This window comes from Pseudonaja textilis, chromosome 2, assembly GCF_049901715.1.
Source record: "Pseudonaja textilis isolate UNSWEBS1 chromosome 2, rPseTex1.2, whole genome shotgun sequence".
Taxonomy (NCBI): Eukaryota; Metazoa; Chordata; class Lepidosauria; order Squamata; family Elapidae; genus Pseudonaja; species Pseudonaja textilis.
Window position 1 is genome coordinate 128,575,122 of NC_141991.1, and position 71,402 is coordinate 128,646,523.

Below are 71,402 nucleotides of genomic sequence, written 5' to 3' on the forward strand. Positions count from 1 at the left end.
TGCTTTTCATTTACATTTTTTCCCCAGCCCTCAGCCCCCCACTCCCCAAAAGTGGAAATGTCACAACCCAAAGTTTGAGAACTCTTGATTGAAGCTATTAAAAATTATATCAGTATTTTTAAAATACGTGCTGGCGTTTTAAGTGACAGAAAATGGCGGATGCTTTGCTCTTTTCTTTTTCCACATCAGCGGCTTTTAGATGCCCAGTTTCATAGGATGATTTTTTTTACAAAACATTGTGTCAGAGACAGCTGGACATAGAGGGTTTACTTTTTGTAGTTGGGTGGTCCAGAGAATCCTCAGAGGGATGTAATGAACACCCAAGCAGAATTTTGTAGAACTGACTATTCTTTGTCCTACTCTTATTGTCATCTCTGGTCTGCTGGTTCCTTCTTGTATCCATGTCTTCTTTACTAATTTGCTTTTTCTCCCCTCATTTTATCTATCAATTGTATTTACAATAACCATAAATGAAGGTTTATTGATTATGTAATGTAACATTACACAGTAAAGCTGCTTTGAACTGACAGGTACTTTTTACAATCTTTTAGCTTCTCTGGTCTTTGTCCAAAACTGTTTGAACCCTATGACAATTCTGTGAATTGTAAGAATTCTGTTGTCCTGTGCTAGTTCTAATGATGGCTGGAAAGGACAGCACTATTACTCCTATTTTCACCATTGCAAAGAAATGTAATCAAAGGGCATTCATGACAGAGCAGTGGTGAATGGGAATGTTTTCTGAAGAAATATTTACTTATTTAAAATAGTGTCAGCAAACTTGGGGAAGGGCGATTGCAAGGTTTCCAAAACCAAACAACAGCTGTAAAACTCATGAAATGCTGGCTGTTGAGGGAATAAATAATTGGAGGTGGAATGGATTAGACAAGCTTGATTTCTGTACTACAATCTTTTATTCAGAATATTTTATTATAGGTCTCTTGAGCCAGTCACACTCTCATGTTCCTCACAGGGGCGTTGTTGTAAGGAAAATAGGAGGAACAGGGATTATTTATTTGCATCTTGCCTTTACTATTTTTATAAATAACTCACAGTAGTGAATATATCCAATACTCGTTCCTCCTCCTGTTTTCCCCCTAACAACCACCCTGTGAGGAAGGTTGGGCTGAAATACAATGATTGGTCCAAAGTCACCCAGCTGGCTTTCATGGCTAAGACAAAACTTGAACTCATGGTCTCCTGACTTCTAGCCTGGCACCTAAGTCACTATATATATTATATATATAACTACTTATAAAATAATAAAGGCAGGATAAAAAAAATCTAGTAAATCTAGTGGCTGAAGAAATGGGAAATGAACACCTTTATAACAATGGGAATCCTGCACTGCCATTAAACACACTCACACGAGGGGAGAGAGCTGAAATACGCATTTAATTCACTTCAAGACAGGAATGCTGGAAGAAATGTCCATCTGGGTTCAGTTCCAAGTGGGAAGGAAGACACTGGAAACATGGAGACTGCTTGGAAGGATGGTTTTCATGGTGGACAGGACCACATGGTTTGAGGGCTTGGGCAAACTGGAGCACATGGGTGAGAGAGGTCAAGAGATTTATAACCTCTATTGGGCTTTGAACTTGCTTCCTGTTCCTGTGACAAGAAATGCATCCTGATTCCCATGGGGCCAGGCAGGGGTAAGTCTATAAGGCAGTGGCCCCCAACCTTTTTTGTGCCACGGCCTGGAGCGGCATCACAAAATGATCCGCGGCCCGGTACCGGCATCAGCACGCATGACAAGGCAAGGCGAGCCGAGCGACGGGCCAGCCAGCCGTCCCCCGCTTCTCCTCGCCACCTCCAACTCCTCCTTTGTACCTTTGTCAATGGGCTTCGCTTCGGGACGGCCGCTCGGCTCGCCTTGCCTTGGGTGCTGAAAGAATCCTCGCGCCTTAGTTTCGTTCGAAGCTGCACCCCTCCTCGATGAAACTAAGGCGCGAGGATTCCTTCAGGACCCGAACGCCGCTTTGCAACCGGAAAAGCTCACCCGGAAGCACTTTCTCGTCAAACAAGATGGCGGCGCCCAGCAAACTGGCGGCCCAGTAGGAAATGTTCCACGGACCGGTACTGGTCCGCGGCCCTGTGGTTGGGGACCCCTGCTATAGGGTGTCTTGAGTCCCAGGCTTGGTTGAATCTTGCTGGGTGATGTAATATCCCCAGGTGATTTTGCAATGCAGTGAGCCCTGCCATTAGATGGGTAGAGGGCTAATCCTATCATGTCCTGAGGGCCATGTCTTAATCCCAAGACCCTGGAGCTGAGGGAGGTGGGGAGGGAAAGGAGGGGGGCAGGTGCAGAGAGCTGCTTTGTCTTTAAAAACATGTTTCTCGTTTTCTCATCCAGGGAAATATAATATTCTGCCTTTCTGATATTTTTTCGAGTATTTCATTTTCATTCTTCTAGGAGAGGGGTGGGTGCTAACTTTCTACAGGAATTCCCCTCCAAACTCCAATGAAAACAGACTCCTATCCCAACACAGCCCGAGCATCAACCGCGCAGACTCAAACCGGGAAAGTCAAAAAACACACACCGCACACACGCTTGCAACCCCCCTCAGCCAATAGCCGTCCTGCACTTTATTTACATACTCCTTTCAAGGTCCCCGCCTCCATTGCTGACATCATTCCTGGGAAATCGAAAACGCCAAGCGGCCGAAATCGGCTCTTCTTCAGACAGCACCTCCTCCCTCCGCTACTAGACGAAAGCTCAGACTTCCGTCCAATCACGGAAAGGGTGGGCGGGGCTGCCTTCCGTCTCGCCTGCGCAGAAGGGACCAGGTTTTTCCTCCAAAGAGCTTGAACCTGCGCTGTTTACGTTGCTGTGCCATTCCCGGGAGGGAGAGCGGCGGCGGCTGCGGCGGCTTCTTTCGGCAGGTAGCGGCTTCGCTGCGGAGGGGAGGGGACGGCTGGGGAATCGTGCAGGGTTCCGAGATCTACGGCCACTCTGGAGTGTTTTAAACCCGGGCAGTGAAAGTGTAGGGAGGCGTGTCCGTTTGGAGGGAAGCAGCAAAGAATAAAGTCAGAAAAAAAAGAAGGGGTCGAAAATCCGGCTTGCAAAAAAACAACCCCAAGTTGGCACTTCCCTCGTGCACCTTCCGGGGGGGGGGAGCACAACAGTGTGGAAATGAATCTTAGCTACTAAGCCCTTTGCAACATTCTCCCGAAAAGCGGTAAATGGAGGGTATTCACTTGCCCTGTCTTTCCTTGCGAAGTTGTGGGGGGTGGCTGGCTTCTCCCTGAATTATCCCGTCGACCGCCCATCTACCCGGCTTCCTTATTTGATCGAGCGGATCGGTTCCACTTCGGCGTGGCTTTTGTTACTTTTTCCATTTCTTTCCCCACTTCCTGCGCCCACAGTCCCAGGACCCCTTGGAGGCTTCTGCTTTGGCTATTGGCAAGCGGGACACACAGTCAAGCAGAAATTTGGAGGGTGTGGGGGGAAAACCAGGGGTTGTGAAGAGGGTACCCCCTCCCCTCTCTCTTCTAGTTCGGTCAAAAGGGCTGGCCGAGATGTTGGAGAAGGTGATGGACAGCTGCTCTAACCATGGTTGGAGGATGCTGCATAGCGCCTCTGTGGATGTGGGAGGGGAGGGCATGACTATAAAACTTTGCTTGGAGGCCAAGGGCTGGCTGGTGGGAGTCAGACGAGAGTTTGGGTTGTGAAACTAACAAAAAAGATTAAGATTCGGTTGATGGATATTCCTGCTTGGGCATAGTAGGTTGTCAAAGAATGGTTTCAGCTAGCTACCAGTTGGGGGTGTGGCAAAATTAAGTTTCGTTTTCAAGAAGTTGGGCAGAGCCAGCAAGCTGCATCAGATTGTGGTGAGCCAATTAATCCAATCTTAAAGACTTTTTCCTGGCTTTTTGGATTTAATTTTTCAAAAAGAGAACACTGAGCTGCAATTCCATTCATCCCTTCTCCCATTCTCTGCTTGTTCTCTGTCAGACATCTACTGATTTAATCTTTGTGTGTGGTCTACCTTTGAGTCAGTTCTGGTTTCTTATTGATTAGTCTCACAGCCATATCAAAAGCAATAAAATAAAGGTAAAATCGGAAGTCTGTTTGCAAGATAAAATAGATAAAAGGAAATACAATAACAAAAGTACATATGTGCTAAATAAAAAAAAATGTTGAGATAAATGCATTGGTTAGGCACCCAAATCTCTTCAGTATAACAGATTCTTAGCTGACTTGTCTATACATTTAGCAGTTCTGCTAACGATGTTCACAATAGAGTCCAGGAGGAAAGAGGAAAATTGGTGATTCAGGTTGTTCAAATCAGACTCCTGACAACTTTCTGGGCTCCAGTCAGTTGTTCTTGGAAAGATTTAGGAAGCTGTCTGCAGTTGGCTTCTTCCTAGAAGTAAAAGAGAGGAACAGCCCAAGGACTCACCCATCTGATTTTGTGCCTAATGTGGGACTAGAACTCATGATCTCCTGGTTTCTAGCCTTACATTATACCACACAAGCTCTCCTCCTTTGTTCTGATTTATATCCCTCATTTGCTATAGAACATTAAGGTAACCCTACCTTCTTGTATGCCCCACAACAACAATTCTGTGTTGTGGTTCGCCGGCAACTGGTGCGGACGGCAAAGATATCCGACAATGAGGAAGAAAGGGAACCAGTCAGGGAGTCTGGCGAGGACTTGGACAAGGGTCCTGCATCTGATACAGGGATGGGACCAGGACCATCTGAGAGTGGGGTGCTGCCTTTAGAGCCTTTGGAGTCTGGCAGCAGTGAAGCAGAGGACCCCGGGGAGCCCATTCCCAGTGTGCATATGCGCAGGGCTACTAGAAGGAGAGAGCAGCTGAAGCAGCAGGGTCGACTCGGGAGTAAGGCTGGAAGGTGATTGCCCCTCCCATAAGGGATAAAAGCCCAGCCCTGGGTGATGTGCCCTTTGCAGGAAGCAAAGAAGTTCATTAGATTCTGATTCCTCATAAGCCCTGCAAACTCTGGTTTGTCTTTGCTGGAATTTCTGTCAGTTTATCTCCTAATTAAGTGGATTTCTGTTTCTTGGCAGCCTTTTACAATCCTGAAAGGCGTGCGCTTATCTCAGACAATTGTGTTTAATGAGTTTTGGCTGGGAATGCAAATAATTCCCAGCATCGCATTAAAAAAGGTTTGCTTTTACACACAGTGTGTTTCCTTAATTTGAATGAAGCCTGGGTCAGAACATTCTGTAAAGTTGGCTGGGTTGAGGGAGACTGACTGGACCAAATAACTCAGTGTGATAGAATGTGCACCTGCAGCAAGGGGGAGGAGGAGATTTTGCCAACTTGGAAGAAACGCAGATCAAGAGATGTACAATCTTGAATTGGATGAGGGAGAGGGGGGAAGAGCAAACAGAATTTTGGAGATATACAGGTAGTCCTTGACTTAAAACAGTTCATTTAATAACTGTTCAAAGTTACAATGGCACTGAAAAAAGTGACTTATGACCTTTTTTCACACTTACAACCATTGTAGCATCTGCATGATCATCATCTGATCAAAATTCAGATGCTTGGCAACTGTTTCATATGGTTGCAGTGTCCCAAGGCCACATGGTCACTTTTTGAGACCTTCTGACAAGCAAAGTCAATGGGCAAGCCAGATTCACTTAACAATCAGATTACTAACTTATACACTGAATCACTTAAGAACTGTAGCAAGGAAGGTTGTAAAATGGAACAAAATTTACTTTAACTGTCTCAGCAACATAAAGTTTGGGCTCAATTGTGGTCATAAGTTGAGGCCTACCTGGATTTCTTTTGAAATTTGGCCATTAGAAACTTGGGAAAGCCTATTGCATTCCAGAAGTAGTATTTTTAATTAGATTTTCTTTCTGTTTACTGTATTAAGAAGGAGTTTGCAGTTTCCAACAGCCCCTATGCAATATTTCTATAGAATGAGCCCCTTATGTAACCAAGGAAAAAGGGAATTCCTTTGTAAAAATCTAAATCCTGGGCAGTTCAACTGCCCAAGGATCTCTCCTGTATTTGTGCAAATGCTTCTCATTACTTTTTGGATTGAGCTGAGTTATGCTGTCAAGACTTCCTGGTTTCTAAAACTCTACAGATATTTTCCAGCTTTGTTTGTTTACAACATTTGACTGCTTCTGCCATTTTTTTCCCCTTTGTTTCACATCCCCTTTGCTTTCATTCAGCTATGAAACTCATATGGTAATTATTTTAGCCTTATGCTGACAAAATTTGGAAACAGAGCAAAACTCGTATTTTCTACATTCACAAGGCAGGCCTTCATTTGATTTGCATTGTTCTCTTTAATATTTTTTATTTGATTTTTTTTTTTTTGCTCTCTTTTGCTCTCTTATTCTCAACCACAGAGAAGCAACAAAGAACTTCTTGAAATCAAAAGGAAAAAGCTACTGATGTCAAGGGAATACTGTGGCTTAAATCATATGCCTTTTCATACTTAGGCATGCCTCTTAGCACGTATTTAAAAATGAGTACCATCTCCCTTGCAGAGGAATACCTTCCTTATGATCCTTGGGCAGGCTTCTGACTGGCCCCATTATATGGTAATTTGTTTAAATTCTGTGTACAAATTAGCTTTTATCAGTTAAGCAAGGAACTCCTTACTGAAACTTGGCAACTGATTACACGCATGCACACATGCATACACCCAAGCACACACAAACACACATGCACAACACTTTATAAATACCTGGTAAGAAATTCTTGTAGGAGAAATGCCTACTTCAATAAGGAACCAAAACTTACAGATGGAGCAAAGTAACTTATAGTGGCATGCACAACTAAGAGCCCTGAACAAGGTAATGGGTGGCACAGTGGTTAGAATGCAGTATTGCAGGCTAATTCTGCCATCTGCCAGCAATTCAGTTCTCACCAGCTCAAGGTTGACTCAGCTTTCCATCTTCTAAGGTCGATAAAATGAGGATGCAGATTATTGGGGGCAATATGCTGACTCTGTAAACCGCTTAGAGAGGGCTTTAAACAAAATGAAGTGGCATATAAGTCTATAGCGCATTCAGAAAGTATTTAGACTCCTTCACTTTTGTCAATTTGGTTATGTTGCAGCCTGATTCTACAGCTGTTGAAACTCATTTTCCCCCCCATCAATCTACATTTAGTACTCCATAATGAGGAAGTGAAAACAAGAATTTTAGAAATGTCTGTAAATTTATTAAATAGAAAAAAGCTGAAATATCACATTGGCATAAGTATTTCAGGCCGTTTATAACAAACATGTGAAATTTAGCTCTAGTGCCTCCCATTTCTCTTGATCATTGCTGACGTGTTTTTACACCTTGAATAGAGTTAGCCAGAGGTAAATTAAATTGATCGGGCGACCAGCTCTTGGAAAAGTCCTGGTTGCACCAAATGTCTTCCATTTGAGAATTATGGAGGCCACTGTGCTCTTAGGAACCTTCAGTGCAGCAGAGATTTTATTGCAGCCTTCCTCAGATCTGTGCCTTGCAATAATCCTGTCTCTGAGCTCTGCAGGAAGTTCCTTTGACCTCGTGGCTTTAGCTCTGCTACAGTATGCATTGCCAGCTGTGATGCCTTCTATAGAGAGGTGCGTGCCTTTCTAAAAAAAATTAGTTTTTACTTTATTGTCATTGCACCTCGTACAACGAAATTAAATACCATCTTCAGTGTACATTACAACTATGAAAATAAACACAAATACACATCCTTCACTTACTATACATTGAATTGAAAACCCCTGATATTGCATTAATATTGCATTATACAGTAGAATTCAATAGAGTTACTGCCCAGGGATAGAAGCTGTTTTTCAGCCTCTAAATCACATCCAATCAATTTAATTTACCACAGGTCAACTCCATTCAAGGTGTAGAAACAGGTCAGCAATGATCAAGAGAAATGGGAGGCACTAGAGCTAAATTTCACATGTTGTTATAAAGGGTCTGAATACTTACGCCAATGTGATATTTCAGGTTTTTTTTTCTTTTTAATAAATTTACAGACCTTTCTAAAATTCTGTATTCACTTTGTCATTATGGGGTACTGAGTGTAGAGTAATGAGGAAAAAATTGAATTTCAATAACTGTAGAATCAGGCTGCAGCATAACAAAATTGATGAAAGTGAAGGGCGCCTGAATACTTTCTGAATGCAATGTAAGTACTATTGCTATTGTCTATGGAGATTCTCAGCCATCCAGATCATGGTTGTCCAAAGATATTTTTTTTCAATAGGCAACTGGACTTTCTGTTTTTTCTTTGAAGACGTTTCACTTCTTATTCAAGAAGCTTCTTCAACTTCTTGGATGAGAAGCGAAACATCTTCAAAGAAAAACCAGAAAATCCAGTTGCCTCTTGAAAAGCACCTTTGGGACTTCTATTGCTATTCTATTCCTTCAGAAAGGTTACACAGGAATGAGAACGCGAATCAAATTCTATGACTTTACAGCTGGAATGTCACATCTGATAACACCACTGGACGACCTTGCTTTGTCTGCTTCAGCATCTCTACATTTTTCCTACTAATGGGACTCTAACCTACCCTAATTACAGAAATTACCTCACATTCCACAATGGCATTTACAGTATTTTACTGCCTCCCTTCACGTCAAAGGAAGGAAAATCCCTGGTCTCATTTCTGTTACTTTCTCCTTTTTTTGTCAGGGAGTTTTAATTTAGCAGCTCCTTTGTATTTCTTCATCTTTTTCATATGCCACATACAATCCATCATACATGAAAACCCCGTGCAAAAGACATTTTTTATTTTGTACTTGATGTAGACATTCTTTTGAAAGAGAACGTGTAATACAAAAAAATTACTTTTCTCAGTTGCTCAATGTTCTTACAATGTTCCTGATGTCTTTCCTTGCTTAGGTGTACGAGGTTCAGCAGCACATTCCAAGATGTCTCAATGGCAACGAATTCAAATGCTGGACAAGGTTCACATGGACCAGATAGATTTACTCTATTCAGAGGACACCTTACCCATGGAAGTGCGTCAGTATTTAGCCTACTGGATTGAGGAACAAAACTGGTAATGCTTATTTCTATCAGTCATTTCCATGAAAGTAATTCATCTTCGATCTGCTGGTTTTTATTATTTATTATTGTGTACATCTCTTTCTATGTGAATAGAGGTCTTTCTGACATACATCATGTGGTATCAGCTAACTCTGAAATGATAGACCCTAAATATAGCACAGGTAGTCGTTAATTTACAACAGTTCATTTACTGACTGTTCAAAGTTACAACAGCACTGAAAAACATTACTTATGACCATTTTTCATACAATCATTCCAGCATCTCCATAGTTATATAATCAAAATTCTGATCCTTGGCAAATGACTTGTATTTATGACGGTTGCAGTGTCCTGGGGTTATATGATCACCTTTTGTAACCTTCTGACAGACAAAGGAGTGGGGAAACCAGATTAATTTAACAACCGTACCTCTAACTTAAGAACTGCAATATTTCACTTTAACAACTATGGTAACAGAGATAGTAAAACGTGGCAAAATTCACTTAATAAATGTCTCCCGTAGCAACAGAAATTTTGAGTTCAATTGTGGTTGTAAGTCAAGAACTACATATACAAATGGATGGCTTTCTGAACCTTGTATTCTAAAGATTGTACACTTGAATAAAAGTGTGAAGTCTACTGATTGTTTTAACATTACTAAGTCTGTGCATTAATAGAACCGTAAAATAAGTATTTCCCTAGTTTAAACACAATGCACTACTCAAATGTAGTAACAACTACATATTTATTCAATCATCTCAAAGAATCACAATTTGAGAAGCCTATCCAAAAGTTCTGTCAGATAGATAGATCCTTAAAAATGAGGATTTAACTATAATATTTATTAATCTAAACACCTGGTAGGTTACAGTCTCTTCACCATTGTCAGAGAAAAAGCAAATACAAGTATTAAAAGATTATTATATTTCATTTAAGTACGCAGGTCTCTGGCGCTTTTCTTGCCTTAGCTATAAGTTTAGGAACTTCATTAAAATATTCCCAGATTATGGGTTTGACAACTCAAACCTTGTTCCTGGTAATTGTCTTGACTAGTTTCTACAGTTTTCATGGCAAGATTTCAGAAGTGGTTTCCCCTTGCCTCCTTCCTAGAGTTGAGAAAGAGGGATTGGCCTATGGTCACCAAGTTGGCTTTGCGATTAAGGCAAGACTAGATCTCATAATCTCTCAGTTTCTAGTTCAGTGCCTTAACCATTTTTGCCATTTTTTTTCCTCAGACCTTATATTACCTAAATTGTGACCCAAGAGGTATAAGACTTGGTTTGTTACGGTTCCATTTTCTGACTACCAACAATCTCCTCCCTTCCCTACCTCCAAAGCTGCATGAGATGCCTTTTTTGGCAATAACTTTCTCTTTATCTCAGCCAAGGCAGTCTGAGTCTTGCTTTGTATTCTCTCCATTATCTGCTTTTAGGAACCAAGCAATAGAACTGGGCCCCTCACAAGCCAACTGTCTTTTCTATACCATGTTGTCTTCACTGGATGATCAGATCGGACGCCTGGCGTTGGGCGAAGAGAACAATGCTAACATGTTACTCAAGCACAACTTGCGCCGTTCCAAACTGCATCTATGGGTATGCATAGAACATGTGTGTGTTCCTACACAGCGGGAAAGGGTCAGAATGAGATGGGAGCCTCCGTTCAAGATACCAAGACAGGAGGAAGAACTGAAGAGCTTGGCATTTTTTTAACCATCTATGCCAATGTTTCTTAACCATGGCCTCTTTAAGATGTGTGGACTTCAACTCCTAGAATTCTGCAGCCAATCATGCTGGCTGAGGAATTCTGGGAGCTGAAGTCCACACAACTTAAAGGGCCCAAGGTTGCAAAGCACTGGCCTATATAGTTTAGAACCTTATCCTTGCTGACCAAGAGAGACAAAATGTGTGCATTTATTGGGGAACTCTTAGTTGCTGTGTGGGCCTTTCCTGCACTCATATGATGGCCATGAGGAGAGCCGTGGTGGTGCAGTGGTTAGAATGCAGTACCGCAGGAAGTGAGTAAAATGAGGACCCAGATTGTTGGGGGCAACATGCTGACTCTGTAAACCGCTTAGAGAGGGCTGTAAAGCACTGTGAAGCGGTATATAAGTCTAAATGCTATTCTATCCTGGTGCGATTTCATACTGCCATTTGTCAGAAATGGTGTAGGGTCTCCCGCTTGGGTAGGAGGTTGGACTAGATGACCTACAAGGTCCCTTCCAACTCTGATTATCTGTAATCTGTAAACCTCAGGTAAGATAAAGAACCTAGTTAGTGACAGTGGAAACTGTCAAACAAGAAACCAAAGACTCTATTTTCACTAGAGCCACCCAGATGACATGCAAATGCTGAGTTCAAAAAGGTCTGGTGTTCTTGGCCGCAGATGATAATAAAAAGTTTTTATTTGGATATAGCCTCATACTTTTCTGTCCTGCTGTGTCCTGCCTTCCAGAACAAGTATCAAGAACATCCCCAGGAACTAGCCATTGCCATTGAGGCTCTATTGAGACAGGAGAAAGCAATACTGTCTGAAGCCTTTTCTGCCTCTCAGGTAAACAAAAAACCCCCATGCTTGGTCGTCTTCTCCTTGTGCATTCACAAAACACAGTCTCCTCCATCTAGCAATTTGATTTACCAAATGCCCATCTCCTAGCGAAGGAAAAGAAAATCCTCCCCCAATTTATTTATTTTATTTTATTTATTATATTTCTATGCTGCTCATTCTCCCCAACAAGGTTGACTCTTGATGACAAATTGTCAGAAGGTGACAATTTCCCCAAGAGTTCATTTTAAACCAACCCATAATTTCATTACAATATGAATTGGTTTGTTACATTTAGTCCTCAACTAACAACAGTTTATTTAGCGACTGTTCAAAGCTACCACGGCACTGAAAAACCATTTTTCATCGTTACGATCTTTGCAGCGTCCCCATGATCAAAATTCAAATGCTTGGCAAGTGGTTCATAGTTATGACCGTTGCTGTCTCCCAAGGTCACGGGATCCCCTTTCTGACAGGCAAAGTCAATGGGGAAGCCAGATTCACTTAACCAGATTACTAACTAATCCAGCTGCAGGGATTCAACTAACAACTGTGACCAGAAAGGGCAAAACTCACTGAACAAATGTCTCACTTAGCAACAGAAATCTTGGGCTCAATTGTGGTTGTAAGTGAAGATCTACCTGGACTAAATGCCCGTCCCATCCCATCAGGGAAAAAAAAACCCTCTCCCAATCTATTTATTTATTGATTAAATTTCTATGCCCCTCATCTCTCCTCCAAGATGATGCTTGATGACAAATTCTCACAAGGTGACAATTTCGCCAAGAGTTTGTTTTAAATCAGCAACCAACCCATAATTCCATGAATTATGAAGTATGAATTGGTTTATTACTGTGCTGAAGGCAGCTGTTGCTAAACTTGGAAACAGTTAAGCATCACCCCCCATGTGCGGCTTTATGCAAATTAAGGTATACATACGATGAATTCAATACAATTAGTTGATTAGTAGATATAGAGCCTCGGTGGCACAGTGGTTAAGAGTGCAGTACTGCAAGCTACTCCTACTGCAGTTTGGCAGATTGAATCCCACCAGGCTCAAGATTGATTCAGCCTTCCATCCTTCCGAGGTGGGTAAAATGAGGACCCAGATTGTTGGGGAAAATATGCTGACTCTGTAAACTGCTTAGAGAGGGCTGTAAAACACTGAAGTGGTATATAAGTCTATGTGCTAGTGCTGTTTACATCAGTGTATTTGACTGGGCATGTGTTCAGTGAGGGTGGAATGATGAGGTTATGAGACTTAGCATTACAAAGACAATAGCTTTTTGAATTAATCAAGGGCTATCTTCTTAATTTGCTGGGTGCTCTGTCTTCTAGTGTTTTAATCAATATTTATTATGGCCAGATGCTTCTGTGGTTGTGGAAAGAGTTTGTTTTTTCCTGGGAAGGTGAACTTAGGATAGGAGTAATTTGCAAACTCTAATGCTGTATTTTCTATTCCACCAGCATCACACTTCCAGCCAGTATTGGGATCTTACTTTAGTCACTACCGGTTTGGTGGGTGATCGCGCATGTGCACACCCCCAACAAGTCAATCAGCTGAGAGGATGAAAAAACAAAAAGCTAGGAGCCACCCTCCTATGCACCGTAGTGATTTTGCTACCAGTTCGCTTGAACCGGGCCAAACCGGTAGCATACCACCACTGCTTCAAGCATAATTTTAGTACATTCTCCTCTCTCGAGCTTTGCACCAAAGCAAAATGCATCCCAAGCTTTTAATTTTTATGTTTGAAAATGTTTGAACATTTTCACTGGGCAAATCAGCCCTGAATTGGAAAGGGAAATCCAGAGACTGAGAGAGAGAAAAAAATCTTGGTTGTGCTGCAATGGGAAAAAAAGAAAAATAGGAATAAAAGAATGATATAAAATAACAGTGCTATAAAGGTAGGGGGAAAGGTCTGAGGATTTGAGCGAGATACAGGGTGTCTCTCTTAACAACAGGAACTTTTGGGGGGCGGGGAAGCCCCTTCAATGATGATCCATACAAATGAGTTGCCAATTTTTGTGTATTTTTCTCTCTTCAGGCAAGTGTGGATTCTCCATGTGATTCTCCTGTACCTACCAGCCACCAGCATAAGATTGAGGAGAGGCTAATGGAGTTGCAGAGGACAGTTCAGGTGAGAGTGGGAAGCCTGGCAGTGCTTTTTAACTCTTTCCTGCAGAATTCTAGGCTGTTAGATACACCATTTCAGGTTGAGGCAAGCCACTGCATGGCTTAGATCACACTTTATACTAACTACCATGGTCTGCTTGAACTGTGCTTGAGTTAACAGTGGCCGAGTTAATGCAATTCTAAACCTTAAATCGAGGTTTGCAAACTACACTGGCTGGATTCAAAACTATAGTAATCTGCAAATGTTATAACTCAGCATAATATGCACTAGATCACTGGCTTTTTCAACCAACCCTGATTAAAACAAAACATGGAAATGTATGTGATGTTTAAAACAAGCTATTTCATTTTGATTTGATTATGATTCTATTCCCACATTCCCACATCATTTATGTAACAGATACAGAAAGGTGAAATCAATTTTGCACCTATTCAAATTATATATTAGAACAGGGTCCACAACCCTTGGTCCACAGCCCACTACCAGGCCATGGCCTATTCAAAACTGGGCCATGTGACAGGCAGGCCGATGTGTGTGCAGGCAGCTCCACTCGCACGAGTAGTGGGCCAGCGTATAGACAAGTGGAGCTGCGTGTGTGCGTGTCAACCTACCTCTTGCCTAATCCAGTTCCAAATAGACTACAGCCTGGCAGTCAAGCTGTGTCTGCTTGCATGTGCGCATCAGCCCGCTGCTCGAATGGCCTGGTTCTCCTCTTCCCCCCTCAAGCCGGGTCCCCAGGCCACGAAGATTGGAGATTGCTGTATTAGAAGGATATTCCTGTTGTTTACTTTGTGTTCATTATTAATCAAACCCTGGAGGAATGAGGGCTTAAGGGTAAAGACAGGAGCATTTTGTCTCCCAGAAATTTCTCATTTGCATCTTGAAAGATATACCAGGAAGTGGGTCAAAATTAGTCACCCAAACAGTTCGGAGTTTCTGTGGAGGTACAAAGAATGGAAATGGGAGTAGACATTTCATTTGAAGAGCAACAGTGGCGCAGTGGTTAGAATGCAGTACTGCAGGCTACTTCTTGCTGATCACCAGCTGCCAGCAGTTTGGCAGATTGAATCCCACCAGGCTCAAGGTTGACTCAGCCTTCCATCCTTCTGAGGTGGGTAAAATGAGGACCCAGATTGTTGGGGGCAATAGGCTGACTCTGTAAACTGCTTAGAGAGGGCTGTAAAAGCACTGTGAAGCAGTATCTAAGTCTTATTGCTATTGCTATTTTGAATAGGAAGCCCCAAAAGCCTAATTTTATTGGCACAAACATGTTTTGAGATGCTCCAAATGGAATGCAGTGCCGTTCCCAATTGACCTCCTTTGTACTGATTGAATTCCTGCTGTGCATGACAGAATGGAGATCATCTGAGGTCCTGTCTTTTCAGGGTATCTTACTAATTGTTATACTTGTTCAAAATTCCTTGCTTGGTCTGTACTTTGACGTCTGGCTGTATTCCACAGAGTCTGAAATGTTCCATTGAGCAACACGACGATCTGCAGGATAATTTTGATTTTTCTTTCCGGACGCATGACTATTTAGGTGAGGAAACTAACGAGAAGCTCCCTCATTTGGGAACCATGACAGGAAAAGGGCAAGTTTTTTTGTACGTTGGTGATGGATGGTGAAGTCTTTCCAAAGAAATTGCTCAAGAGTCTTGAGGGACTCCTTGTCCAGACAAGTCGCTTAAAGACCTCTGCAATAGATTGAATGAAGTTATGCAAGAATGCAGCTTTTTAATGGTACATTTCTTCCTTGAAAATGGCCTGAAAATAGCTAAAGCTATTTATGTATTTGCAAATAGTGGTGAATATCTATAGCTCGAGTGTAGGATAAGGGTGAAAGTAACATCTTCAGCAGAGTTGAGGAGATTACCTAGTCTGGTAAGAAACCAGAACTCACAACCTTGGAGAACGAACCTTCACTCCCTCTCCATTTATGTGTACTTATTATACCTATTATCCAAACCTGATTTAGGAAGAATGGGTAGCTCATTCAGATGCTTATCAAGGACAACCAAACTTTGGTTTTACAAGTGGAAAAATTACTGATCTATTGGACATTAGTTCCCATTATGCTTTACTATTAGTTCTATGGTGTGTAACTAATGAGAGTCCAGCCATATGAATGGTTTCTTTCAGTAAACATTTGTACCAGACCCATGTTGGTGTTTGGAAAGGGACAGATGGGACAACTCTTTTGGATTGAGGATGAGGCTCGCTTACCAATATTAAACTTTTCAGAGCTGGTGTTAAGCAATATTACACACTCGCAGCTCTGATTTGTGGGCTTAGAAGGAGTTCATGGCCAGCACGGTGCCAATATATGAATTGGAATACTGAGTAATTTTGAAATGAATCTGATTGCAGAAATTTGGATTATATACACATTTCCCGAAAATAAGACTGGGTCAAGACTTTCTTTTGGATCACAAAATAAGCACTAGGGCTTATTTTGGGGGGTGTCTTGTTTTCCATGTACAGGAGGCTCACTAGTTCTGCTTGTTCACGGCGGGAGGGGAGGGTATGCTGCGCAATAGTGCCGCTGCATGAGGTGGAGGGGTGGAGCTGCCCCATGTGCCCCACATTGGCTTCTCAGGGCCCCCACAGCCAGGCTACCCACGTCCTGACACCTGCCTCGCCTCAAGGCAGCAGCTCCAACAGCCCAGCCAGCAGGACCCCGCGTGGTCACCGCCCCACTTCTGCTTGTTCCCAGCCGCAAAGAGCAGGAGGCTGAGCAACCTGCCGATGTCGCAACTACGTGGTGAGGGATGGAGCTGCTTCATGTGTCCTGCACCGGCTTATCTCTGGGCTTCCGCAACCAGGCAATCAACGCCCTGACACTTGCCTCACCTTGCGGCCATGGCACCAGCACACCACTCAGCCTCCTGTTTCATTATGGCTGCAAGCAAGCAGAAGTGGGCTGGCGGCCATGTGGGCTCCTGCTGTACATGGCTGCCAGTCTACTACCACGAGGCACCAGTCGTTGCGTGGATGGCCTGGTTGTGGGGGTCCTGAGGTAAGCCAGTGCGGGGCACATGGGGCAGCTCCATCAACCCTCACCTCACCATGGCACCATGAGCAACCAGGCGGAATGAATGGCCAGCCAGCTGTGCAGGCTGTTAGGTAGGGCTTATTTGGGGGGTAGGGCTTATATTAGGCACACACACAAACACATGCTAGGCCAAGGTCTTCAAACTTGGCAAGTTTAAGGCTTGTGGATTTCAATTCCCAGAATTCCTGAGCTAACATGACCGGAGGAGGAATTCTGGGAGTTGAAGTCCACAAGTCTTAAAGCTGTCAAGTTTGAAGATCCCTGTTCTAGGCTTATTTTCAGGGTAGGGCTTATTTTCAAGGAAACAGGGTACAAAAGCTTGATGGTAGAGAAAGATGCCATTTCACTCCAATCCAGTTGTTTGAATTTTGCTAGCGGTTGTCATGCTCGTCCCTACTCAGATCCTGCTGTACCACAGTCAGCTTAGGGAGTCAAATCACTCATCCTAAACAGCTCCTTGTTAGAGATGAATCCTGCTTCCTGTCTGTTATTTTCAGACAGGAAGTTCAGGGGGACTCAGTGGCTCCCTCAAAACCATTGACAGCTTTGAAGTGGAGAACCAGCACTCTTGGCAATCAATACTCAATATGAGAACAGGTTCAGTGTTCCGGTCCTCCTCTAAAGCACTCTCTTTTCTTGCAGAAAAAAACTGTCCCGCTAGTATACCTGTTCGGAATAAAACAATTCAGAACTTACAAAGCATGTTAAATAAGTTGAACCACTTCCGTCAGGTGAGTATGAGTACTGGCAGGTACAGTAGCATGGGTTTCTCCCCCCCCCAGTCCTTTCGTAGTTTTTTTTTTAAATGATGTTAGTTAATTTCAAATGCTGCAAAAGCAGAGGATTTGAACTTACTAATGCAAAAACATATGGCATGTCTTAAAAGATGCAACTCCATTTTTCCTTTTTACAAAAACCATACATGGAAATACACAGGTAGTCCTTGACTTAACTATTATTCAAAGTTATGACAGCTCCGCTTTCCCCCAAAGCTACTTACAACTCGGTTTTCCAATGTCACTCTTGCCTGTCCTACACAGTCACATGACTGCATTTTGGTTGCTCAGCAACCAGCCCAGTTTGGAGTGCCCGGAGGACACATGACTGTGATTTATAGCAGTTTTTCTGGAGACTGTCGTTTAGTTCTGTCATTTAGTTCTGCCCCAATAGTTTTGCTTAAGGACCGTGGCCTTTGCTTAACAACTACTGCAAAAAAGGGTCATAAAATCAAATCTGGTCCTGTCATCCATTTTATGATTGTCATGACTTACAACTGTAATTTGCAAAATGGCCGGCACCTGGGCTGCTGGTGTCCTTTTCTCTTTTAAGACTTCTCCCTAACCAACCCAGTCCAGGTAGCCCTCAACCTATGACCACAATTGAGCCCAGCATTTCTGTTGCTAAGTGAGGCATTTTTAAAGTGAGTTTTGCCTCATTTTATGAACTTTCTTGCCACAGTTGTTAAGTGAATTGCTGTAATTGATGAGTTAGTAATCTGGTTGTTAAGTGAATCTGGCTTCCCAACTGACTTTGTCAGAAGGACACAAAAGGGGACCCCAGGACATAGCAACCATCATAAATATGACTGCTATTTGTCAGAAATGGTATAGGGTCTTTTGCTTGGGCGGGGAGTTGGACTAGATGACCTACAAGGTCCCTTTCAACTCTGTTAATCTGTATCTGTAATATGAGTCATTTGCCAAGGGTCTGAATTTTAATCACATGATACTTCAAAATCATACCTGTGAAAAACTGTCATAACTCACTTTTTTCAGTGCCGTTGTAACCTTGAATGGTCACTAAAGGAACTATTGTAAATTGAGGACTACCTGTAATATGTGGTATAAAAGCTGAGCAGAGAGGCAGCTGGATGTTATGGTGTTGATATAAGGCATGTGAGAGAAGATGGCTTGTATATGTTTGGGAAACTAGAACAGCCTGAAGAAGCCTAAGGGAAATAGTTACAGTAGTTCAGAAGTAGAACACAAAGAGAAGTAGTGGAGGAACAAGAGTTTATAGTAGAATTGGGGAAGAGTGGTAGTGCTTGAGTGAGTATTATTATTAGCCTTTGAGTGCTTGAGTGTGTGTTGCCTCAGGTGCTCCAGGTGTGCTTGTGTTAGTTCTTGGGGGTTTTGGAGCCCACTGACCTGGGCATGTGTAACAGAACCTGTGACATCAGGCTTAGTTTCAGTTGTAAGTTGCTGACTATCTGTTAACTATTGATAATAAAATTATTTATGATAACATCTTAATTCATAATTGCCTTTTTTTTCTGTACTGTTTTCACATTTTCGTATTCTACCTGTGCACTGCCCAGAGTTGCTCTGTGAGGGAGGTAAGTTGTTTTAAAAAATGATAAATAAAATAAAATAAAATAAATAACACATTCGGCTTGTGTGTTTTTTTTAATCAGGAGATGTTGAGCCAAATCCATGAGCTTCTCGGACGCTCTGCTACTCTAAGAGATTTGCTTTTGGAGGAGGTAGCACAATGGCAAGTTCGTCAGCGATTAGTTTGCATTGGAGAGAAATGTGATACCAGCTTAGGGCGTCTGGAAGAATGGTAAGTGGTAATAATGGCAATGATCCATATGGACCAGTTCCTTGTTTTTAATGAGACATTTCTATACAATGATCCCTTTAAAGAAATGCACTAAAGCAGCATTGCAGTTCTCCGCAGGCCAGATTGGTAGTTGTGGGAGACGGGACAGACTCCTTGCGGGCCAAAACAGCAACCTGCAGGCTAAGATGGGCCAATGGGGGGAGGATGACACGTGCCTCCCCGCACCCCGTTTTGGCCAGCAAAGTGCTCCAGGAGACTGTCCAGGCCAAAAACAGGCACTCCATTTTGGCTGCCAGAGGCACTGTGGGCTGGTCGTTTGCTGTTTCCAGGCCAGCCCCGCAGGCCAGATTTAAGCACCCTGTGGGCCTGATCCAGCCCACAGGCCTTGCGTTTTAAGTCTTCAGCTTACTACTATTCGTTCGGTGACTGTCTTCACTTAGCAACTGTGGCAACGAGTCATAAAATGGGCTACAATTCACTTCCTTCCCTGAATTCCCTATCGAAGCTGTTGAAAGCAATTGCAGTCTATTTAATTTCAGGCTTCCCTGTTCAGGGCTTCTAGTTAGGGGTTGTTGTTTTTTTGACTCTTGCAGATCTCTGCACCCCTGTTCACAGCTTATTCATGGACAGTCCTGTTTTCCACTGATCTTCCTCCTGAATTGCAGGTTTACTAAGAACGCTGAGATCCTCTTCCAATTGCTGCACCTATTAATGATGCTGAAAGGGATGTACGAAAAGGTGACTTACCAGACAGATCCCCTCAAGAGCCAGTTGCCCCTTCTGGTCAAGCGGCTTCAGGAGCAAATAATCTGCCTCTTGAAAAGGTGACAAGGGAGGGGAAGGATTCTGCCAATAAGGAAATGTTAAACAGGGTGGTGGGCAAAATAACAGATGAGCTGTAGAAGACTAACATTGCTCTGCTCTTGCCAGTGCTTTTGTAGTGGATGTACAGCCTAAGATGCAAGTTCCCAATAAACGTCCACTGGTGCTGAGAACCAGCCACAAGTTCTCCGTCCGGGCCAGGTGAGAAAATCCTTACTCCAACAGTGGCCATTCCTGGATATAAGGGTAATGATTTAAGAGATGACCAGCTGCTATGATGAAATAATACTAGGAATGAGTCAGCAAGTTTTTTGGGCTGATATCACTTTAAGAGCCTGTAATAAGAAGAGGCCCTGTTGGGGTGTATCTCTCTCTCAGTGTATGCTTCTGTGCTGTAATTGCTGATTACTGTTTGAGGTCTGACTAAAGTACGTGTATGTATATATTCTTTGTAGATAAACCAGTATTTAAAATACAAACCTCTGTTTACTATATTTACTCCTGGGTTGTCTCACATCATCGCACTGTGCACACTCTGACACTGGAGACTATTTTGGGCAGGAAACTGAAAATTTTAGAAGGGGCCAGATCAAATGATGTGAGTCCCAGACATTTTTAGTATTGGTGTTATCATTATTGTTATTATCCTCTTAAAGAATCACTGTACATGGGAGCTAGTTCATCTCTATTCAGAAATAGTATCTTTCTCTCATAACAGGGCTAGGTTATTTAGCATGTATTTACGATTCAGATCTATATAACTGCCAGTCTCATAAAGATGAGTCTGGGTAGCTTATAATTACAACAAATTAAAAAAGACAGTATAACAACTTAAAAAATATAAACAATATAAAAGCACATAAAACATCCTTATATAGTAAATTCCTAAAACGCATAGCTGAGGTAATTGTATCTAACAATCACACTAATGTAACATTGTGCCAGCTGTGCCACGTTCCCTGATCATCATGCCCATTGGCAAATCCATGTTTTCAGGGGTCTTTGGAAAGGCCAGCAGGATCAGGTCTGTTCTAGTCTTCAGGTGCAGGATGTTCTAAGGGGCAGGCCCCAGGACAGAAAAGGACGTTTTCCCAGGCCTCATCAGGTGGCAATCCTTCTTGGACCAGACTCACATGTGTGTCTCCTGTTGGATCTAATGGGGTGGGTAGATGTAACTTGGGAGAGGTAGTTTCAAATAAACTAGCCCCATGTCATATAGGCTTTATAGCAACGGTGGTGTGCTACCGGTTTGGACCGGTTGGGCTGAACTGGTAGTAAAAAAAAAGGCTCCTACGATTAGCTGAGAGAAGGAAAAAAAGCTGCCTACATCAGCTGAAAGGAGAAAGAAAAGAAAAGTGCAGGATAGGCCCTTCCACTTGTCCCTGTGCTTTTCTCTTCTTTATCCTCTCAACTGACTGGTGCTGCAGGCCTCAGCTGGTGTGTGGAAAGCTGTGCGTGTGCGCAATCACCGAATCAGTAGTGGAATAGGTAGGATCCCACTGCTGCTTTTTAGGTCATTACTAACACCTTGAATTTAACCTGGAAGCAAACTGGCAGCCTTTGCAGCTCATGGACAAAAGATGTTCAAATTGTATGGTATGCATAACTAAACTGCCTGTGTGCTGGATTTTGAACCAGTTGAAGCTTCCAAATATCTGTGGTGGGAATAGCAACAGCAATAGCACTTAGACTTATACATCGCTTTACAGCCCTCTCTAAGCAGTTTACAGAGTCAGCATATTGCCCCCAACAATTTTGGATTCTCATTTTACCCACCCCGGAAGGATGGAAGGCTAAGTCAACCTTGGAATGGATAAGGATTGCATTTAATATTAGAAGTTTTAACTGGAAACTGAAAAATAGTAACTTCCTCTTCTTAAATATTAAAAAAAAAACCAAAAAAACTAAATAGCAACAATTTTTTTGAAGAACAGTTACCGTTTCTAGCTCTCAAATGCTCTTACGATCACAATTTTTTGATTGAGACGATCTAATTGCAGACTTAGATGGTAAAACAGAATGAATTTGCTCTGTTCCATAAACCTTAGTGCCAAGATCAAGGAAAAGAGTAGTTTTCCACTTGAGCTAAGACTGCTTTATTATTTGATTACTTGGGAAAAATATGCAAAAACACCTTAAAACAGTATTAATAAACAGGATATTTCAGAAACACTTTTGACTAGTAGGAAAGCAATTCATTTTGAAAATATAAATACTTCCAGCCCCTACCCCCCCCCCTTTTTCTTTTAACCATATGGATTTTAATTGGTTGCTCTTTCCATGATTCAGACTACTAGTAAAACTGCTGGATCGAAACAAATCACCGGAGGCGAAGATTGACATTGACCGGTATGTTATTCTATTGCAAGTCTAGCTTTTGATAAAAAGGATTTGTTTGGCCAGAGTTAAAATGAGAAATATTTTTTATAAAATCCTAGAAACCCTAAATGAATTTTTTGCCATACTTGGTCAGAAATGACAACAATTTTTGGATTTGTGAAAAGATCCAAGGGGTGGGGAGGGTGAGGTTATGGGAAAAAAATGAGCTATGTGTGTAATATAAGCTGCCCAGAGTTGCCTTTTTGGAGAACTGGGTGGCATATACATTTAACAAACATCAGAGAAATGGGAAAATGCTAATTTGTACTCGTTGCAAGAAAGATCTGCTGTTGCTTTTTTAAATATTTTTTTTCTTTTTTTTGGCTTTTTTTTTTTTACACTTTGTATTTTGTTTCTTTCTATTCTTTTTTTCCAAATTTCTGTTTGTGCTATTAAAACTCTTTAATAACAAGTATTTTTAAAATAAACTTCTAGACCAGGTGTGTCCAACCTGTGACCCATGGGCCTCATACGGCCCTGGACAGTTAGTAATGCGGCCCCACAAGTTTGTAAACTTTTGGCTTTATTTTGTGATTTGATATGTGGCCCGTGCAAGCTGGGTTGGTGACCCTTGCTCTAGGCTTTGTAGATCTTAACTTACTAATAGAGCTTGTAGCATTGTGGTGGGAAGGGACTAGACCTGGGGATCACCCATTGATACCTTGTTCTTACCTTTTTCAGGGATGCTACAAATTTGACCGGGTAAGAAATCGCTGAATAAAAGCAATGGGGAATAATGAGCCTTTCCTGTCTGGGAGGCTAGTGGGCCATGATTCTTAATTTGGAGATTGTAAAGCTTTATTTATCTGGTTAATGGAGGAGGTAGGTGGGGCCCTTCAGCTACCTTCTTAGAAAGAGATAAATGGGTTATTGATAGATGTGAGCTTTGAAGAACTTCCTTCAGCCCTCAGGCCCATCTCCAAAATCACCCACCTAGCGGAATCGAAAGGAAACAGACTGGAAAACTGCGGTAGATACAGAGGAGGGGAGGTTTTCGGAGAAGGCAGTAGTGTGCCTGCCCTATAATTTGAGTAAGCCAGAAGTAGATAAGCTCTTATGTAGAAACTCCTCTTAGTTCCCATCAAGTTCTTAGTCTGATTTCTTTATTGGATATTTTAAAAATTGCACAGTGCTAAATGAGATGTTGTTAGAAACCAGACAGCCAGTCTCCGGGGCACTTGTGGTGCCCAAGACTGTCCCTAGTTCCTTCATAAACTCTATGGGCACTATTTGCACATAAAAAGATGGCCATTTATAGTTCAGTGTTTTGTTTGAAAGTGTGCCCAGACAAGAGGAAGAAAGGTTCCTTGGAATGGTGAGGAGCCTCCCCAGTTTGCTGCCTGGAAAATTAGTGTTTGTGACACAGTCACATATTCACCATGGCAGCTGTTTTGTGAATGGTCATTACAACCATGTTGGGAGAGCATTCACAACCTATTTTCATAATTCCAAATTTGCCAGCTGTTCAAAAAGTTTTATTATGAATGTGTTAAGCCAAGGCACTACCTCTAAATACATACTTGCCTGGCAGGGGAAGATACCATGATTGTGTTTTATATAAATATAAAAATATCTTATCTCTGGCCACCTGGAAATTGCATGTGTTGTGACTGATCCTTCTCACTCTGTTTTTCATTCTGAAGGTTCCGGAGGTTCAATATTTTGACATCCAGCACCAAAACCTTGATGATTCACGATCCCCAGAAGCAAGGACTCGTTTGTGATTTTAAATACATTGTATGGGAATATTAGCTGATGATTTGAACCTTTAGATACATGGGAAGGAGAAAGGATAGTTGGAGCAAGAGGATCTGTTTAAATGTTAGAAGGGAGAACTGGAAATACAACATGAGCCGCAGTGGCACAGTGGTTAGAGTGCAGTACTGCAGGCTGTTGCAATTTGGCAGTTCAAATCTCACCAGGCTCAAGGTTGACTCAGCCTTCCATCCTTCCAAGGTTGGTAAAATGAGGACCCAGATTGTTGGGGGGCAATATGCTGACTCTGTAAACTGCTTAGAGAGGGCTGTAAAGCACTGTGAATCAGTATATAATCTTTTAAAATCTTTTAAAACCAACTTGAACATTTGATATACAAGAGAAGAAATGAGGAAAAGCTGAAAATGATGAAAAACATTATTTGGAAGACATGCTTCTGATCTCACATCAGCTTTCTGCTATTCATTAAAGTACAGACATCTTTTTCCAGACATTTATGTTGGTCTGTAAGAAAGATCCCATTACTTCAAAAGTTGCATTAAAAATGTCCAGCATCAATCATTCATTTATTTTAAAGCAGTTGCATGTTTTTTTTTTCAAGCTTTCATGGAAGACTAAAAAGTTCATCATGCTTTAATGAACAACAGAGAGGTGCTGTCCTTGCATAAGATATCCAATATTTTTTCAGAACTATTTTCGAAGGGGTCACAATCATAAAAGCTAGGTTTGTTTCATAATAGGCTGTTTTGTTTGTACAACTGAATAGGATGATAAGTGTTTCTTTGAAAAGATAACCTGCTGATGTGATGTATTTGGAAGGCAATAGGTTTGAAAAGACTTTCAGCAATACAATGATTTGGTTTGATCTCATCTGATATTTGTTCCCTTTCAACCTTATTAATAAACGTTCTTCTCTTCTTCTCCCCTCTCCTCTCTCTGATGAAGACACTGAAAGAACAGAAAATATCTGGTACAGGGAAAGGCAACAAAGGGATTAGTGAGGTGAGATTTCAGTTAAATAAGAGGTGATTGTTTAGTGTAAAGATGCCCTATATTAGTTGTGGACCTGGCCACAGGTTTGGACTTAATAATCAATACCTGGAGGCTGTATTATCTCATTCCCAGCAAATGTTAAGAATGTGCTGCTTAGGGTGGTAGAACATGTTTTAAAATTGGGAAATAAGTCTCAAATTAAAAATGAGGATTAATTGCAAATTACATTACTTCCCTGATCTTTGGGCCCCATTGCTTACGCTTCTGTTTACTTATATGTGTGTATAATTTTTTTCTTACTAAAGTGAAGTTTCCTTCAAGTCAGGCTCTACTCCTGATGTCCTCATGGACTTTTCATGAACATGAAAACTGTTCATGCAGTTTTCTCGGAAGAGGTATTGCCTTCTTCCAGGTTGATCTTCAATTTCCCAATGTATCCTAAGCCCTGGGCATCCCTTATCCAAATATAAACCAAATCTATCCCAGCTTCTTTTGTTGTTTCAGCAGGTTTCTGATTTGCTGCAGGAGATTTTATTTGCTATTACTGCAGGGGTTCTGGAATAGGTGATGTGTATTTTGTGTATTTAGGTTACACAATACATTTGTGTATTTAGGTTGATTTACAGTATGGCCATTCGGTCAGCAACTGTTCCAAGTTACCAAGGTGTGGAAGGAATGGTGGTTGCTATCAGTCCTCAGTGTTCTGGCTATCTCAGTACCCCCATGATCACATGATCATGATCTGGGTGCTTGGCAACCCATTCACACTTAAAATTAGTTGTCAAGCACCCTATGATCCCATGTTCACCATTTGCAGCTTTCTCTTCCGGCTTCTCCCTAGAAAGTCAGTGGAGAAATTAGTAGGGAAGGTTACAAGTCACTGGGATAAGCACATCCAAACCACCATTCCTATCATTTCTGTGTTCGCACTAGTCAGTCGCACAGCCTTCCTGAACTGTGCCTCCCACAGTTGCTTACCATCCCCAGCCTGGTCTTTCACTGACCCTTCCCAACCTGTGTCTCTTGCGCATCCATTCATCCTCTTGAGCACCGTCTCTGAGCCTTTCGCACATCTCCTTGGGCAGCCAACCGACGCCCTGCACATGGCTCCTTGGGCAGCCAACCGACGCCTCCCCAACCCATGCAGCAACGCTTGCACGCCACCTCACTTCCTCCCCCCCACCTGGCAGCAGCCATTTACCTACCTGCAGGCCTGGGACACAGAACTTCTTAACTAACTTCCCCACTTACTTTGGTTGTGGGAAACCAGCAAGAAACCGCCTTACCTAACAATAGGACAGCAATCAGGGATTGCCGTTGCTAAGTAGGGTAGTTGCCCTTGATGATCACTTACGCTTGGAGGTGGAAGTTCTGCTCCTAATTGCCATTGTAAGATGAGGAATCTCTGTACCAATTTCTTTCTTTTTTTCTTTGAATATATAAAGAAAACCAACATGTCACCCGCTAAAGAGGACATATTTCTTACAAAGGAGGCTCTTGTAAGATAGTGCTACAGTAAAACCTGAAAGCATGGCATACAATAGTCTCAGGAGCTCTGATCAGCCGTTGTTCATTTTCTCTTGGGGTTTGGGCGATAGGGATCGTTGCCTGTCACCGAAGAATTGCACATTATCACTTTTACCCTGGACTACTGCTATCAAGGTATCGAGTGCCAGCTACAGGTAAGAGAATCTTCCTGATTCCATTAAATTTAGGAGGGGGAGGCAGCTATATTATTATTGTTGTTCTTGTTGTTCTTGTTATTATTTAATCTTTAGTGAGATTCATAGCCTTTGGGGCTGGTTGGTAGCTCAACAGCTTGAGTCCTAACCAAGGTCCTAGGAACTGTTCAAGTAGTGTCGAGGGATATAAGCTGTTCCAAATAGGGTGGCTTTTTGTAGAGTCAGGATATTCAAGTCTGATAAATTCAGAATTTCCTATTATTATTATTATTATTATTATTATTATTATTATTATTATTATTATTATTATTATTATTCATTAAACATGGAACTCAATCAAATGAACATTTAAAAATGTATACAAATATCATTGACTAGCACTGATGTTTGATACTAGTTGGTGCCAGCATCCTAGGTATCAATCAAGTATCTTTTTAAAAGGTATGATGTTCCAAGTAGATGATGATGAGTATTATTATTGTTGTTGTTGTTAGTTAATCTTTAGTGAGATTCACAGCTTTTGGGGCTGGTTGGTAGCTCAACAGCTTGAGTCCTAACCAAGGACCTAGGAACTGTTCAGGTTGTTGTTGTTGTTACTATTACTATTATTATAATTATCACAGTCAGCCAGATATTCAGACTGGGTTTGGCATTTTTATCTACCTATCGAGTCCTTACCAAGGACCTGGGATAGGCAAATTTGTATGTTTGATGGTGTTACAGATATCGCTGCAGGATGGAAGCTGTTCCAAGTAAAGCTGCCTTCTACAATTGACTGATGGCAAATTTTTATGATGATGACGATGATGATGATTCATGTGGGCGTTATTATGGCATGTGGGGGGGAACTTGGTTAACTGGGGAGATCCTGGTTAACTAAATTCTCCTCTGATCTGTTTGTGGTCAGTGTTGGCATAAGATGCATCCCTTCTCTTGGTGGCTATAAAACCAAAAGACTCAACATTTGTTGCTTCTTGTGAGATGGGCAGCTATATATAATTGATATATAAACAAACATTATCACCTATTTTCTATTCGAGTCTAAATTTCTAGACTTTTCTTAATATGAAGGAGAAATAAAAATATGTTACTATCGAAATAACTATCTTCTTCTGCGTTGCCACTACACTGTCCTTCCCTAAGAACTACCTGAGAAGCTATAATCCTTTGTGATTGGAATTGTGTCTGTACATCCTGCTTTCACGCCACTGAATGGACCTACTAATACAGCAATAAGTCTTGTGTAGCCCTGGAGTGCTTTTGTGGTATATTTGTATCAATTCCTTCTTTTCTAACCTTTTTTCATCATCAGACATCCACCTTGCCAGTGGTGATAGTTTCCAATGCCAACCAGATCTCCAGCGCTTGGGCTTCCATTTTATGGTTTATTATGCTCAGCAAAGATACTAAGGTAAGAACCTGTTTTCTTACAGCTGTTTCTCAGAAGTGGGCATGATCTCTCTAATGTCGACCAAATTTCTTCTACCCAGATTGGCCATTTATCATTTTCTTATCACTTGTATTGGAACCAACTTTCCTCTATTTTGGATGGGGAAGGCTCTCATTCTGCTTCCATAGATCACTAGTCTAAGTGCTCTGAAGGAATCACTTCTCTGATGCCTCCCTCTTGTATGCAATTCAAGAACACTGAAGTCGTCTGAAAAAGTTCTGCTTAAATTTCCAGTTCTGAAAACTTTCGTTGGTGACACCTCACCTATGGAACTCTTGTTTCTAGAATCATATAAACGATAGTAGGCAGCCTAATAGAAGAAGGATGGTGCAAGTTACGTTCTTGGTTGGTGTCCTCTAGCAGCCAGCTCCTGTATATATAGCAGGATGCCATCCCTTTGAGGATAGAAAGCAACATCTATTCTGATCCCACAATAAAGGATACATTTAACCTCTCAGAAATCCGAGTTTAAAGCAACTCTCCCTAATATGATGTTCCCCCAGGCATGTAAGAGAAAGGTCTCATCATGGCTGAGGACAGAGAACTTTATAGTGGAAACTGTTAAGAGAAGGTTGCAGAAAGCTAGACTATCGTCCCCGTTTCCTTAGACAGCCCAAGGGAATGAATTATGTCTCTAAAACTGTTCCTCATAGGTAATCACTGAAGAGCCTTTGCATGAGAGGAGGGGGGCATATTTAAAATAAAATCAAGTACCTGATTAATGCTTTTCCCCCCCACCCTTTTCCTAGGACCAACTGTTTTTTTCCAAACCACCAGCTGCCACCTGGGCCCAGCTTTCCGTTGTATTGTCCTGGCAGTTCTCAGCAGCTACTGAACGAGGCTTGGATAAACATCAGCTCAAGATGCTGGGAGAAAAACTCTGTGGTAAAGTGGGAGGTTTCGTCCCTAAGGAGATGACGCAGGGATTTCATTGATATGGACAAGTCTGGGTTTAAAGTCCTCCCCAGGCATATGCTGTCTCTTGTCTTTTTCAGCAGAGAAGTTTAGGCAAAATGGGTATTTATAAATGGTCTTAGGAGCTTAGGAATGTAGAATCCGAATTGACAGCAGCCATGTTTGATTCATTGGAGGGCTGTGCTCCATTTCTTCAATTCTGCTGCCCAGCAGTTTTCACTTTCCTTGTGAGAAAAGAATAGCCCTGTTGAAAGAAGTACTGTATTTTTCAGACTATAAGAAGCTCTGAACTATAAGACACACCTAGCTTTTGGGGAGGAAAACAAGGGGGGAAAAACTTGCCTTTGCCTCCTTGCAGCAGACAGCCTGGTCAGCTTCAGCACAGCCTGATTTAGCATGAGCAGCTGATTGGCGGTTGGATCCGCCTCCTGGAATACCGACAATAAGTTGTTTCGGGCTGCAGGGATGGCTGCCGCTCATCCACGCAGTCGCCGCCCATCACCGCTGCCACTGAAAACGGGACGTGCGGAAGTTCAAAATGGAATGCACGGAGGCTGAAAATGGGGCACCATGGAAGCTGAAAACGGGATGCGTGGCGGCAGCGATGGTGCGGATGGGCAGCAGCGATCCCTGCAGCCTGAAACGGCTGTTTATCGGTATTCCAGGAGGCTGATCCAACCGCCAAGGCTGAAGGGTGGGGGCTGAAGGGTGGGCAGGGCTTCGGCAACATTCACTCTATAAGACGCACAGACATTTCCACCCACTTGGGGGGAGGGGGAGCGTGCATCTTATAGTCCGAAAAACATGGTAATGGTTCTGCTTGGGTTCACATCCTTATCAAGGCAGTTATGTGGTGTTTCTCCTTATTTTTTCTTCCCATTAAAGGGCCAGGCGTGAACTCACAGAGTACCATCACGTGGGATCAGTTTTCAAAGGTAAGGAATTGTCCTCGAAAAAAGCTCCTCCAGGGTTTCTGCTGTCCACCTGCCAGCATCCTCATTTAGCTGTCCTCTGGTGTTTTTTTTTTCCTCCAGGGAGCGACTGCGGGCTCTCCAGAGGACAATAGTTTCAGCTTCTGGACCTGGATTGATGGGATCCTACTCCTGATTCAAGAACAACTGCTTCAGCTCTGGAAAAATGGGTAAGGATTGGGGAGAAAGGATAAGTGATAAAAACGAGAACCTCTTGGTTACTGCTAGCCTTTGGGGGAAATGCCAAATCATGCACAGGTAGTCTTCAACTTACAACAACTTCCTCAACCTCAGCTTTGTTTAGTGACCCTTCTAAGTTACAGCAGCACTGAAAATTTTCAGTGACCATTTTTCACCTTTACAACTACCGCCATGGTCACCAGATCAAAATTAAAAAGCTTGGCAAATGACTCATATTTATGCAGAGTTGCAGAGTCCCAGGGCCAAGTGATCCCCCTTTTTAGACCTTCTGACAGGTAAAGTCAATGGGGAAGCCAGATTCATTTAACAACCGTGTTACCTAATTTAACAAGTGCAGTGGGGTGAAACTCATATAACTGTTTTACTCAGCAACAGAAATTTGGGGGTCAATTGTGGTTGTAAATTGAGGACTACCTGTATTCCTTGTTAGAGGGCTAAATATCAGAGCAGCATCTCCTGGATTTGGGAAGAGAATTTCATAACCTTATATTGGAAGGCTGGGGATACCGCTTTTTCCTATAGCGTTCAGCACCATGTTGTCCTAAACCACTGTTTTTTTCCCCAATTTTGGTAATGGGAACTCCCATCTTCCAGAATTCCCCAGGCAGTATGCTGGCTTGGGATTAGTGGGAGTTGAAGTCCACATACTTTAAAGTTGCCAAGTATTGTTTTTTTTTAAGTCTGTAGAGCAGGAGTCCTCAAACTTGGCAACTTTAAGACTTGTGGACCGAATTCTGTTGTCAAGTTTGGAGATTCTCCATCCTCCAAGTCATAGTTGTCCCAAAGGTGCTTTTTCAGGAGGCAACTGGATTTTCTTGTTTTTTCTTTTTACTTTTGAAGACGTTTCACTTCTCATCCAAGAAGCTTCTTCAGCTCTGACAGGATAGTGGTATCAGGGGATAAGTGACCGTAACTGAGATTGCAAAAGGCAGGAAAAGAGCACAGTGTTTAGGGTTTTGGCTTTTGTTTTTTTTGTTTTTGCCTGGGACAGCAATTTACTAACCTGTGACTCTGCATGTAGGAAGCAGGGTTTGAAAAGATACAGTGAGGAAGAGGTGAAATCAACACTTCTGGAAAGCAAAGGAAAATGAGGGGCTTTTCCTGATCTATATCCTTCCCATTCCCAAATTTGACTAGACTCATCATGGGATTTGTGAGCCGCAAATACGAAAAGCATTTGCTGAAGAAGAAAAGAGCAGGCACCTTCCTGATACGTTTCAGTGAGAGTACCTCCAGCGGTGGGATCACCTTTACCTGGGTAGACTTTAACAGCGATGGTGAGTTTTGGATTCCTATCTTACTTTTTAATCATCCTCAGTGATGCCTTAGACCAGAGGTCTCCAAACTTGGCAACATTAAGACTTGTAGACTTCAACTCTAATCAGTGCTATTAATTTTGCTGCCTCTGCTAATTCAATCAATTTTAAAATCCACTCTTGAACATTTGGTGTCTGTCCATTTTTCTTTCCAATACTTGGCATAAACAATCCTTGCAGCATTCACCATGAAAAGAAATAAAGTCCCAAACCGTTTTTCTATCAATTTGCCCATAATACCTAGAAGAAAAACTTCAGGTTTCATTAATATTTGCATTTGGAATATTTTCTGCATTATCATTATGTTTTTCCAATTTGATTTACATACTTACAAGATCACCATTTGTGATAAAATGTATCTGGAGTTTGGTTACATTTCCAACACTTGCTAGAAGTTCCTCTGTACATTTTTGTCCATTTGTCTGAGCCAAATACCATTGATAAATCATTATATATATTTTTTCTTTCAAACTGTAATTCAAAGTAAATTTTAAATTGTTGGTCCATACATTCTCCCATTTCTCTAATGATGTATTATAATCAGTGTTTTTCACCCACTTTACCATGCAATCTTTGACATATTCATCTTCCAGATTAATTTTAAGTAATATTTTATAGACTTTACCAATCAAGTGGCCATACCCAGAACATATGTTTGAGTCCAGTTCAGATTTATCACCTGCAAAAACAAAGCTTTTTATTAAATTTAAATCTTTCAAAAATTCTATAATAGTTAAACCATTCACAATTAAATCCCTTGCTTATTAATTGTTCTCTTGTTTTATCTTGTCCTTTTTCTTCAAATATCAATAAATTATGACATCATCCATTTAAATTCCAACAATTTCTATGAAATGCTTCATGTGATGAAAATCATAATGGTACCAGATCAGCCAATCTGTTTTTGTATTTCAGCCATACACAAGCTCTTGGTTAGGGATACTAGAATTTTTCTTTTTTTAAACAAACAAGACAAAGTTTGAAAATTCCTGACTGAGCCACTCAAGTCATGATTTAAATTCTCCACCAATAAAAGAATACTTTTAGATCTATTTTTAGATAATTTCGGTATAACAGATCTATGTATAACAGAAAGATAGATCTATGTTTAGATAATTTCTGTATAACAGTCCTCTTGCAAGCTCATAAACACATTTGGAAATGTGGCAGGTTGAGACCCTCGCTCTCATAAAGGAGTCTCTAGATCAGTGTTTCTCAGTTTCAGCAACTAATTTTAAGATATGTGGACTTCAACTCCCACAATTCTCTGCTGGGTGTGGAATTCTGGGAATTGAAGTACATGCATCTTAAAATTGCCAAAGTTGAGAAACACTGCTCTAAATACTCCATACTCCTGGCTTCATTTATCATTTGCACTCATTCTGGGACATCTTTAACTTTACAAATGCCCTGACAGACTAAGCTGCTGAGAAGATAATGTCAGAGATGTTTCTATTCTGCTCCTCACAATTTAAAAATCAGTACAGAGGGCCTTGTACTGGAATAGACTAGATGGGGGCAGTAAACCACTCCCAGGAGTGTGGAGAATGAATATCTCATTGTCATTCTTCACCCCCACTTCTCCATTGTCTTCAGTTTTCAATTATAATATTAGGATACATAGTCCCTTTTTCCATTCTTGATTCCTTTCATAAATTTCTATCACTTACTGTCTTTATGCGGGCAATGTTAGTGAGTTGTAGCCGAAGCAGTGACTTTCCAGGCATTAAGAGTATATTTTAAAAAATAGATGGTACAGCAATAGCCCTTATATACTGCTTCATAGTGCTTTACAGCCCTCTCTAAGCATACAGAATCAGCATATTGCCCCCAACAATTTTGGGGCCTCATTTTACCAACCTCGGAAGGATGGAAGGCTGAGTCAACCTTGAGCCTGGTGGGATTTGAACTGCCAAATTGCAGGCAGCCGACAGTCAGCAGAAGTAGCCTGCAGTACTGCACTCTAACTAATGCGCCACCAAGCAGTAACTATGAGAGGGAACTAGGAGTCCTAGTGGACAACCACTTAAATATGAGCTAGCAATGTGCTGCAGTTGCCAAAAAAGGCAGTGCAGTCTTAGGCTGCATCAACAGAGAAATAGTATCAAGATCATGTGAAGTATGAGTACTGCTTTGGTAAGACCCACTTGGAATATTGTGTCCAGTTTTGGTCACCATGATACAAAAAAGATGTTGAGACTAGAAAATGGTTGTAATAGTCTTGCATTTATACACATTTTTAGTAATCCTCCAACATTGGTTAACTTTGGTTATTGCTTAACTTTCGTTACTGTTTAGCATAGTAATTAATACAATTAATTATCTCTAGTTAAAGTCTAACGTATGTTTACTTCCTCTCTCTAATCCTCCTTTAGATGAGTGACTTTGTTTGCCTGAGTTGTAATTGCTTGTAAATATTCTTTATCTGAGGTTTGCCATCCAAGATAAGAACATTCCTGCAATTACAACTCTACAGAAAATGTGGAGAGAAGAGCAACAAAGATGATTAGGCAGCTGGAGGCTAAACATATTGCAGAAATTGGGTATGTCTAGTCTAATGAAGAGAAAGGACTAGGGGAGGGGGGTCTTCCAAAATTTGAGAGGCTGTCACAGAGAAGAGGCGGTTGCCTATTCTCCAAAGGACCTCAAAGCAGGACATGGAAACCTATCAGAGAGGTCTAACATAGAACTAAGGAGGAATTTCTTGAAGGTGAGAACAGTTACTGGAACGGCTTTCTTTCAGAAGTTGTGGGTTCTCCATCATTGGAGGTTTTTAAGAAGAGATTGGACAGCTATTTGTCGGGAAGGGTGTAGGACCTCTGCTTGAGGAGAGGGTTGGACTAGCAGACCTTCAAAGTCCCTTCCAACTCTTGTTATTCTGTTTTCTGAATCCCCCCATCTCTTCTCACCAAGCTCATTGCCCACCCAGAGTCAAATTTCAGGATGATGCAGAAATTTCTCCATATCACCAAGAACCTAATTTCTGCAGGTTCTCCCCAGTTCAATTCAGTTGAGCCCTACACCAAGAAAGAACTGGAATTCCTTTCACTGCCCGATATCATCCGAGATTACCAACTCTTTGCTACCGAGGCCGTTCCAGAGAATCCACTCCTCTACCTGTATCCTGACACTCCACGGGATGAAGCTTTCGGTTCTTACTACGAAGAATGCCAGAAAGGTATTAGCGGCTGCCAGTTTTTCCTTGGGCATTCTCCACCGGGACTCTTATTTATACCCTGCAACTCAGTTGAACTGCCTTTTCCCATGGATGGGTGTATATATGTAATCTGATATTTCCAGAATTGCTATATATGGAGGTTGACATCTAGTAAATGTAACTGTTTGGATAGGGAAGGTTTAAAGTACGTTTTGTCAGAGGAATGATGACGTTGATTACGATGACGCATTACAGAGAAACCTAAACTGCTCCAGAGGGTTTTACAGTTTAAATGAGGTAAAGATCAGGTATGCAAGTAGTGCTCTTGGCATGGCAAAGAAATCTTCACTTAGTAAACATTTATTTTCTTTGTCATGCAAATTTCAACAACTGAGCCGAAAGATTAGGGCTTCCCTTTTCCATGCGACATTTCCACCAGAGTTCTTCTGAAATATTCGTGCTATTCTGAATAAAATGATAGTGCAAACATTTATTTCCATAGAAAGGATATTCGTTTGTTTGTTTGTATCCTGCCTTTATTTATTTTTTTACTAAAAGCTCAAGGCAGCAAACATACCCAACACACCTTCCTCCTCCCATTTCCCCCACAACAACAACCCTGTGAGTTGGACTCTGCTGAGACGGAGAGTGACTGACTCAAAGTCACCCAGCTGCCTTTCATGGCTAAGGCAGGACTTGAACTTTCAGTCTCCTTATTTTGAGACTGGTGCCTCCACCACTACACCAAACAGGCTCTCCACCAAGAAAGCTATGAAGGGAACTCTGTTAAATCTGATGCAAGGATTGTAAAAGTATTGGTGGTGTTGCTGCTTCTCCATCCTTCAAACCCTGTTCTTTTTTTTCCCCAGCAAGCAGGACGGAACAAAGAGAATATTTAAACCGCCGCCTGATCAGAGTCTCCACGTGAGCAATGCCATCTTCTCCTTTCTTTGCTTCCTCAAGCAGTTGGTTGTAATTGCCGCATGCATCACTCCCCAACTAGTTCCCCTGAATCCAGTTGGTGGTATGATATCGGATCAGCCGAATCGGTAGTAAAAAAAAGTCGACAATCAGCTGAGAGGAGGAAAAAAGAATCCTCTCACAATCAGCTGAGAGGAAAATGAGAAAAGCGCAGGATCGGCCCTCCCACCTGCCCCTGTGCTTTTCTCTTCTTTCTCCTCTCAGCTGATCGGTGCTGCAGGCCTCAGCTGGTGTGGAGAAAACTACCGTCGGCGTTAGGCAAAGCATGCCCAGAAAGCCACACCCAGAAAGACATGCTCACCGAACCAGTGGTAAAACAATTTGAATCCCACCGCCGCTGCCTGAATCCATCATTCTACTGCAATCCCACTTCTCATGGGCTCTGTACCTTGTGATAGACATGAAAGGCTGAGCTAACGTGGGAATCCCGTTTAATCTCACTGGATGAAAGGCCGCCTACTAAGGCCTTGATTTGGACCCAGAGTAATGCAAGTAGACATTCTTCTGAAGGAGTTGCCCCCTTTCTTCTTTGCCCCACTTCTAAACCAGCCCCCAGCTTTTGAGACAAATTTGACCAGAGGAAAGAATGACCAGGAAAGGGAAGTTCAGAGAGCAAATAGGTCTTCTGGGTTATGGAACTCCTTGCTGAGGTTATGTGTCCTGCACAGCCTTTGGGTAGTGTTCTTCCCTGATTTAATTCCTCTCTCCTTAATCCAGAGGCTGGCTAGCTGGGCACCTTTTGAATAGAAAAGGTAGCTCCCCATCAGGCCATTGCCGCTTGTACCTTCCACCCAGGGAGGTGCTGTCTCAAAATACATTGCTCAAAAAAATAAAGGGAACACAAAAATAAGACATCCTAGATCTGAATGAATGAAATATTCTTATTAAAGACTTTGTTCATTACATAGTTGATTGTGCTGACAACAAAATCACACAAAAATTATCAGTGGAAATCAAATTTAGCAACCCATGGAAGTCTGGATTTGGAGTTACACTCAAAATTAAAGTGGAAAAAAACACTACAGGCTGATCCAACTTTGATGTAATGTCCTTAAAACAAGTCAAAATGAGGCTCAGCAGTGTGTGTGGCCTCCACGTGCCTATATGACCTCCCTACAACGCCTGGGCATGCTCCTGATGAGGTGGCGGATGGTGTCCTGAGGGATCTCCTCCCACACCTGGACTAAAGCATCCCCCAACTCCTGGACAGTCTGGTGCAATGTGGCATTGGTGGATGGAGCAAGATATGATGTCCCAAATGTGTTCAATTGGATTCAGGTCTGGGGAACTGGCAGGCCAGTCCATAGCATCAATGCCTTCGTCTTGCAGGAACTGCTGATACACTCCAACCACATGAGGTCTAGCATTGTCGTGCATTAGGAGGAACCCAGGGCCAACCGCACCAGCATATAGCCTCACAAGGGGTCTGAAGATCTCATCTCGGTACCTAATGGCAGTCAGGTTACCTCTGGCGAGCACATAGAGGGCTGTGCGGCCCCCTAAAGAAATGCCACCCCACACCAATACTGACCCACTGCCAAACCGGTCATGCTGGAGGATATTGCAGGCGGTAGAACGTTCACAGTATCTCCAGACTATCAACGTCTGTCACGTGCTCAGTGTGAACCTGCTTGCATCTGTGACGAACACAGGGCGCAAGTGGTGAATTTGCCAGTCTTGGTGTTCTCTGGCAAATGCCAAACGTCCTGCACGGTATTGGGCTGTAAGTACAACCCCCACCTGTGAACGTTGGGCCCTCATACCACTCTCATGGAGTCTGTTTCTGACCATTTGAGCAGCCACATGCACATTTGGGGCCCGCTGGAGGTCATTTTGCAGGGCTCTGGCAGTGCTCCTCCTGTCCCTCCTTGCATAAAGGAGGAGGGAGCAGTCCTAATGCTGGGTTGTTGCCCTCCTACGGCCTCCTCCACGTCTCCTGATGTACTGGCCTGTCTCCTGATAGCGCCTCCACGCTCTGGACACTACGCTGACAAACACAGCAAACCTTCTTGCCACAGCTCACATTGATGTGCCATCCTGGATGAGCTGCACTACCTGAGCCACTTGTGTGGGTTGTAGACTCCCTCTCATGCTACCACTAGAGTGAAAGCACCGCCAGCATTCAAAAGTGACCAAACCATCAGCCAGAAAGCATAGGAACTGAGAAGTGGTCTGTGGTCACCACCTGCAGAACCACTCCTTTATTGGGGATGTCTTGCTAACTGCCTCTGCTTTCCACCTGTTGTCTATTCCATTTGCACAACAGCATGTGAAATTGATTGTCAATCAGTGTTGCTACCTAAGTGGACAGTTTGATTTCACAGAAGTGTGATTGACTTGAAGTTACATTGTGTTGTTTAAGTGTTCCCTTTATTTTTTTGAGCAGTGTATTTTTCTGTGAATCAGTTAACCGGGGTGGGGGTGGGGGATACCTGAACGCAGGTTTAAAAAAATGGGAGAAATCAAGTCTGGGCTGATTGTCTTAAGACTTAAAAGAGATTTTAAGAAGTTTCAACTGAACTTCTCTAGCAAGAGAATTCCCCAACTTGGATGCCATGGCAGAGAAGATGCTGTATCCCACCCCCCTCCTGATCTCAATTATGGATGCTACTGAAAGTGGTACAAAGCTTTTTTTTTCTTTTTCTTCTAATTCATCTCCATCCAGGCAACCAGGAGAGACTCAGATGTCAGGTGTAAATGAACCACTCGCTATAAGCAAGGAGTTGGTAGCTGATGAACCGCAGAATCCTGAGCACACAATGAAGAACTTTTTGCTTGACAAGGAAGGTAAATAATGTATCTGGACCCTCTTAAATTGGGCACTTGTTATCCTTTTGAGACTATGTCCCAAAGGAGCTGTTTTTTGGTTTTTTTTTCAAGAGACAACTGGACTTTCTTGTTTTTCTTTCACTTCTCATCCAAGAAGCTTCTTCAGCTCTGATTTGATGGTAGGGAACGGAAAGATTTATGTTCCTTGCAGGCAGCCGGTCATTAACAACACAGCAACTCTCTAAAAGAATGCAAATGACCAGCTCTTTGCAAGGAGTATAAATCCTTCCATTCCCCACCATGCAGTTAGAGCTGAAGAAACTTCTTGGATGAGAAGCTAAAGATCTTCAAAGAAAAAATAAGGAAGTCCAGCTGGCTCCTGAAAAAAGCAGCTTTGGGACAACCATGACTTAGATGACTGAGAATGTCCAGACATTTTGAGACTATGGTTGCAGAATTGTTTGTTTGTTTGTTTGTTTCCATTTTCTCCCTCTCTATTTCTCTCATTTGTCTTTCTGACTTTAGTTTGGCTGATTTGCTCTCCCTTCTTCTTTTTTTCTTAGATCCTTTTCTTTTCCAGTCAAATGAAGAGCAACAGAAACCTTCCAGCCCCTTTGATATTCCACAGTTGCAGGTGGATGACCCAGAATTCCAGTGCCTGCTCAATCTTGAGGATATATCTAATGACACTCCTAGAAATGATATTGATGATTTACTGATTCTTTATTCTAAGGTAGAAGTATAGGTCTGTAGGTCTGTGTCTGTAGGATACACACACAATTCTCCACATGTCCTTTATTCCCCCATTCTTTCTTGCCTATAGTATACAATCAGGGGCATCAGCATGTAGGAAAATATACTCTGATTTCTCTTAACTTCTCTCCATAAATCTTTGGACAAAAGATATAATCCACTAGAATCCAGAAAAGTAGTGGGGAAAAAGACACCCAGGAATATAAAAATGATGTTCTCATTCAATTAACTGGGTAGACCTTTTGAATTAATGGCTCAGCATCCATCTAATTCAGGGGTGTCAAACTCGATTTCATTAAGGGCTGCATCAGGGCTGTGTTTGACCTCAGGACCGGGTGTGAGTGGCTGGGTGGGCATGTCCATGGTGGCCACTTGACACCGGCTCAAGAGGCATTTTTTTCCCCTTCTTTCTTTCCACAGTTCTTTGCTATAACCATTTTCCTATCTCTTCTACCAGATATTATGGGCAAATATTTATTACTTATTCTTCATACTCCACCAAATTTTTTATTTCTCAATTTATACCCCATTGTTTAATCATAAATTGGTTTTCCAGGCAGAAAAGCTGTACTGTTGTATTTTTATTATTCAACTGCTGATAAAAATACAATAGCTTACATAACATGATAATACAAGATCTAACAGCCGAGGTAAATTTCCAGGATAGTAAATAGAAATGGCTGTCAGTTAGATTGTTGATTATAGATTAAAATTAATGGACAGCGGGCCTGTCCTTTGATATTTCCAGGCCGTCCTCGTGGGCCAGATTTAAGACCCTGTGGGCCGAATCCAGCCTGTGGGCCTCGAGTTTGACACCCCTGATCTAATTTATTAGCAGGTGTGTTTGTTTTAAACATAAAATATAATTGTTGCTTGCTAGAATTAGAGTTACCATGACAGTAACCAATGGACTAATATTGAGCTTTCATTTCTGTTTGCCTTGCCTCTCAGCTATGAATCTGTAAATAAATAGATGCTACAAAATGTGGCTTCAGTCTGCATTCTTTATGGGAAGCTGGCCCGGTCAAACTGTTCTGGAATTTCCCATCATTTGGAGAAGTGGCAACTGTACTTTGGTAAAATTGAGCAAATATGAACTACATCCACACCAACCCTCTCCTCAAATACGTGCGTGTAATTTTTGCTATCCTCTGCAACTCTGGGGTCTTTCTGCTTTTATTCACTCCTTTTATTTTAATAAAAACATTCAGATCATTGTCTGGCTTTGGTATTTCTCTCCTGTCAAGCATGAGGCACGGTCTGTAAGATACAGATGTAAAGATCTGTGATAATAAATTGTAGGAGTGATGACATTGGCCTACTGCAGCACAGCTGTCACAGCATTATGTCTTCCGATTTTTAAAACTAAAAGTTTGGCAAATTCTGATTTATTATAAAACATTGAAATAGAAGTGTTAAAATTTGGGACACCACCAGGGAAAGGGAGGTTTCCAGGAAAACGTAGTCTAGGCTCTCTACCAATGATGCCCCCATAGTTCCTGTCATCCCAGCACTGCATAAAACAGGGGTGGGCAAACTTTTTGGCTCAGTGGCCTCACTGACTTTTAAAATTTGACAGAGGGGCCGCCACCTGGTGTTGAAATGCCCATCATTACAAGTCAAAATCAAATGAATGCAATCATTCATTCATTCACATCAAACCTTAATTCTGTACCAGTCTTCGGCAGGCCGGATTAAAAAGACCAACGGGCCGGATATGGCCCCCGGGCCGTAGTTTGCCCACCCCTGGCATAAAAGATGTCAACGAAAGCAGCTCAGTTACATATAATTTTGCATATTGCAGCACTGGATGAGTTTAGGCAGCATTCTGCTTTGCCCCTGTAGGATACTAAAGGAGAGGGGAAAATCTCCCACCCCTATGTCCTTTTTCCATTTATGGAATTGCTGAATTCATTTCAACCACATAAATATAGCTTTTTATTGTAGTCAATCATACAAAACACTGTTTTCATAATCCCTCAAAAGAGGATGAACATACATTTTACATTGTAAATGAAAGCGTGAGATTCTTGAGTGATTCCCCCCACTTTTGATATTAATAATTGGCACTTAATTTTCCTATATATACTTAGTCAGTAGCACTGCAGTGCACAACAGGAATTGAGCCATATAAATAAAAATAAATACATTAAATAAGTATATTAAATAAATAAGAGCACATAATGGACACACCCTGTTTCTCCCAGGTCACCCTCCCCCAACTTTGTTGGTTTTTGCATTCCCAAGGAATGAATTGTATTTTCTGGATAATGTGCATGTGTGTGAAGGTTAATAATGGAATATTCTCTCTCCCCATCCCGGCATTGTTTTAGCTCAGATAGTTACATCCCTATTCAATGCGGCACAATGGGAAAAGACGCGGGCCACCAAAATGGCAAACAACTGCAGGCGCTGTAAGATGGTATCCATTACATGCAGTTTCTCCCATGCTTGCATTTGTTGGGCTGGACTGCTGCTTTCATTCTGTAGTTAGAGAAGAACATAAGTCAGATCTGCATTTTATCCAATTATCAAGGCGTCGGTCCTAGTGAATGCTCATCCTAGCAATATATTTGGATGCTTGAGTTAGGGAAAATCATTTGGCACAATTGGACCAGTGACTAAAAGGGTGAAGGGGGACATTTGGAGCTATAGGTCCTCTTCAGGAATTGCCTGACTTTCTTATGTTTACAGTGTGAAAGCGGCTATGAGAGTAGTAGGGGGTGTAAGGGATGTAACTTTATTCCTTTTAAAAATAAGAGCCTTTCCTAACAATGTTAGTGCCTTCTTGAGAAGTAGTCAATAGTGACAACCAGTCCTTGCACTTGCATTGTTGCAGTGTCCCTGTTATCTGCTCCTTTTGCCTCATAATCATACTTACTTTTGGAAGGAGCTGCAACAGATTAGTCACAGCGGTTCGGAGCTCAGTTGTATCTGAGGTTGCATACTGTGTCAGAAGTTCCTGGTAACGATGAAGGCCTCGACTAATCTTCATCAGACACAGCTAAGACAGAGAGAACAAAGGCTGGTGGTCATTTTAATTCGATTCACAAACCAGACTTGGAGATCCTTCAATAGAGGGAATTTGTTCAAAGCTACAGGCTTCCTTGTTCCTTACTTGGTTGAGGAACTCTATGCCATGGGTTCTTTTAACTACTCAATTTGATGCACTCAAGACCCAAAAGAGCTAACAACACAGGCCCCTAGACAACACACACAAGCACTTCAATACTATTAAACATTAAACACTCTTCTCCACAACTACTCTTCCTACTAGGACTCCTTCTGAATACTGCTAGAGAAAAACATCCCATTCAAGTTGCTTCGGGCTGCCACCACACCCCTCCCTCTTGTCTTCCTCTCCCTCCCCACACTCAGCTTTTATAGGCAACTTTTGCCTTGCTGAGGTGAGGAGGGGGCTTAAAAGAGACAGGACAAAAGCAGCACAGGTGCTGGCAATCTTTTGGGCAGCCATTCTGCTCTCACACGCTGGTAAGAACAGAACTTATGTGATCATCTCCCTCCTCTAACCCCCCTCCCCTCCCACTTTTAAAATGCCAGCCTCAAAGCTGCTTTTAAAACATCCTTTAAAATAGGTGTTTTGCTAACTATCCAGGGTCTCCAAACGATTCGTGGACTTCAACTTCCAGAATTCCTTAGCCAGCCAAGCTGGGAGCTGAAGTCCACAAGTCTTAAAAGTTGCCAAGTTTGGAGAACCCCCCACTAAATATGAATGATGACGTCTGACTGGGGCTGCTTATTGAAGAAAATGTACTACTATGTACTAATTTTTCTCTTGTCATGCAAAGTTGGAAAGCTTCTATCTTGGCCCTCCTTCTTCAATTGCCAGCTATAAACCTTGTAGAAAAGCGGCCTTCATATTCAACAGCTCAAAGAACAATCTTGCGGGTATGCCACAAAGGGTTTAGTATTAGCCAGATTCCTCAGGCCATCTTATGAAGACGCTTTGTGAATTCTCTACATACTGTATTTCTGTATCGGACAAGTAACCTTTTAGGGAAATTTGGCATACCCATAATAGATTTTTATGCAAGAAATCTCCAGAGTCAACTTATCAGTGAGTCGGTCATCATATATATTTAATAACAAAGAATAGAATAGTATAATAGAACAGAACAATTCTTTATTGGCCAAGTATGATCGGACAAAAGGAATTTGTCTCTGGGGTATAATTTCTCAGTGTACATGCAAGCAACAAATCATGATCATAATCATAATTTTTCCTTAGAACACAATTTAAGCACTATTGTTCTGTTTTGTCCAATTAACTCCATAATAATTTACAATGTCTTCATAGTACCATTCAGCCATTACTTAAGTGAATATAAAGCCAGTCTGCATAACTATTATTTTTGTACAGTTACAACTGGATGATTTTAGAAAAACTCTACATCACTAATGGAGAAATGATCTAAATGTATATAAAAAATAAACAGTTATAGTTTGCAACTGTTCTTGGAGTAGTTTAAAACCACCAAGATTACAGAAATCACAGTTTGGTAGAATGAAGTATTGTTTTACTGTTTGTGACATCTTTAAGTTTTTCAATACGGCTTGATTTGGATATACATAATTACCATGCTATTCTTGCCCAAGGAATCTGGATCACAGTGATCGTTGCATTCAATCCGCTGAGGAAATGAAATAATTAACGGTTTTTCCTAGAGGGGAAAAAAATAGAGGCACTAAATATAAAGATGTACTAAATATAAAGAGCATACTTGAAACAAAAATGAGGGTGGGAATACATCCATCCCTACCATATACATCTTACCTTTAATCTTGTTCACCTCTTTTTTTCTGTTCTAAAATTATATTGAGTAGAAAATGTATTCTAACTTACTGCACCTGTGTATGGTTTGCCAATTGTACAGTGGCAGATAGGAAAGCACTTCAGAGGGTTAACGTCATTGCCCAGAAGATCATTGGTTGCCCTCTCCCCACTTTGGAAGAGCTTTAGATCTCCCACTGCCTTAAGAAAGTTCAAAACATTCTCAAAGATCCATCTCATTGTATAGGCACCCTTTTTTAAACTATTATCATCTGGCAGACAGTACAGGATAATGAAAACAAGGACAAACAGGGTGAAAAACGGTGTTAAATCCCAGAGCAGTAGCTATATTGAATTCTACTATATAGCGCAATATTAATGCAATATCAAGGGTTTTCAATTCAATTCTATAGAATATGAAGGATGTGTGTTTGTGTTTTATTTTTATAGATACAATGTACACTGAAGATGGCATTTAATTTTGTTGTTTGAGGTGCAATGACAATTAAGTAAACTAATCTAAACTAAATCTATCCGCCTCCTCCTGCTTCTCTGTATGTATTCAAGTAAAGACTGTGCAGCCATTTTTCAAGCATTTGGATTTGGATATGTGCAAAATTAAATAATCCCTTCAGACGTGGTGTTCAGCAGTTTCTGACCAGTTCTGGAGAACCGGTAGTGGAAATTTTGAGTAGTTTGGAGAACCTGCAAATACCACCACTGACTGGCCCCGTCCCCATCTATTCTCTGCCTCCTAAGTCCCAGTAGATCAGCTGGGTCTTCTTTTGTTGCCCTGCACAGGAGAACGGAGCTGGAAAGCAGGTTAGTGGGGTGGGGAGGGAATGGGGATATTGCAGTATCCTTCCCCCAGGAGTGGGGAGGGAATGGGGATTTTATCGTATCCTTCCCCTGCCATGCCCACCAAGCCATGCCCACAGAACCGGTAGTAAAAATATTTTGAATCCTACCACTGGATCCTTTCCAGGTCTACATTTCTAATCTTTTTTGAGTAGGACTAGGGAGACAGAAGCTCACACGATCCTAGAACTTTGGGCCAAACACACTTTCAGACCAATCCACTTCACAAATGTGATGGTCATAAAATGAGGAGAGACCCTCTCCCAAATTACAGCCTCCTTGAGTTCTCAGAAAAAAAAGTCAGATTAAAATTTAAGAAATGATTAGACTGAGAAAGATCAAATGGAAAACATGAGCAAGATATTTTAATTTCAGCATTTCTAAGAAATGGGCCTTGTCACATCTGTGGGTTGTGACAGATTTAAGAAAAACTGAATTGCAAAATGTGGTCTTTCATAGGAGCCTAATCTGCCTCTGAATCTAGTCACAAGTGACAAATTCACAGACACAGAGAGATGGATGTATGAATGCAAGTGATCAGAAAAATAAAATACAGGTCTCAGATGACAAATCAAAGGTGAATTCAAATTGGTCTTGAAAATGGGTAGAGCAAGTAGCTTAATCGTATGTTTATATTTACTCTTCACTGAGGCCTTCGGTAAGGGAGGAGACCTTGATTATATCATACTTGCTATATTTTTCTTCATTTTTGTATGTTTTATTGTAATTTCTTGGTTTGTTGTGAGCCACCAAGAATCATTAAGAGTCACTGGCATACAAGTTTAATATATTATGGCTTGTTGCAAAGTCAGCCACATGTTTAGACTGGAGTTGGTGTTTTTATCTGCTTATAGACCTAGATAGGCAGATGATGACGATGATGATGATGATGATGATGATGATGATGATATACCCAGCAACATGAAATCACAGTTGCCAGTTCTTTAGCTGATGTTAACCCTCATTCAAGTCCTTCCCAAGAACCTAGGATCTCATAATGTATTGGTATAGTACACATTGGGTGTCAAATGCACATTGTCACGGTGTCGCCATGTAATGTATGGGGATTTTTTCCTTTTTGCTAAACCAGGCATAGGTGTGGCCAGCATGTGACTCATCCAGCCTGCAGGCCAGGACTTTGACAGCCCTGGTGTACATATAGATAGATCCAAACACTGTGGTCTTTTGTAATTGACAAATTATTATTTAATTAAATTGATCTGTGAAACCTGTAGTTTTAATTCAACTATATTAATTAAATAATTAATGGTAAATAAATAATAATACCAAACAACAGCATCTGCCTAATCCATCCCTATCCCTTGGGAAGGACTAAAAATGCCAAATCCAGTCTAAAGATCTGGCTGACTGTGCAACCAACCATAATTATCCACCAGAAAAAGAAAGAATATCCAGCAATGCGCATGAAGCATACTTGATTTAGGTTAATTGGCTGGAACTCATTAGCAGAGCCTGAGCTACCTCAGGTACCTAAAAATCATTTTACCTCAGATTCATGGGGCCTGTATATTTTCAGTTATGCTACATCAGTGTGGCTAAGCATTGGGAAAAGGATGTTTTTCCCCCCTTAGTCATGTGAACACAGGGGACAACCATGCTGCAATATTAGAGTAACGAGTAGGGAAAAAGCAGCAGTTGCATCAGAGCATGTGGTTTCAAAATGAAAAGCAGTAAGATTGAATATGAAACTTTAAAAAAAAAAAGTTACAGGTGGGGAGAGTTCTATTTAAAATATTGGAATCAGATTTGTTTTATAGGGGATGAGAATGTTCTAGATAAGAGCAAAAGTGGTTGAGATTTTTCAGTAAACTGTTTTACGTGAAAATATTTCGGGAAGGCTTTCTCAACATTTGCTGTCAGATTTTGGATTTTGTTTCACTTTCTTCATCAGATGTGCTGATGGATGTACAATATGGGAATTCTATTCTGTATTCACTCTTGGTTACATTGGTTCATGGGTGTTAGGTAAGATGGATGTGTGATGATGACCTTTAATGTGGGAAAAATTAAGGGAAGCGGTTGGTAGATTCCTTTAACATCACCTGCAGGTGAAGAATTGCTCTTCCTGAAAGATAGAGGTAGTTCTCAACTTACAACCATTTATTTAGGGGCTATTCGAAAAAAAAGTGACTTACAACTGGTCCTCACACTTATGGCTATTGCAGCCGCCCCGTGCTCATGTGATCAATATTTGGGCATTCAGCAGTTGTTTGTGTATTTAGGACATTTGCAGTATCCCTGGGTCACATGATTGCTATTTGTGACCTTCCCAGCCAGCTTCTGACAACCATAAACAATGGGGGAAGTTGGATTTGCTTAATGACTGGATGATTCACCTATAACGACTTCAGCGATTCGTGTAACAATGGTGGCAAAAATTAGTGTAAAATTGGGCATGGCTCACTTTACAACTACCTCGCTTAGCAACAGAAGTTCTGGCCCTAACTGTGGTCATAAGGACTGCCTGCAGGGGTGGACTGCTGGGGGTTCACAGGAGTTCAGAAGAACCTCTAACTAAGATTCTGTGCAGTTCGGAGAACCCCAAATGCCCACTGCTGACTGCCCCCACCCCGCCCCTCCCAGGAGTCCCCACCCAACATGTTGTGGATACAGGTAAGTGCAGGGTGCACACAGAGCAGAGGTAGGATTCAACAGGTTCTGACCAGTTCTGGAGAACCAGTAGCGGAAATTTTGAGTAGTTCAGAAAACCAGCAAATACCACCTGTGACTGGAGATTTTACAGTATCCTTCGCCTGCCATGTCCACCAAGCCACACCTAAAGAACCAGCAGTAAAAAAATTGAATCCCACCCACCACTGTCACGGAAGCTCAGGGAGGGCGAAAAACAGACCTGGAAGTTTGGAAATGGGCCTGTTTCTGGCTTCCAGAGAGCCTCCGGAGCCTAGGGAAGCCATTTTTGCTCTCCTGGAGTCTCGAGGTAAGCCTCCAAAGCCCAGGGAGAGCAAAAACGCCCCCCCCCCGCCCTGGTGCAGGAGGCCAAGTAGGCCACACCCACCGTGGCCACGTCCACTCAGCAATCGGGCAGAGAACCTTTTGCTAAAATTTTTGAAGCCCACCCTGACTGCCTGTATCTCTCAAAGCCTGGTACTGAGTTACCAGATTAGAAGGACAGTAGGTCAGGAAAGGAAGAGACAGATAGAAAGAAAGGAAGGGAGTAAACTGTTACTCCTTGACTATCATCCATTTGAGGGGCTACAGGTAGCAGAAGACTGACGGGGGGGCTCCTATTCTTAGCCATGTGTCTTTGTGGTTCCTGGAAGACAAGAAGAACCATATTTTTATAGTAGCACCCCCAACTTGTCCTAGCTTAGATGACAGAGGAGGTTGTGTGGCCATTTGAAAGCTAGTTGTGTGGAAAAGTAGGGTTTTTTCCCCCCCTGTATCCAAGGAGGATGGCTGAATAATGAAAGAGAGGGAGAGGGAGAGGGAGGGAGGAAGAGAGGGAGGATGAAGGGAAAGATCTGCCTGGACAGTCTAAAATTGGCAATAAGACTGCCAATCCCATCCTCAACTTCATTATGTAATTATTTCCTATGTCAGGACATATGCTGGGAGAAACATAAAAATGGTATTTTAACACTGACATAAAGACATAAGGAATCTTTTAATAATTAGAGAGGCATCTTTATGTTGGGGTTAGGAGGCTATGAGAGAGAGCCCTTATCTGGAGCAAATTCATAGCAAGTGTGATTTTAAGACATTCCCGATTCTTGCCTGATCTTCATACTAGAATAATGCTTCAAGCTTGCTCTCAGATCTTGTCAGTTTTCCCATGAAATGCCCCTTTTCCTATACTTTCTCCTATTAAAACCCTGAAAATAAACCTCCTCCTTCAGCCAAATCCTTGTCCTTAAGCGAAAAGAAACAACTCAGTTGTGGAGTCCTTGCTGCAAGAAAACCATCAAACTCAGAGAGCACCAAGGACCCCACAGTTCAGCTACAAATATTCTTTTCTATCAATAACTCAATTGGAAGTTACCTTCCCTTTATCTTGCTCCTTTCTTTACTGAAGGGATGCATAAAGAGTCCAGGCTGACAGGCAGCTGAACCTTCCAATAACTGACAACTCTAACTTTATTAAACATGAAATCCCAATGAATCATATTAGCTATATTTGGTGCCAAAACGTACATGTGCATCAAATAAAATCACATGTTGCTTCTGACCTGAGTTCACCCAACAGTTGTCTCTTGATCAGGAAGATGTCATACATCCCAGCCTTAGGCTAAGGAAAACTCTCCGGATCAGGAGAAGATATACTTAACCTTTCAAACACACTCAAGCTCTTAAATGAAATCAGGCACCTCATTGCATTGCAGGAAAGAAAATGCCCATTGGAGAATTTTCGGATGCAATATGAATGGGGTTGGCATTTGGATTAGAATTTTCCTGATCCAGATCCCAATCTCACTCTTATAACTGCTACAGCTATCTTTTTGCAGCCCTCTAAGCCATTTCTTTGCTCAGCTAGAGTTTATTAAAGAAACTACAACTAACTGGAAACATGGAAAATCATAAACCACAGCTTGCAAAAACTATAGGGATGCATCCAAGATTTTCAGTTTAGTGCAGGGGTCTTCATTGGCACCTCTAAGACTTGTGGACTTCAATTCCCAGAATTCCTCCTCCAGTCATGTTAGCTCAGAAATTATGGGAGTTGAAGTCCACAAGTCTTAAACTTGCCAAGTTTGAAGACCCTTGGTTTAGGGCCTCACCTCTAATTGGAGATCTCAACCGTGACAGTCCACCATAAAGCTGTAGTCCCATTCAGATCACTCAATGGAGAGAAAAGCTTGGTCACTTCCAACTAACTAAACCCAAACAAACATTTCAATTTGCCAAAACGTATTAAGAACAACCTACATAATTATAATCATGATGAGGTTCTCCCCATCACTATCTGTCAGCTTTTCCCCTGCTCAGCTTCCTATTTCGAATTTGGTCCCACTGCATTCTTTGTTTTAATATTTTTTTAATTTTTACTATATAAAGAAAAAGCAACAGTTTCAATATCTATATAAACAATGTGTTGTGTGGTTACAGTTAATTTGAGCAATGGTCATCATCATAATAGTAATAATGTTCATTAGTAGTGATCATATAATAATAGTATTTTCTCAACATATTAATACTTCTTAATTGTTAATACTAAATCATATTAATAATAAACATATCGTAATAAGCCCTCATAGTAAAATTAATCCTTCTCTTATAATTTTAAATGTTGTATTTCTGTTTCCGTTAGTTAACAATTGATAAAATGAATCCCATATTTCAAAATATTCCTTCTTTTTAATTTCAAGTGTTAATCTATCCATTTCTGCACATTTTTTTTTTATTATCTTCTCTTCTGTAGGGATCTCCACACCTTTCCAATATTGTGCAAATACAATTCTGGCCACCGTTAATACATGCAGTATTAGATACACCGTCCCCTGATTATATATTTTTGGTATGATACCCTACAGAAATATTTCTGGTTTTAAATCTATATGCTCCTTTATCCTTTTTGCTATCCAAGTCCCACCGCTTTCTGTGAAGAAGTCAAAGCGTTCTCCTTCTGTTTCTACTCACCACTTCAGTCACATTCAGCTCCTGCAGGTGCTTGAGGATCTCTCGTGAGGCAGTTTTACAACCCTGCCAATCTATATTGCTTTCCCTGGGCAGCCTCATTCCTCTGGAAACAGTAAATAGGAGGAGAAGGAGGAGGTAAAGAAGGCTGCTCTGCAAGGGATGCCCTGGGTTCAGCATCATCTCTGAAGATTTTAGACTGAACCTCAAGTGATACTGGAGGACCTTCTTTGATACTGGGAGTCAGAAGAACTAGGATTGTATTTATCTTGCTACTATAGGTGACTCAGGCATATAGTGGGGAATTCCACCACTGGAGAGACAGGTGGGGGTGGTATTGTAGTGCACTGATGTCAGGGATCAGAGTGGCTTGATATGGCCAACAATTAGGGTGACAGAGCTCAGTCCACCAGAAAAGCAGAAGTGATACCCGTTTTTGGGCTCTCCAAAGATCAGTAACCTCAGAGATCAGCTCATTTGCCTAATGATGCCTTTGGGCAAATCATAAATCCCCATTTCTCTCCCTACCTGTAAACATAAACACAGAGAAAAACCCCATAGTATTTTTGTGATCCCAGCTAATATCTATATCAGGATTAGAAAATGATTGTGGGAGAGGAAAACAAGAATCTAATCTGCTGTCCTCCGACTGACATTAACTCAGAAGACCTTTTGCTTCTCCTTGGGGAATCAGATGATTTTCTATCCCCCCCCCGCCACAACTTACATTATTAATGTTTTAGGTATTTGCTCTGTTCAAAACCAGAATAAAATTTAGCAATCTGAGTTAAGAAAATATATAAACATATAGTGAGTGTCTGCAGAGGAATTCTAGATTGCCCAGAACACTAGACAGAAAGAGAAGAATCTAACAGTTCTTCTCAAAAATAAATTGACAAAACTTCAACATTCAGAAAATCAGAATCCAACTTATAACTCTAAATATAGTTCATAAATACAGCGAAGCAAAAGAGGCACAAAGGTGTTTTTGTTTGTTTGTTTGTTTCATCCCTTTTTCTAAAGTGGTTATTAGAATGAATCAGATATCCCTCTTCCAGAAAAATTCCATAATTGTTTCCAAAAATTATAGTAACTATTTTTAAACAATCCTGTCTCAAAAAGAGAAGGCACTTGAAAAGGAAGAAACTTAAGGATAAACCCAGATAATTCACTGAATTCATATACCATACTAAGCCATCGTTTGTTTATTTTATTTTATTTTTATCCTGCCTTTGTTATTTTTTATAAATAACCCAAAGCAGCGAACATACCTAATGCTCCTTCTTTCTTCTGTTTTCCCCACAACAACAACCCTATGAAGTAGGCTGGGCTGAGAGACAGTGACTGGCCCAAAGTTATCCAGTTGGTTTTCCGACTAAGGCGAGACTAGAACTCACAGTCTCTTGGTTTTTCGCCTGATGGCTTAACCTGTGGCTCTTTAAACAATTTTAACATTGTGTGTTTGTTTGTTTACTAGATTTATGTGCCACTCATCACATCTAGAAATTGAATAAACCATAGTAGCCTTGTTCATACCTGGTCCATAAAAAGCTATGACTTATCAATCAGAAAAGTTGGATTTATACCTCACATTAAGACAAAAGCAAATAAGAGATATTAAGGAGATCTGATCAGCACATGTGAAGAATTCATGAGGCATGGGCTGTGGGCAAGTGTCAGAAACATTCCTGCATCCAGCCCTCAAAAGGTGATCCCATGATCCTGGGACACTGCCGCTGTCATAAATATGAACCAATTGCTAAACATCTGAATTTTGATCATGTGACCTGCAACAGTCATAAATATGAAAAATTGTCATAAGCCACTTTTTTCAGTACTGTTGTAACTTTGAACAGTTACTGAATGAACTGTTGTAAATTGAGGACTACCTTTTCTGATTACTGGTATTCGGTTGTGTTTGGATTACCCTCATCCAAGCCTCCTAAAATCTCCTAAAGGAAACCTCTCCTGAGAATATCTTCTAATATCTGCATATCTTCTAATCCATCTAATGTGATAACAAAGTTTGCAGATGATACCACCGGACTGGATCTTATTAAAGGAGGAGACGAATTAGCATACAGGGAAGATGTCCACATGGTGCTCAGAAAACAACTTGCATCTAAACAGGGATGGGATTCAATTTTTTAACAACTGGTTCTGTGGGCATGGCTAAGTTGTTGGGCATGGCTTGGTGGTCATGTTATTGGCTGGGTGTGGCCAACTCAATATCACTCACATTGAGGCACGCATCTCCTTGCCAGGCCTCTCGTGACTGTGGGGATGCTGCAACAGTCGTAACTGTGAGAAATGGTCATAAGTCACTTTTTTCAATGCCATTGTAACTTTGAATGGTCACTCCACATAAGCAAAGTATCAGCAAAGGAGGGGAAAAAAACTCCAGAGAGGTTCCTGAGACAGGAAGTCTAATCTTGCCAAGAACGTAATAAGGGTTAATGGGGAGGCAGTTTCTGCAAGCAACCCCAGAATGTTTCCTTCCTGCCTTCCTTATAGGATTAGGCCAGTAATTTCTTCTAAAAACTGGTTCTCTGAACTGCTTAGAATGTTAACAACTGGTTCTAGCGAATAGGTGTGAACTGGTAGAATCCCACCGCTGCATCTAAACACCAGCAAGACAAAGAAGATGGTTAAACTTCCAGAAGCAGAGAGAGGAACCTGCCCCACTCTATATCAAGGGGGAGCTGTGTGGAGAGGGTTTCCTCTTTCAAATTCCTGGGAGGCCACCTTAGCCAAGATCTCACCTGGAAAAATAACACAATCCAAGTGGTCAGGAAGGCTCAACAGAGACTCTATTGACATAGTGTCTTGCAGAAATATCAGGTGGAACCACGACTGATGACTTCCTTTTACTGGTCTATGTTAGAAAGCATCCTTACTTATTGTGTTACAGTATGGTATGCTGGCTTGACAGGCGCGGACAAAAAGGCATTACAGAGGGTGATGAGCATAGTACAAAAAATTATGGACTGTCCCCTGACACCACTGGATGAAATCGCCAGGACCTGTTGCCTCAGGTGAGTGAGGAAAATCCTCAGGGATAATTCACACCCTGGTCAGCACTTCTTTACTCTCCTACCATTGGGCAGGAGATATAGAAGCGTAGCCAGGCGAAGGAATAGGCTGAAAAATAGCTTTTATCTGTGGGCTGTCAGACTTCTCAACGCAACATAACACCACAATTACGTTTAATATCAGGGGTGGGATCTGACCGGTGTAACTACTGGTTTGGTGATTTTACATTTTGCTGCGTGCGCATGTATATTGTCATCAGCTAGCTGCCTGGACAGTTGAGTAGTGCTGCGCACGGGTGTGCAGTGGTTGAAAAATCCTTTTTTTCCTGCTTTTTCAACTGCAGCTGTATCGTGCAAAGCAGCTGCAGTTGAAAATGCAGGAAATAAGGATCAAGTAAGAGCCTGGGTAGGCAGGTGGGCCAAAACAGCAGCAGACATAGAACCAGTTCTATGTATACTCTCTGCTGCTTTTCAGAGCAAACAGTTCTACAGAAATGGACAGAACCACTAGAATCCCACCCCTGTTTAATATGATCGATGTGCAGGGCCAGCCCAATGTGCAAGATGTATTTTGTATTTTTGGGGGGCAGGGGTGCACCAAGGGAGGCTTATTTCAACTTCATTGTAAACATGTTGTGCATTGACAATAAATGTTTGATTTGATTCGAATGAGTCTCTGATTACTGAGGTCCAAACCTCTTCGGCCTCCAAACCATTCATTTATTCCATTTTTCCCCATCATAGGATCTTTCAAATTGAGTCACCACAAAACCATATTAGTGTGACATTTGATGTCCCACTGTCAGTTCCTGTCCAGCTTCTGGGGTTTTTGTTCTGATTAGCTGATGAATGGCGTTGTTCTTATTTTATGCCCCCATTATATGATTATTGTTGGATTTCTCTGAGGTTTTCATTACTTTTTGTTTTGTTTTATCTGCTTTGCTGGAGGAAGGCAGCAGACCATAGAGATAGAGCATGATTAGAATGGTGACAGACAAGAAAGATCAGAGTGCTAGAGTTGTCTGATTTAAACCTTCTCATACAATAAAGGCCTAATAAATGGTTTAGTACAACTTGATCCCCTTACTATGAGTTCAGCTCCCTGTGACTCTGCATGAGTCCTTGTTCTGAACTTCCTAATGTATTCACAACAAAGCCAGTGTAATGTACAAGACCTGTGGAAAAACAGCAGCTTCTGATCTGTGCGGCAAGGCAGTCTAACTCAATGCAGTGCTACCACACAGCTGGTTGGAAGAAGGCAAGGATAGAAAAAGACATCATGCAGAGAAGCAGCAGGAAATGGTACCATCAACAGATGCTTCACTTTCACAGTATGCAACATTTAATTATTATCACGGCAGAGTATCCATTCTCTTGCAATGCATCAGTGTATTTTGTCAGCTTGGGAATAACTGGTTAAACACTCCACATGCCAAAGGATGGAATCCAGGCACTTTGGTTGACAGTCTTGCACATTAGGTGTTTTGTGTTGATTCCCACTCCCACTCATCTCATCTCTCTCTCAGTGATTCTCAACCTGGCTGGGGAATTCTGGGAGTTGAGGTCTGTATAACCTGTTTCTCTGAAAATAAGACCTATCCCCAAAATAAGCCCTACTGAAGAGCCTGCACAGTTGACACGCCGCCCATTCCGTCTGGTTGCTCTCGGTTCCAGGGCTACAAGGTGAGGTGGGGGTGGAGTTGCCCAACGTGCCCCACACTGGCTTACCTCAAGGCCCCTGCAGCCAGGCTATCCATGCCCGACACTTGCCTCATGTCAGCATCACCAATAGCCATATGGGCAACAGCCGACTTCTTCTGCGTGCTTGTAGCCACAATGGAGCAGAAGGCTGAGTGGTGTGATGGTACCGCGGCTGTGAGGCAAGGCAGGTGTTGGGGCATGGATGATCTGGCTGCAGTCACCCTGAGGTAAGTCAGTACAGGGCACATGGGGCAGCTCCACCACCACCACCAGCTCACCTCACCTCAAAGCACCAGTGCATCGCTCAGCCCCCTTGCTCTGTTGTAGCCACAAGCAAACAGAAGTAGTGGGCCAGCAGCCACATGGGGTCCTGCTGGAGCCACCGCTGTGAAGCAAAGCAGGTGTCAGAGCATGTGTGGCCTGGCTGTGGGGGCTCTGAGGTAAGCCCATGTAGGCCACAGCTCCACCCCCCCACCTCACGGTGGCATGGCCCTGCCATGGGGAGCAACTCCACACACCCACCTCGCAGTGGCAGTATCACACAGCCTCCTTCCCTACTGTGAGAAAACAGAAAAAGTGGGCCTCCTGTATGTGGAAAAAAAATAAGGCACCCCCCGAAAATAAGCCATAGTGCTTATTTTTGGGGAAGGGGGGCAAAAAATAAGACGTGGTCTTATTTTCAGGGACAAACAGGTATCTTAAAGTTGCCAAGGTTGAGATACATGTCTGTCCCCCCTGCTCCTCCCCACAACTGTATATGTATACTATGTACATGTATATCCTATTTTTTTTACTTTGAGGCTGCCAAATCCAACAAATACTAATCCCACTGATTAATTTCCCCAGGAAGGGAGGACCCTCCATTTAATCACAACCCTTATTGATTAGCATTTTTGTGTTACAATTTTTTCAGATCTCAGAATACAAATTCTGGGAAATCCAATGGCAAAACACAGGTGACCTATGATTTGCTGGCATAACAATATTTGAGTAATTGAGAAAATAATCAATTAAACTGTTTCATGAAATTGCATCAATAAGGATTGCCATCGAAACGATCATATTATATCTATATTAAGGAGGAACATATTTTTGACAACAACAATATGGAAATAGATTACCATTGCCTTCTTTAGGGAATTTTTTTTACCAATGGCCCTGGAATTACCTGGTGATCTCCCATCTAAGTATTAACCAGGTTCAACCCTACTTAGCTTTTTTATGTTCAGTCTTTGTTGGCTAAGTACTATGATACTAATCAATTATAAACATACAAAATTAATTATATATATAATTAATTACTTTTATATTCTCCTACAATTAAGTATCTTTACATATCTCCTTGAAATGTATGGAAATATCAATAGAAAATATTAGATAGAAGATTATTGGCCAGATAGACCTGGATTGTGGTTTAAAAGAAAACTTACTATACTGGAGGAAAAACAAGCAAAAAACAAACAAAAAATTCTCACCAATTTTATGGTATATATATGGTAGTATTTATTAAGTATATTTTCTCCACTTCTCAGTTGGCTTTAATTTATTTTCTTTCCTGAACTTTGGACAATTCAAATGATAGAGCTCATATATGATAGAGCTCAAACTATCTTTGCAGTCTGAGAACATGTTGTCTGTCACATAATTGATGTCAAGGGTGGGCTTATCAGCCCTCCCACTGGAGGTGGTCAAGAGTATTAAGTTTCTCCAGGTTCAGATAACTAACATTCTGACTTGGTCTTTTCATACATTATCTTTAGGGAAGTGTACAAACAAGTGTTTGTATTTCCTGCATCAGATGAGGAGAGCACATCTTTCTCCTTCTGTCCTGGCCACTTTTTATAGAGGCCCAATTGAGAGCGTTTTAATAAACGGTATCACTGTTTGGTTTGGTGGCAGCAGTGCTTCAGGTAGAAAGTCCATACAGAGAGTGGTAAGGACAGCTGAGAAGATTATTGGAAGCTCCCTTCCCATTAGTCAGGATACTGCTTATAAGCGCTAGGTGCTTAGAGCTCAAAGCATTGCTAGAGACCCCACACACCCACTTCACGATCTGTTTCTGTTGCTCCCCTCTGGGAGGAGGTTTTGAATATTTATAGCAGGACTACTAAATTCTGTAACAGCTTTGTTCTTTATGCCACCCATCTTGTAAATTCGCAGGATTCTTTTTTTTTTTCACCTATACATTCAAACTAGACTGTGATGTTTCTCTGTGTCATACATGACTGTGTGTGTATGTGGGTATATGCAAAATGGTTATCTTTTAAGAACTGAATGCAACAAAATTTCATTTTAATGTATGCTGATTAGTGTACATTTAAAGTGTCAAATACTACTCTGCTCTACTCTACTCTACTCTACTCTACTCTACTCTACTCTACTCTACTCTATATTAATAAAATCCTGATTGAGAAACTGGAGGGACCAGTAGTCATTTTTTTATTGGCCTTCTATCTACTTAGGCTCTCTTCACAGCTCACACACAGCTCATACAAAATGTGGGCCAATGGGAAGTTATTTAGCTTCCAGCAACCACAATAGACATGGCCAGTGAAGCACAAAGCTTGTATAGGACTTGTATAGGACAGGACAATCCTGTAGTGGACCTAATGGAGCCGTGCAGGCTGCCAACTTCTTTCAGGCTCCTCCTGTTAAAGTCAAAATGTTCACCTGAGAGAATATTTTCTGGGCAAGTTCAAACAATAATGTGGGAAAGAAATCTTTGGGGACCATCTGTGACAGAGATGCATTCTTCTACAGAAATAGAATATGGAATGCTGGTGTTTGATTTTGTGGCACAAGCACAATGCAGCTTCCCTTTTATTTAGTTTCATTCAAAGAATCTTAAAAAAAAGTTAAGTCAGGTGGGGTAGACAATCCAGGTGGCACCAGGGGAAATGCCATTGGGCACCATTTTGCTTATTCTTGCTTCAAATTTTGCAGTTTTAAAATCTGCAAGCCATTGTAGCAAACTTTAATAAATAGCCAGAGGAGGACAAATTTCTAGGGCAGTTTCCCAACATTATACTGCTATAGAAACCACACACTCCAACTTGGCATTACAGTGATGTGAAGAAAGAACTCCTTATGCTTGTAATTGTGAGCTTATTCATTAACAGACAGGGAGAAGGAAGGGAGGAAGGAAGGAAGGCTATTTTGCACTAGAAGTTTTGGTATAACTGTGATCATATAAACCCATCCATCCGTGTTACTAACTAAATACCTCCAATGATTCACTTCCATAAATTCTGATATACAATGACATTAGGAGAAATCTTCATTTCTACATGCATATGTTTGTAAACGCAGTTTAAAGGGCATAAAAAATTACAAATACAATGTATTTATGCTTCACTTAATTTATTTTTTTTTAAAGGGGAAACTAGCAAGGCAGGGTTGTTTGAATGCACAGCTGTTTCAAATGCTGTCCAAGAACTAACCCTGCTTAGCTTTTTTCTAAGGTCATTTAAGGTCAGCTTGATGCTGCCCTATTATATCAGCACTGAGGGGTCATATGCATGACAAGCAGAAGAAAAGCAAGATGGAAATTAAAATCAGCAAGCAAATTGTGCTGGAAAAGAAAGGAGGAGAGGGAGCAGCCAGGAAAACAAACCTGTAATTCACACAAATGGGAAAATGGGAGTGTCGTTTTCAGGTTTATTTTGATGCATGGAAAATTGCCTATGTAGATAAATCTAGGATTAGCCACTATCAATCTTCCAGCACTTTCCAGACCAAACCTGGAAACCAAAGACACACAAAGGTATACTAATTTTAAGATAACTTTGTTTTACTGTAACACAGGGTTGTCAAACTGGCAGCCCGTGGACCAGATGTGTCACGTGTTGTGCAGGCCACGTCCACTCCAGCTCTGCAAAGGGGGAAAACGTCATGAAACATCATGTGATGGCAACATGACACCACGAGTTTGACACCCGTGCTGTAACAGAAACTTGCAGGTCTGATGTGCTTATCGTCGCTCCCTTCCTTTATCTTTATGAGAATTAGGGAGGCACTTTCTCAAAGTACAGTTCTGGCTCGGACTCCGATTTCTTTTCTCTGTCCATTGGCGTGGTCACAGCTCTGCCTCCTGTTTCTCTTCCCATGACAGCCTGGAAAAATCTTTCCTGTTCTTGGATTCCCCTCCTGACCCAGGGTTGAATCCAGCCATCCTGTCAGTGGATGTCACGACAAGTTCTGGCTAGGAAGGCACATGGCTAGTTTGGTGGAGATTCCAAATGTTGTCAAGTGAAACCTAAACCCATTAGGAAATATCCCCTTCCTGTTTTCCTAATGATCCAAAATTGCATAGAAAGATACTGCACGCAGCTATGAAATTCACATGACACATTTTGACCCTCCTGAACTCATTACAACATCCTTCTTTTCCATGCCTCTTTGCTTGAAACGTGTGTTCGGGAGTGGTCAGGTGGGAAGGGAAGAAAAATAATGTAATGAGTAACCCGAGGCACATTTGGAACTTGGCCTCTGGTTCCATTTCATCACTCCTGATTTCAAAAGAACAAAGGAACTAACGAGTGATGATTGCATGTCAATTACATAATATGCTAATTATTTTTAAATTATCCTGTTGTGGTTTAACCACCACCTTCTTTTCCTTGAAAAATCTATTTTAGTTTCTGTCTTTAATGTTTGTATGATGAGATTTCTGGATAACATTAAAGGCAGGATGGAAATAATCAGAATAAAAATTGACTTGATCCCATACACAAGAGATACCCATTTTATTCAACTGTTCTACCTGCTGTACTATGCTGTCCTTTTGCATACTATTCATGCTTTTTTTTTGTTTCTTTAGGACATACACTACAGCAATAAATAACCATAAAAAGCAGAATCATAGTATAAAATTGTTTAAAAGTACAAAGTTGTCCAGAGCAGTAAAGTCCAGTGACAATGTCTTGGGAAGAAGATATACAGTGCCTCTTTACATGGTACCAGGAACATTCCCTACCTCAAGGATGAATTAACCATTGCCAGGACCCATTCACATGTCACCCTCCTGGGTAACGTTGACAAACCAGGAGGGGCATGGGTCTAATTTACAAGTGGCTGCACTTGCAGTCCCTGTTCAGTTCCTCAGATGACATCCAAGGGGATCAAAATGTTCCCAAATAACTGGGAAACTGTGTTCCCTGGGCATCTACAAATGACTTGCACCATGTTTGGTCTCCAATTGAGAATGGATCTGAGCAATTTTATCCACCAGGTGCACCAAAAATTCTTCTGAAGGTGAACTTCTGAATTCCTCTTATCCAGTGGGTGCAGGTGATTCTAAACAGGGCTGCCAGGTGATTCTCTGCAGATGCGACAAAAGCAGAGAAATATTACCACAAGTTACCTTAATAGTGGCTTTAATTCTTGGTTGATTAGATTCATCCTTCCTCTTCCTCCAGCGGTTCTCTAGACATCCTTTGACCCTTTTCAGCTCCCTCAACTCCTTTGTCAGACAGGAGGAATATTGGAAGTGATGGGCCAAGAGAAGTCTCATTGACACAATCCTCTTCAAGGCCTCAGCCACCTCCCTATTCAGGGCCAGGGCCTCAGCAGGATCACGCACAAAACTTCTCCTTGGAAGCCTTTGAAATCAGTTGCTGGAGGTAGACCGATCCATTCAGTTGTATCTTCCTGTGGAAAAGGAAAAGAATCCCAGAGACTCCCAACCAGTGGTGCTATTCAATTTTTTTTTTACTACCAGTTCTGTGGGCGTGGCTTGGTGGGCATAGCAAGGGAAAGATACTCAAAAATCTCCATTTTCACCCCACTCCAGGGAAAGGATACTACAAAATCCTCATTCCTTCCCCACCCCACTAAACTGCTCTCCAGCTCCATTCTTCTGTGCAGGGCAACAAAAAAAGACCAAGCCGATCAGCTGGGACTCTGATCAGCTGGGACTCGGGAGGCAGCAAATAGATGGGAGTGGGGCCAACCAGAGGTGGTATTTACTTGTTCTTTGAACTACTCAAAATTTCCGCTACTGGTTCTCCAGAACCTGTCAGAACTGGCTGAATACCACCTCTGCTCCCAACATCAGTAGGGCATGAACTGACCATGATAGGGAGGACAAACCCTGCTCTGACAAAAAACCACCCATATACTGTGTGTGACCACGGTTTCAAATTGGGCCATAAATTATCTGGGATAAGCCCATGACCGCCATGATGGCCATGAACTTCCAAGCTGCTTCCAAGACAGGGGATGCTCCAAAGATACCAGATTGAAGTCCCCAAAGGCTATAAGCCTGAGGCACTCCACAGCCAAACCCAAGAGAACCTTCAACAGCTCAGAAAAGGAGACTGTTACACAGTAGTAACAGTCCCAACTGATCTCAAGAGTCTACCTTCAAAAACAGGGTCTCACAACTGGCAACTTGTGAACAGCACTTTTGAAAGCCAACAGAGATTCCCAGATGACAACTGCTACTCCCCCTCCCCTGTTCTGGGTCTTGGTCGATACCATACCCTAAACCTGGTCAGGTACATTTCTAAGAGGGACAACCCTCCCCCACTACCTCATGATAGCCATGGCTCATTTAGGGGTGTCATGATGTCAGTGTTCTAATATTTGAGGGACTGCCGCAAACAAGAAGGGGTCAATTTATTCTCCAAAGCACCAGAGGGCAGGACAAGAAACAATGGATGGAAACTAATCAAGGAAAGAAGCGACCTGGAATTAAGGAGAAATTTCCTGTCAATGAGAACAATTAACCAGTGGAACAGCTTGCCTCCAGAAGTTGTGGGTGTTTCATCTGTGGAGGCTTTTAAGAAAAGACCGGGCAGCTACCGATCTGAATGGAATAGGATCTCCTGCTTGAGCAGAGGTTGGACTAAAAAACCTCCAAGGTCTCTTCCAGCTCTATTCTGATTGATTGAGAGAGTCAGAACATGGCATTGGTACCAAATATCCGATACATCTTCCCTGGGAGTGGTCCACCCTTTATCTCCTGTCAAACTATCCTATGCCCATCACCAATTTAATAGATTGACACACCCCAAGACCTCAGAACCATTCTTCTCCATTAATTTTTGCCTCCTGGTTCCCCTAGCTAGGATCCCCCATCCACTTTGATATTGCGTATGACTTACTAACAGCCCAGAGATAGTGATGAGCACCCATGGTGCTTAGCCCTGCCTTCAACACCATTGGGAGCCTGAAGCCACAAACACCACTCCGTCCAACACCATAACCTTAACGAGCTTTTCTCACTAGCCAACAAGCTAGGCCCCAGCTCATTTCTCTCCTCTTCACAACTCTTTCCTGAGTGAGAAGGTGCTCAGCTAAATACACATTTACTCACATTCATATTTACATTCACTCGCATGTCCTTCATATCTATCTATGCATTACATTCCTGTAATGAGAATGATAGATTATACCTGTCTTGCAGAAATGCAAGCAGAGATTTTAGTTCAGGTCAAACAAATTGTTCCAGGAAAAAAACCATGCATTGGTTGATTATGTAATAGACAGCTCAAAACAAGCAGTGATGCAAGTTAAAAATTGGAGCTTACTGAATGTACAGGAAATAAAACATGAATATCAAAATGATGTAATAAAAACATTAACAGAATGCTGGCAAGGAAAAGCATGTCACAGTCAATTTCTGCAAAAGACTGAGGGGAAACCGGGTAAAGATAAAACTTGGCTATGGCTTTCAATTGAGACATTAAAAAAGAAAGGTCTTTTTTTGGCTGCTTAAGAGCAAGCTATTTGAATTAATACAATCATTGCCAAAATTGAAAAATCATTAAATGATTCAAAGTACAGATTATGCAAGGAAGCAGAAGGAACAAGTGATCATATACAGTACTCAAGCTCATGGAAGATCATATCAACTGATTATTAAAAAAATGACATAACCCCGTTTCCAAAATGATTCACAGGAACATCTGTAAAAATTTTCATGTGCCAATAAAGAAAAATTCCTGGGAATATATAGTTGAAAAAGTAGTCAGAAATGAGCAGGAACATTAAAATATTGTGGGATTTCCAAATACTAAGATAAAGTCTAAGCACATAACAAGAAAGTGGTTGATTGAAAAGAAGAAAATATGTATAATTGATGTGGCAATATCAAGGGATAGTAGAATACAAATATTACTCTACTTACAAAACTTTGAGTTGCAAACTTTCACCAATACAAATAAAGTGGTCCACAAGTCCTTCCTAGAAGGTCCTGGAAGTCAGGGAAATGTAGGAAAGGTTTAGATTCTGGAACGCTGTATACGTAAGCAGCACACCAGAATTTAAATCTTTCCCATCTACTGCTGCCTTCTCTTGCCTTCTCCTGAAATGTCTGCAATGAAGCACCAGAGTGATAATGAGGAGAAGGCAGCATAAGGAAGCGTCAATCCATCCCGATGTAGACCAGAGGTGGGGAACTACAGCCCCTTTATAACTTGAGGTCTTCAACTCCCAAAATTCCTGAGCCAGTCATGCTGGCTCAAGAATTCTGGGAGTTGAAGTCTGCCATTGCTGTCTGGTACTGTGGCACTGCTGCCACTTGTGTAAAGTCAGAAGTCTTCTGCACATGTTTTTTACACTAATGCGAACTTGCAAACAAAACAGACTTGCAAGCAGCTTCTCAAAATGTAACCTGTTCATGCACAGAAGACAAAGAATTGGAGAAGATCTGAAAATCAAAGTTGAAAGTTTGTGACATAAACCAGTCATGGTGGCCCCACTGAGTGCCATGCCCTAAAATCTTGGACAGCATTTAGAAAATCTGCACATTGACAAAATTTCTATCAGTCCACTGCAAAAGATCACACTGCTTCGATCCACATATATATATAGTCACCTTGAAGCGAGAAAAAATGAAGAAATAAATAAAATTATGCTGATATCTTATAACATCCTAGATTTTTGGGAAGAACTTGATGTGTAGGAAGCCTCATACCAATAAAACAACTGGTAGCTGTAATTTCACATTTTATATAACAATAAACTTCTGGCTGAGTGTATGATCAATAACAATAAGAATAATTTCCATTTTGTAAATGTACAGCGACATCAAGGAAATGACCTGTTCTGTAGATAGGTTCAAGCTGAGGTTTATGGTGGGATGAAATCTGTTGAAGTCATGAATGAATTTGATGATACACTCATTTCCATGGGACCAGAGGATGGGAATGTCATCAATGATTCTTCGGTAAAGGAAAGACTTCAGGGGTAAGAGTTAGGAAAGTGTTATTCTAGGACAATAATGAAAATGTTGGCATATATTATGTGTCTAGAAAGCTGCGGTGTAGCAGATCCTAAAACAATATTAGCATTTCTTCCCTCCAACTGCAACCCTTTCCTGCCAGTCTCTTTAGTTCATTTCAACTCCTTCTTCCCCTGGTAAGAGATTCTAAGCGAGTGTGAAAAAACATATCTGATGATTTTCTCAGCTTTTTCCCAGACACAGATTATCAATTGCAAGTGGGTGACATGTCTGGGAAGTGACATGACAGGATGGCAGACCATGTCTACCTTCTCCATTCTGTCATATTCCCCCTCCCATTTCAGTGAACGGGGGATGTTCCTCAATATTTCCACTGGACTCACTGACATTACATTTGCAGATAGCAATCTCTGGGTCAGTTCCAAAACTAGAGAGAACACCAGCAACTTGATTGTGTTTCTCTGACTAATGATAAACTACTGTAAAACTTGTATACTGTCAGACATCAACAGCTAAGTTTCCTATTAGTCTTTGTTTCTTTTTCAAACAAACTAATGGTTCATGGCTTTTGACTACAGTGAATTCACAACTACATAACCTTGAAATTTTCCATGTTTTTCCAGAGAATATCTTATTTTGTATGTTACTGTATATCCTTTTTTAGATAGTAACTTTTCTGCAGACAAAGAATTGGATGTTGCCCATCTTCAGATTGTTGGTTTAGGATTATTCCCAATTCCCACACCGGATCTAGCAACACGTAAAACAAATGGAAGACTGTTATTCTAGTCCTCTTAATGCAGAGTGGCTACACAAAGCAGTTGTTGATTCTTGAAAGGTTTTTTGGCATGCAGGAATCCAACAAACCTTGGTACATTAATTCCTTCTTGTTAAGTCTGTAAGAGCATTTGCTTTTTGGGGGAAATGGAATATAAATTCTCTATGGTACCATTTAATTCCTAGGATTGCTTTGATCTTCTTGATAGTTGGAGACTTGCCTGTGTTGAGTAGCTATATCTTCTCTTCTGGCTTAACGTCTTGTTGATCAATAATCAAACCAAAATAAAGCAGTTCAGAATAACCTAGATTGCATTTAATAGGATGGCTAAGCCTGCTTTTTTTTTTTTAAGACTGGAAAAACATTCTTTAAGTGCTGCACATAATGAGTGATCTCCATTTTGTGCCGAGCTTCAGGTGAATTCCCTTAGGAAGAAGTGAGTTTAGTTTTGCTTATTGTTTTATTGACATTTGCCTGACTCCTTGGCATAAGATAAGATAAGACTACCTCTTCAAAGACTCCTAAAATCCAGAAAATGGTTTTCTACATTTTATTACTGCCCTCTAACAGTTATCCAGGGCAGGGGTGGGATCCTACCGGTATAACTACTGGTTTGGTGATTTGCGATGGATATTTCTTCCAACAACATCATGCAAACAGGATCACTGAGTGATTTGTATTTGTTGCTTCTAAGTTTAGAATTGTTGTTGATAAGCTGGGGAGAGCAGAGGTTCATTGGATCGGTAGGGCCTTTTAATAAAAGGTAAAGTTTCTGTTCAGCAATCCAACATCAAGAAGTCCCAGTTCCATTTCATTATTGCACTGGATCTATCTGCGTACACAATATTCAAAACTGCTCAAGCTCTCAATGGGTTTTTTTTTTGCAGCATTTTTAAAGCTGTTATCTATAAGCTGCAAGGTCTGAGAGTAGCATGTTCCCTTTGCATGTCATCAACTATCTTAGATCAATCAGGAAGTGAGGCCTTCTGTTTTCCTTAGTTCTGAAGAATGATACTTAAAGTTGATTTGTCCTTGCTTCCCCCCCTTCCCTCAATAATTTGGTTTCTATTTCTGCAGTTTCCCTGGATTCCATTTTCATCAGCTCTTTGATATATAGTTCCCACTGTTATTTCCACAGTAGCTCCTTTGATTCTTTGTATTAACTTTCTCTGGGTTTTTTTGCCTTTATTAGTTCTGCAAATGACTCAAGGCAAATCCAACAAACCTTCCTCCTCCTATTTTCCTCCCAACAACAACCCTATGAGGTAGGTTGGGCTAAAAGAGAGCGACTGGCCCCAAGTCACCCAGCTGGCTTTCATGGCTAAGGAGGAACTGGAACCCAATCTCCCCGTTTCTAACCTTTTGCCTTAACCACTAGATCAAATTAGCTCTCTGTTTTTATTTGTCTGATGGGAGCATTAAAAATACAGTACCATCCAGTCCCCTTTCACTTTTCTATTTTTTTTTCCTTTTGCATTTATTCGAATAGGAACAATAGGTACTGAAATAATGTGTCAATTTTCAGCCTGGTTCACAGCAAAACTATGTATTTTATTAATGTTCCAATGTAGTAGATAGGCAAGAAAGAAGCTAATAAAGATACCCTGTTTGTCTGAAAATAAGCCATAGCATAGTTCTGTTTACTTGTTCCTAATTTAAGCCCTACCCACAAAATAAGCCCTACTTAGGAGCCTATGCAGCCGGCCAGCCACCCATTCCATCTGATTGCTCATGGTGCCGCAGCCATGAGACAAGACGGGTGGTGGTGGAACTGACCCATGTGCCCTGCACAAGTTTACCTCAGGGCCCCCACAGCCAGGACATCCTCATCCCGACACCTGCCTCACGGCAGCAGCACTCACAGCCATGTGCAGCAGGAGGCCACGTGGCTGCCGGCCCACTTTGTCTGCTTGCTTGTGGTCATAACGGAGCAGGAAGCCAATAACCAAAGAAATTACCTACTTGAGACCAAACCACAGTTAGCAAAGCATTTTAACAACTTTTAGTTGCTAGAGAAAAAAAAAATCTTCCAGACCACATAAATGTTTAAATAGGTAGATTTTAAGAAACTTCCAAAATGCTATTCAAATGTCCAGCGGAATAGCCCTCAGCAATCGTACTTAGACTTATACACCACTTCATATTGTTTTTACAGCCCTCTCTAAGCGGTTTACAGAGTCAGCATATTGCCCCCAACAATCTGGGTTCTCATTTTACCAACCTCAGAAGGATGGAAGGCTGAATCAGCCTTGAGCTGGTCAGGATCGAACTCCTGGCAGTTGGCAGAATTAGCCTGCAATACTGCATTCTAACCACTGTACCACCAGAATGTGAAGGATAGAGAAGTGGTCCGGGTGATGGGAATGCAGAGGGAAGCATGTTTATTCTTATAAGTTGTAGATGTTACCGGAAGAAGAATTCTAGTCCTGCAGATATCTCAATCCTGTATCATAAAAGGCTGAAAAAAGGCTGACAACCAGCATCTTAAATTGCACTTAGAATTCAATAGGTAACAATTGCAACAATAGTGTTACAGATTCAATAAAAAGCATCACTGATTTCTGGACCAGCTTCAGTTTCCATCTTTGAAATAATATTAAAACTTTCTATTTTGGGTTTATGTAGCCCCAAAGTTATCTCTGGTAAACATTTTAATTTCCCTTTGTTGTATCATTTTTCCACTCTATCATTCTACCTATCTTGCACAAAAGATTGTAATCACTTACTATGTGGAAAACTAACTTATGAATTTAAAACTTTAGTCAGTAAATCCTGATTAATATCCTGAGAAATTTTAAAACCGATTTTCAAAATACTTATGATGGGTTTTGCTAACAAGGAGCACAAGTACGCAGACACATCCATGTATGTAGTTGTTCATGAAGTAATATTAACTATGTAAATTTGTGGAGCCCACCTTAGCTGTATACCTAGAATTTGGTCAAAAATTACTCCAGTATAGCTACACTTTAGGAAATTTCATGACTAGTGTTGGAAATAACTTAGATTCTTATATTCTGTGATAAGTGGGAAAATGAAATCTCTCCTTTTACGTGAATTTTATTATTACATGTCTAAAGTGTAGATTCCCAAGAAAAAAACATATACATAAATCACATAACTGAGGAAAGAACAATATGAAAAAATAGAATAATTTTCATAAAATTAGATAAAAGTTTTATATTTAAGTTAATAAATATCTGCCAAGAACCAAACCGCACAAAATAAGTGTTGGTATCTCATTCCTGCCTCTGCTATAGCCATTGATTTATAGTACAAAGTTGTACAATCTGTATTTTGACAATAGTTACTGAATATTATTTTTATTTCCCCAATTTTTTAACCAATGAATATAAAACCAGGGAGCAACACTAGCTCTTATGATTCAACACCAAAAATATTAGTCCTTCTGTCCACATACCTGACAATTTATCATGATATTTATGGTTCACAGACAGCCCTAAATAAGGAAATCTACACTCTTTCCCCAGGCTGCACTTTAGAATAATTTAGGCAGGAATTTCTCATTATATTTGCCACAGTTACAGACTTACAGACTATTTTCTAATTCTTCTCCATCTTTCTCTTTTTCCACTTCTGTTCAATCATGTCCGATTCGTAGAGACTGCCTGGGTAAGACTCCTTTCTAGGAAGTGACTGGCCCAATATCACTTGTCTGGCTTTGAGCTGAGGTGAGACTAGAATTCCTGGTTTCCCAGTTTATTAGGCTGCTGCCTTAAACACTACCACTCTCAGACGCCTATGTTAATACAGTATCAGTTAAAAAGGAACATGTTGCACAGTGATGATTTTATGGCCACTCATGATACCTATATCGTGATACCTTATTTCCTCTCCTTTTAAGTAGAGACTGGGTGTATTAAACCTGTGCTCAAGCTTGTTAATGTCATTTCAAAGATCTTTGTTATTATTTACCAAGCAGAAGGAAAAAAGAATCATATAGACAAACACACCTTAATATATATGAAGAATTAGCAACACATGTTTGGATCAACAGGTTTTACAGCACCAGGTGAATTTCTTTGAATCTTTAGTGAAAAAAGTCTTAACTATAAGTTTAAGAACTTTGTAAAAAATAATTTTCCATGGGAAACTGGTTGCTATTTTAATAGCTAAAAGGAACAAACACGGAGACTCAATTTCTGGCTTCCTTCTGGTTTTTCCATTAGTTTTCTTGAGGGAAGTTGGCAAGGAGAATCGGAAATCCTTCCTTCCTCCTTCCCTCCCTCTCATTCTGTCATCATCTTCCTTTGGCCCTCCCTGCCTTCTCTCTCTCTCTCTCTCTCTCTCTCTCCTTCCCTCCTTGTGATTCTGTCATCATCCTTCCTTCTTCCTTCTCTGCCTCCTTCCCTCTCTTCTTCCTCAACTGACATTATGTCCCTTTCTTCCTCCTTCTGTTCCCTTCCCTTCCTAGTAGGCAGATAAGTGGATTCTGCTTGGTGGTGGGGAAAGGATAAGTGATTGTGAGGTTGGCTGGGAATTGTCACATTGAAAATGAAGGTCATGTGACTGCAGTAGCAGTCTATCAGTGCAACAACAATTAGTAGTATTGAAGCAGCCATAATTTCCCCAAATTTCATTCCCCCAGAAGTCATAGTTCCCAGATTTTGGACACGTTCTGTAAATTAGCCCATTTGAAGTATCTTGGTTTAAAATTGTTACCCTATAATGAAGTGCTTTGCCAAGTTAAAGGTCACGACAATGAGAATTTATAGATAAGGGAAGCAGATATTATTTTGTTGTAATTTTAGAAAAAGTGATTAGCTATGGTTAGAACTGAAGGAAAGTGTTAACCTTATGAAGGAATTTCTGAGAGGAGACAAAGAAAAAATGATAAATAAATGTGCAGGATATTATTTGAAGGTACTGAAGACCAAGATTTTCAATACATTGTTATTTGTGGTAGTTCTTAACGGAATTTTTCTTCACTGAGTTTGAATGATGATGCTTTAAACATTTGTGTATAGGTATGAGATAGACTTATGGGAAGAAGAGGGTGAAAAAGAAAATCATGAGTGGCATATACATTTAATAAATAAATTAATGCTATATTGATAGCTCCAGTAATAACGTATGGCTGTGAGAGTTGGACCATAAAGAAGGCTGAGCACCAAAGAACTGATGTTTCAAATTAATGTTTCAAATTGTGTTGGAGAAGACCCTTGAGAGTCTTTTGGACTTCAAGGAGATCACATCAATCTATCCTAAAGACAACCCTGACTGTCCTTTGGAAGGACAGATACTAAAGTAGAAGCTCAAATACTTTGGTTACCAAATACTTTGGCCCACTGGAAAAGACTCTGATACTGGGAAAGACTGAATACAAAAGGAGAAAGCAAAAGATGAGATGGTTAGATAGTGTCATCAATGCAGTAAACATGAGTTTGGGTAACTTCAGGGAGACAATGGAGGTCCCTATGGTGGTCCTAGTATGCTATGGGTTATGAAAAGACACAACTTAGCAACTGAACAGCAACAAATTCTGATAGCTAAAAATACAAATCACCTGGAAGCTCTAGTAATAGGAGTCAGTGAACACAATAAAGAAATGAAACTAAAAATTGAAAAACACCTAAAACCTCAGGTACATCAGTTAGCCTTCTCGCTAACAAAGTTGTTATTGGTAGGTAGTATACCCCTTTTAACATTGACTATCAACAATAAAGGAACCAGGAATCAGAAATATGTTGCAGATAAGCATTTGTTAGGGTAGCAATAAAGTCATTGGAAAAGATATTCAAATGCCATGATGTGTCCAAACCTACAAAGATCAGAATCAAGCAGACAGTAGTTTTCCCTCTGATACTCTGTGGAAATGGAAATTGGACTTTGAAGAAGCAGGATAGAGCATTGATATTTTTAAGCTTCAATATTTAAGAAGACACTCTTGAGAATACGATGGAGAGCAAAGAAAACAAAAAAAAATATTGGCTTGTATAACAAATCTGTCACGACTCCAATAAAGAATGGACTGGAGCCAAGACAGCCAGGATGTGATACGACCATATTCTTTCACTTGCCTAGTGTTACCATGTGGACGCTA

At 41.3% G+C, this 71,402-nt stretch overlaps 4 protein-coding genes across 7 annotated transcripts in view; 3 read left to right on the forward strand and 1 right to left on the reverse strand.

The window, feature by feature from the left end:
• The window catches only part of LOC113454190 (apolipoprotein F-like), an 8,488-nt gene extending 7,961 nt beyond the window's left edge, over positions 1-527 (forward strand). Inside the window, exon 3 of the mRNA XM_087925211.1 lies at positions 1-527. This exon is cut by the window's left edge and continues 93 nt beyond it. The gene's annotated coding sequence lies outside the window, so the exon portion shown is untranslated.
• Positions 1-527, forward strand: part of LOC113454086 (apolipoprotein F-like) — a 4,095-nt gene extending 3,568 nt beyond the window's left edge. For both annotated transcript variants that reach the window (XM_026725504.2, XM_087925212.1), the window contains one exon: positions 1-527. This exon is cut by the window's left edge and continues 1,132 nt beyond it. The gene's annotated coding sequence lies outside the window, so the exon portion shown is untranslated.
• Positions 528-2,750: 2,223 nt separating this feature from the next.
• STAT2 (signal transducer and activator of transcription 2) lies at positions 2,751-40,594 on the forward strand. Of its 3 annotated transcripts, XM_026717428.2 has the most exons (25): positions 2,752-2,883; positions 8,836-8,995; positions 10,415-10,574; positions 11,434-11,532; positions 13,569-13,661; positions 15,120-15,198; positions 17,353-17,441; positions 19,124-19,272; positions 19,938-20,096; positions 20,203-20,295; positions 22,384-22,443; positions 23,155-23,175; positions 24,117-24,210; positions 25,135-25,191; positions 26,781-26,864; positions 28,177-28,275; positions 29,064-29,199; positions 30,115-30,164; positions 30,264-30,370; positions 31,539-31,678; positions 34,707-34,895; positions 35,744-35,798; positions 38,521-38,642; positions 39,188-39,357; positions 40,329-40,594. In XM_026717428.2, the coding sequence occupies exons 2-25, from the start codon at positions 8,865-8,867 to the stop codon at positions 40,332-40,334; spliced, it is 2,442 nt and encodes an 813-aa protein (XP_026573213.1). In that variant the 5' UTR covers positions 2,752-2,883; positions 8,836-8,864; the 3' UTR covers positions 40,335-40,594. The 3 variants fall into 3 exon arrangements, with proteins under 3 accessions (XP_026573211.1, XP_026573213.1, XP_087781343.1); XM_026717426.2 differs by lacking the exon at positions 40,329-40,594 and having other exon boundaries at positions 2,751-2,883; positions 39,188-39,501; XM_087925217.1 differs by lacking the exons at positions 2,752-2,883; positions 40,329-40,594 and adding an exon at positions 6,515-6,533 and having other exon boundaries at positions 39,188-39,501.
• Positions 40,595-41,429: 835 nt separating this feature from the next.
• On the reverse strand, positions 41,430-50,742 carry IL23A (interleukin 23 subunit alpha). The gene is made up of 4 exons (XM_026717401.2): positions 50,644-50,742; positions 43,976-44,059; positions 42,259-42,381; positions 41,430-41,861 (listed from the first exon to the last, which is right to left on the reverse strand). The coding sequence occupies exons 1-4, from the start codon at positions 50,740-50,742 to the stop codon at positions 41,712-41,714; spliced, it is 456 nt and encodes a 151-aa protein (XP_026573186.2). The 3' UTR covers positions 41,430-41,711.
• Positions 50,743-71,402: the final 20,660 nt, after the last annotated feature.

What these genes read in the sequence shown, in the direction of transcription:
- STAT2 (XM_026717426.2), top strand. Translation starts at nt 8,865, where the DNA reads ATGTCTCAATGGCAACGAATTCAAATGCTGGACAAGGTTCACATGGAC. An exon ending in AGTTGCAGAGGACAGTTCAG is followed by an intron (nt 13,662 to 15,119) that starts GTGAGAGTGGGA and finishes TGTATTCCACAG; the next exon opens with AGTCTGAAATGTTCCATTGA. An exon ending in CTTTTTGCTTGACAAGGAAG is followed by an intron (nt 38,643 to 39,187) that starts GTAAATAATGTA and finishes TTTTTTTCTTAG; the next exon opens with ATCCTTTTCTTTTCCAGTCA.
- IL23A (XM_026717401.2), bottom strand. Translation starts at nt 50,742, where the DNA reads ATGAGGCTGCCCAGGGAAAGCAATATAGATTGGCAGGGTTGTAAAACT. An exon ending in CCTTGGGCAAGAATAGCATG is followed by an intron (nt 42,382 to 43,975) that starts GTAATTATGTAT and finishes TCTCTGTCTTAG; the next exon opens with CTGTGTCTGATGAAGATTAG. An exon ending in TGTTGCAGCTCCTTCCAAAA is followed by an intron (nt 41,862 to 42,258) that starts GTAAGTATGATT and finishes CTCTAACTACAG; the next exon opens with AATGAAAGCAGCAGTCCAGC.